The 72,089-nt window shown below is 44.8% G+C and overlaps 2 protein-coding genes across 5 annotated transcripts in view; both read right to left on the reverse strand.

Moving 5' to 3' along the window:
* Positions 1–251: 251 nt before the first annotated feature.
* Positions 252–30,639, reverse strand: pitpnb (phosphatidylinositol transfer protein, beta). The gene is made up of 10 exons (XM_080765452.1): positions 30,563–30,639; positions 22,931–22,961; positions 20,071–20,216; positions 18,676–18,790; positions 18,211–18,285; positions 17,599–17,685; positions 12,520–12,597; positions 9,362–9,472; positions 7,789–7,911; positions 252–3,734 (listed from the first exon to the last, which is right to left on the reverse strand). The coding sequence occupies exons 1-10, from the start codon at positions 30,580–30,582 to the stop codon at positions 3,687–3,689; spliced, it is 834 nt and encodes a 277-aa protein (XP_080621578.1). The 5' UTR covers positions 30,583–30,639; the 3' UTR covers positions 252–3,686.
* A 3,985-nt stretch (positions 30,640–34,624) lies between these two features.
* Positions 34,625–72,089, reverse strand: part of ttc28 (tetratricopeptide repeat domain 28) — a 304,979-nt gene continuing 267,514 nt past the window's right edge. For all 4 annotated transcript variants that reach the window (XM_080765021.1, XM_080765022.1, XM_080765023.1 and 1 more), the window contains 14 exons: positions 65,759–65,888; positions 64,468–64,692; positions 61,726–61,897; positions 58,225–58,365; positions 50,712–50,856; positions 49,735–49,914; positions 47,963–48,516; positions 46,573–46,820; positions 46,147–46,271; positions 42,707–42,941; positions 40,584–40,660; positions 38,147–38,276; positions 37,118–37,225; positions 34,625–36,976 (listed from right to left, as the gene is read on the reverse strand). In XM_080765021.1, the coding sequence (XP_080621147.1) occupies positions 35,394–36,976; positions 37,118–37,225; positions 38,147–38,276; positions 40,584–40,660; positions 42,707–42,941; positions 46,147–46,271; positions 46,573–46,820; positions 47,963–48,516; positions 49,735–49,914; positions 50,712–50,856; positions 58,225–58,365; positions 61,726–61,897; positions 64,468–64,692; positions 65,759–65,888 (4,053 nt within the window). In that variant the 3' untranslated portion in view covers positions 34,625–35,393. The remainder of the gene's footprint in view (positions 36,977–37,117; positions 37,226–38,146; positions 38,277–40,583; positions 40,661–42,706; positions 42,942–46,146; positions 46,272–46,572; positions 46,821–47,962; positions 48,517–49,734; positions 49,915–50,711; positions 50,857–58,224; positions 58,366–61,725; positions 61,898–64,467; positions 64,693–65,758; positions 65,889–72,089) is intronic.

The raw sequence follows: 72,089 nt of genomic DNA on the forward strand, positions 1-72,089 counted from the left end.
ATTAGTATCATTGGTAACACCTGTGAAGAACGTAGGAAAGGTGCCCGGAAGTAGGAAGTTCTTTCCAAATGGATGCTGTGCATGGCCCGTTCTCTGCGACAGGGACTACAGAACATGGATGAATTGACCATTATTCACACAGTGCCACCCCAACTCACAAATATGACCGTGAGAGCGAAATGGCCACTGTGTGAGGGAGTTGGCATAACAACTAAATTGTAAATAGATAATAGGGGGAAGGAAATAATCAATTAACAGTTTTGAGGTGAAATTTATTTGATATTTAGATACATTGTGTAGACTTTATGGCACAAAAAAAGAAAAATCTACAGAGAGAAAAGGCACGACATTATACATTCACTACCATGTCCCCTGAATTCCATAAGATGATCAGAAACATTTAAAAGCAAACCTTTTTAGACATTAAGCAGTTGTCGATTTCATAAATCATAATTAGATCATTTATTTCCTGTGAAGATTCCCTCTACCACAACATTGCCTTGAAAGATGGTAAACCATTGATTAATGCAGAGTTGTTTTGCCACCGAGTTTTTTTTAAATATTTAATAGACACCGGGGGTAATCACGAAATCACACTAAAGACCAGTTGCCTTGTCTCACACATAAAATTATCTCTTTGAGAGGTATGCATCATAGCGCAATACAGTTACAGTTCAAAAGGCTTTATTTGTCCTCTCATATAGTTTACAGACCACATATTACAACATATTACCCCTGTGTGATGAGACTATTGCCATTTTGCCCATGGAAAGAATGTTACAGTTAAAGGCAGTGATACACGAGGTTAAGCTCGAGCACTTAGCCGAGCGTGGGCGTAGCACACCGAAAACCGACGATCTACAAGCTACGAACTAAGTATAGCTCGGGCTTAACGCTTTGTTGGTCAGCAGATGGGAAGCGGTATCCGCATTCTTGCCTCAGCATTGTCCCATCACAGACACAAATACACTGTCCAGAGAGAGCAATGGGAGACGTTATACCCATAAACCTTGCCCCCAAAACCTGCCTTAGAGTATCATTCACAGGTGTAAGACAAGTGCTGAATACATGTAAACGAACCACATCTGAGATCCACTCGTGAAATAATTGGCAAGTCACAATCACGCCTTTTATGGGGAAGTTTTCACGTACACACGCCCCCGATCAGGTTCGGAAAATATAAAAATATTACCAATCTTATCTCCTCAAAAATATCCTGTTGCATCTGTAAGTGTTGTATATTAAAAAAACTAAACAAAACAAAAACACTGAGGTTGAATCATGATCTTAAACAAGACCCCATTCTAGTAGCACAATGGTGGGCTTCTGATGGTGGCTGCCCCGTATGTTTGTTTGACTTATTTTCTCGTTTGTCTCGAGAAAGATGCGCTGGTGACATTATGAATTTCCCCTTTGGAGATCAATAATGTATATCTATCTAATCTAATCAATTCAACAGACATGCACACCCGTACAAACAGAAACTTGAGCACACCAAAAGGGCAGAAGCATTAAGGTGTCAGGATGAAGGCAATGATTGTATGGAACAAGTTATTCCAGTGCCACAGCAATTCAGAGCCTAGAAAAATGAACATTCTCAAACTGGGAAGTCGACAGAGCTTTAGTAATATGGCATTGTGTCTATGGGTGTGTCTGCGCGTGCGTGTGTGTGTGTGTGTGTGTGTGTGTGTGTGTGTGCGTGTGTACTTAAAAATCCCTGGTTTAAGGCTGAACTGGAACAAGTACAGTACAGACTCCTCTGTAGCAGAAACAGTCCACTAACTTTCCCAGCTACCAGTTTATTCTCATTAGAATCACTGACAGCTTAAGTGATGCAACATAAGAGATATCAGGGAAAGCATCGGCCAATAGGAAGGTAAAAAATATATATCTGTACTCCTACACCCATAACCACTTACACCCTATATACTTCAATGTACGTCAATAGCCTAAAAATAGCCCCACAACCTTATAGGTCTGCTATTTTCACTGAGTGTTTGCCCATTATGACATGCCCTGAAGACGGATGCTCGGGTTCGTGTGAGGAGGGCAAAGATAAGAAAAAAGCAGCCACCACACACTTCTCAGACTTCTCCTCGTGCTTAAGGTCTGACATGTACTGTACATATAGGTGGGCGCCGCAACGTCGGTGTCAACCCTTAGAGGCAGGGACTTGGCCCCAATGTGAAACGAGGGAGGTCACTAGAGCGTTGGCTGGCTGGCTGGCTGCAGAGGTGGCAGAGCAGAAGAGAAGGGTTCCCAGGCAAAGGAAAGGCGTGCGAGCAGCATGTTGGTGCTGATGTTGACTGGGTGCAAAGCGGGTATAAGGCTGCTACATCTCTGTAAACAGACCCAGCATGCAGCACACGCGTGGATACATCGTCTACCCGTCAGCTCCGCTAAGGAAGGACTACGCAACAGAAAAATACACACATGAACACTGAACCTCAGAGAACCAGTGAAGTAAGGCATGGCTCTGGGGGGGGGGGGGGGGGGGGGGGGGGGTGTATGCAGCTCATGACAAGAGGCTGGAGGGGGCGTAGCACCATCTGTGGCTATTTTTCAGTGCGTTTTTTCTCTGGGGACTTCCGTTAGGGGCGGCGAGAACTGTGTGTGTGTGTGTGTGTGTGTGTGTGTATAATAGGGACTGTTACAGGGGAGAAAAAAATGGCAAGAGCAGTAAACACTCCCAAAGTGTCTTCCTTCAGCTGAACCGAGCCTGCATGGATCTGCCCAGCTCCAGCTTTCAAGAGATCAGTCACTGCAAAGGCATCCACACCTGTGTGAGTGCATGCGTGTGTATTCATGTATGTATGCATGAATTCACTAGTTTGCGCTTATGTGTGTCATGTGTGTGTGTGTGTGTGTGTGTGTGTGTGTGTGTGTTCAATTTAGAAGTTTGCTGGAGAGTGAATACCTGTTCGGACAAGATTGTCGATGTTAATAAGACACGTTGGGTTGGTGTGTGTGTGTGTGTGTGTGTGGGGGGGGAGGTTGGAGGTAATCTCTTAATGAAGGCTGCGGCAGGAAGGGACACGAATATGAGCAACACAGAGATCTGTGCCAGGAAATGCAAACCGTTGAGCTACAGTATGTACAGCTAAAAGACAAGGGGAGAGATCAGGGAGGTCACCGTCTTGAGAGGAATGTTTCAGAGACGACATTAACACGAAAGGAGGAAAAATAAAAATAAAACACAATAAATCAAATATGGCAAAAGACTATGGAGGATGTGTCCTCTCAGAATGACACAAAGTACTTGGTCCAACACCTGCCGTTGTGGAAATTGCGCCAATTTAGATTGCTTCATAAAATATTCATCTCTATTGGAAGTGGTAGCTCCTCTTCATACCTATCCAGAGGGCTATAGGTTTGCCAAAAACGAGGCAATAAGCCGATAGCTGGCCACTCCTCCCAGCCCAGGAGATAAAATTAACTGGAGCCTTTTATCAGCTAAAGATCGGGTCGTGTTCTAGAAATCAATTCCTCTGTGGATAGAATGTCTATGATTGGGTGCAGGGCAGGGATCCATTCTACTGATCGATCATCGGTAACAGAACCCTCGCCCCTCCATGGCCTGAACTGGTTAAAGGTGAAGGTAGTGCACCCTAGGGAGCATCCCTCTTCGCAGTCTTCATCACGGTTGTAGTATTTCGTCGTTTATTTAAAATCCATGTCCATTTTCGTCACTCATCGGCGGCAGTGGTTCCTCGTACTTGGCCCTGTTGGCGAAGCTGTGGAAGGAGAACAGAGGCGAATAAACAGCCATTAGCGCTCACTGTGCCACTGCTAAACAAGTGAGGGCAGGTTTGTGGCGATGCATGCATCAACAAGTGGAATTCTGCACGAATGGTTGCTAGTGACTGTGAATGGGAGCCGAGGTTTATACTCATCGTTCAAATCTAATTCACCACAAACATAGAAAAAGACCAAAATCTCTCTCTATATTTTTTTCATTATCAGACTTATTGAGCTCCTTGTTTGTTTTCCTGGGGTAGATAAAAGCATCAATTTCAGATTCCACCACCCTGAGGCTGATGGCTTTGGAAAGTCAATTAGTGGCTGAATCTGATAGCCGAAGCACCTTAATCGAACAGTTCAGGCAAACGGTGGCCTTAAACAGAGGAATAAGACAGATCTGATGAAATGGTGCAAGGATTCATCCTACCACCTCTCCATCCATTCTTCCCTCCCTCCGTCCCTCTCAATCACAGCACAGACTCCTTTTCAACTGCAGAATTCCATTTGTATGTTAATGAGGGAGAGGGAGCCATCTTGAAGACCCCCCCTCTCTCTCTCTTTTCCCCTCCATCCCTCACCACCACCCAGTCGATGTTAGCACAGAAGCAGACAGAACTGTTAGTGCGTAGTCTCTGCAGGACGTGGTGTTCCTAAGCCTTGATTTTTTTTTTCATACTTGGTTGCACGTGGGTGTTTTCTGTGACGCGTTGTGACCTTGTAGTTGTGCCATTTTAGCGTGCGACGCTCGCACGCGACCAAGTATATAACTCAGGCATTACTCACCCAGTGCAATATCACCACACATTAACCCGAAGAGGATCCTACGAAGACAGACGTCAAGCCGAGGCTCGACATCTCAGTTGTAGACTGTTGTAAGCTCAACATAAAACTCTGCCTCCTCAGTTCAGCTCTAAGGTGGAGCGACGGACGTTCGGGAGGTTTGTAGTTTTTAAATAAAGAAAGCCCAGCGGATTTGGGGTGAGTGGTGGTGGTCAGTCGCGGCCGGCCGTCTCGGGATTCTTTAACGCTATGCGGTCTTATATAGGCCTAGTGCGACCCGGCTGACCGCCCCATGCAGCGCAGAGGCTCAGAGGCCGAGCTCTCATCGCAACCGCAGGCCCTCTTTGATGCGCCCGCCTGTTTACGCGCTCCATGGGGAAAATGGGAAACACATGCCGGGTTTGGGGCGAGATGTTTGGGGGGGGGGGATTGGAGGCGAAGCACAAAACGCTCCATGTTGGTAGTGGGCCAGGAATGTTTGATCCTGGCCCACTTTGGCCAGTCCAGCCCGGATTCCTCCCTTTTTCTCCTTGTACGGCCAAAAGCTCTCTGGCTGATATTTAGAGCACGGCCAAAAGGGAACCAGTGGCCTTACAGAGAATGTGATACACAGAAATGAGAGCCTGTGCTGCCAGCACATAGTGTTTTTAATGGGTTTTCTATGGTGATTCTTTGGACCGTATAGGTGCAGGGCCTGCGTAGGCTTTTCTTTGGATGTTTTTTGACTGACCGCCACCTCATAGTCCTCTTAAAAGAAGGAACGACAGCCGATTCTGAGAACAGTCTGCACAGATGTCTGGATACACACAAATGGAGTGTGAGTAAGCTTGTGTGTGCGTGCACACACACACACACACACACACACACACACACAACGGCAGGGAGCAATTCTCTAGGTCAGCAAAAACACTTAACGACCTGGTAAATGCTTCATATTTCTCTGAGATCTGGTGTTATTGATTATTAACTAATTCAGACTGAACTATGGAGTTAAATGTGCACACACACACATTCTACACACACACACACACACACAACTCAAACAGTGACCACAAACCCCTTTCTCAACACCACAGTATGGCGTGAAAGCAGCATAGCCATGCAGAACACACAGAGAACCGAGAGAGACGAGGAAGATGGCCTCTAGCAGCCATCAGACTTACACAGCCTCCCTGAGCCCTACACCTGGCTCGGCTAGTCTTCTGCAGCCTTCGTGCCTCGTACAGTGCCCTTCTTACGCATCTAGATGCAAAATCACAGAGCGGAGGAGGGGTGAAGTTACAGGTCTCCCCACCTGCGCAGGGTAGGGTTCCCCTGGAAATATTTTAAAATGTCCAGGATGTGTAGAATGGTGATTAGGTGTGAGCTCAAAGTAATAATACAGCTAAGGTAGTGTTACAAAAGGTTTTGTTTTTTTATTTTAGGATGAAATAAAATGGCTGGGATGTATTGCAAAATGTCATTGGGATGGAAGGGGTCCTTGGTTTGAAAAACTTTGAAGACCCCTGCTGTAGGGAGCTTAGACTTAGAGTATATATTAATAGAGACGGCACCGGACTTCTCCTCCCATCCACTTGCATCAAGTAGCTCAAAAGCGCATGAGGCGATTTCACTCCTCCTTCCGGGTAGGAACAGAGTGCATTCTGGGATGGATTGCCCCAACAACATGAACGTGCTGACCGTTGACTATCATTGCGCCATTTGCGCGCGATCACGTATGAAACATAGCGTTCGTGTGTCATGGGCCCAATAACATGAACGTGCCCAATGATAGTCAACGAGCCCAGCACTGGCTCGAGCTGCAATACCAAATTCGGCCACTATGTCCATTTCGCCTCAGGGTTTCCACCGGGTGCAGTCTCTATTAATATACTGTATACTCTAAGGTAGGGAGTCTTAACCACTTCCATACAGTACTTCGTTGAGGAGTCTCCCAGGGATCCATACTAAGGTCTACACCAAATCTCTTGGCCCCAAAAATAGCCCTGTTTAAGATTTATTTGGGGTCTTTTTGGCCTTTAGTACAGTGAAGGGAGACAGGAAACGGGGGGGGGGGAAGAGAGTCGCGAATGGAACCCGGGACATGCTGTCACGGTATAAAGGCCCATGTGGTGCGTGCCTTAACCGCTCACCCCCAGATCTGTTATTTTCTGTCATGTTTGACCCAGAATATGAATGCTAGGGTTAGTGTCGTTAATGGGGAGATGATAAGACTGGCTGGAGGGAGCAGGCAGCAAATGATAGGATTGAACTATTCCACCGCCATACAATAGCTCCCTCAGGGTCAGCAATGTTAGTACACAATGGGAGAGATTAGAGAGATGGATGTAGTTTCAAACTACAGTATGTACTGCTGTACTTTTGTAACCGTCAATACAATATTCTGTCAATTCAATCAATTCAATCATGAAGATGATAGTGTTTTTTTGTGGGGTTTTTTTTTAAAGTTAAAGCTCTAGATTCTGACGGCAATCCTATACCAATTTGATCCAATAAGGCAGGGGTTCTCAACGTTTTTGGCTGGGGACCGCCGGAAATGCCATGTCAACTTTAACAGCTTATTCCTGAATAAGAATGTAACTGGTCTCAAAATGTAATATCCTGTAGTGTACTCGTCCTCTCTCTGATATCCCACAACGTTTCCATTCAGGACGCCACAGAGGACAAAAGAAGTAATAGAATTTGTGTAATAGAGATCAATGTGATTAGCTGCCCAAGATCAGCAAATGAGAAACTGTGATTTAATTTGTACATAAAAATAAAACCCCATGATTTTAATTAGATGGTAAAACAACCCCAAATAAAATAAATACATTGAAAAAGGGAGAGGTAGCGGAGAGAGTGAACATATAAACTTGAAGGATGGTTAGGAACTTTTAACCATTGACTGAATAATTCTTTGCTTTACAGGTCAGGCCCTCAGCATCTTCTACAGACATATGAAATCATTCTGCTGGTAAATTCAATCTGTTTCATCTGTTGCTAGGAGAAAGCTTTCGGTTGGTTAATAATATCATCTTGTAGCTAACATATTATGTTGTAGTTAGCCAAAAATGTAAAGGTTTAGGGGGAGAGAAGCCAATTTATCAAAGTACAGATTTAACAATAATAACTCCTGGACATTATGGCCAACTACAAATGTTGACAGTTGTTCAATAAGTCTCTTTTTATTGGTACAGGAAAAACAGAATGGAGGTTCATACAGTATGTGTTGCGTTGTTGTTGTTGTTGTGGCTGTTTGGTCAACAGCGGACATACAGTACTGACCTCCTCTAGTTCTCGTTGCGTCTCCGCCTCCATTCGCCTGATGTCCTCCATGGTCAGCTCCACCCAGCTGTCGATCCAACAGAAGAGCTGGCGGTGGAAGTTGGTGAAGATCCTCTTCTCTTGCTGAATGACAGACAGACACCACGAACGAGAACAAGACCAAGCTGAACTATGGCGGGAGTAAAACAAAACGTACTGCAATTCGATGCAGACGTCAACCTTGAACACAAAGGTTCTCATCATCATCTCAATTTGCCACGCCAGACTTTCCGGTCTTTCATTGCCATCCCCAGTTCCTGCTTACTGATGCATGTGTCACTAGCGATGACATCAGGGAGGTTTTCTACCTCTGGTCTGCTTTGAGGCACGACTCCAGAGAAGAAGCGAAGATATAAACTCATTGGCCCGGTTTCTCAAAAGGACACTTCTTACACTTCTTCCATGGTGTAAGAAGTGGTGCTGAACATGCTCAGTTGTTCCTCTAGGCCAGTCTGCCAGCCTGTGAATAAAGACATTCCGTGCATAGATGTGCCACGCAATGGTAGGCCTCATATACATACTCTTAAAAACAATATGATACACAATTATAAAGTGGATTGATATCATAAAAGAATAACCAAAATACTTCCTTCCTCCTTCTTTTGCGTTTATTATTATTTTCTTTAGTTTTTTGTCCTTTTCCGTATGTTTTTGTTTCGTTTGTTCTTTTTTTTCTATTGCATTTTCATACTTTATAGCTTTTTTGAATATTAAAAGGGCAGGCATTATAAGCGGAGGCTTCTGCAAACACTCCCTTTTGGTCAACAAAAAACCGAATACATTGTATAAGGTGTGTTTATTTTAAATGACCAATAAACTTGAATACACACATACAGAGGCCTACCATACCAGGCCTCAGCCCTTAGGCCTGGTATGTTTTTTGTTGACCAAAAGGGAGTGTTGGCAGAAGCATGAATGCGTGTGTGTGTGTGTGTGTGTGTGTGTGTGTGTGTATGTATATATATATATATATATATATATATATATATATATATATATATATAGACAACAAGTAAAGAGAGCCTACTGTCAGCTGTCCAAATATTAATACCTGGTACTACCATACCAGGCCTCAAGCCTGAGGCCTACCATTGCGTGGCACATCTATGCATGGAATGTCTATGTTCACAGGCTTCTGTGTGCGGCCTAGAGGAACAACTGAGCATGTGCAGCATGTCCTTTGAGAAACCGGGCCATTGTCAGCTCTGTAGCAGTGGCCGGCAAACTGTGTTCTTCTGGATCGGACTAGTGAAGAAACAAAGTTTCTAACGAAACCAGCCATCGCCATTTTTTCAACCTTTTTATTTATTTTTAATAAATTAGTGCTATTTGAACACCCTTTACGTCTGTGTGGGATTTACAAATATTGAACCAATGAAAAGTATTTTTAAAAAGCGCTTCCGACGGAACCTTCAACTCCATTGGATCCTCAAACCCGTTCGTTTCCATCATTGATTAGAATCTGACAATGTATGAAGTCACCATACCAACTTTGATGAGGCAGCATTGTGTTGCTCTGTGTGTGTGTCCTGACCTTTTGTATGAAGTTCTCCACCTTGGTCTGCAGGCCCCACCACTTGAACTTGACCGTGACTAGTTTGTAGGCACACATCCTTGGACATTCAGTCTTACTGACCAGCTCCTTCTGTTGGGGAAAAGCAACGACCACCCGGTCAAAACACCCACGACACTTAAAAAAAAATGCAATATAAATGAACCACTTTCACCTTGGTGTTCATATTTTTGGCATGTCATTATAATTCCATGTCTTTATGATTCTATATATTTTATATACATTTATAATATACGAAAATAGCAGATCTACACACATGTTGTGAGCTTGTAGATCTGCTATTTCCGTCTAACGAAAGTATACAATAGGGCTTAATTGGTTAATGTCACAGATATAGCAACAAAGTGTTGAAGCACAACTTTGTAACGTAAAAAAAAGAAACGCGCCCGTGACGAGGAAATTAATGTGGATTAATCTCAGCTGTATCCAAATCCAAAACGGCATGAATGCGTAATGCTTTATGGGTGTGGAGGAGCTTGCTGAAATAATGATCAGCATGGAGGATTTTCAGGATATGGAGATCAAAGTGACTAATCTAACAACAAACTTTCTACATTCATCTGTACTCTTGCTTCCCTGTGAAGAAGAAAAGAGGGAGGAGAGGAGAGGTAGGTGGGTGGGTGGGTGGGTGGGTGGGGAGAGCCGAGCAAAGTGGCTCAACTCCAGATGAAGGGGGACCATTTCTCTGCCTCCGCCCTGACAGTCAGCGACACCGTCCCAGACAGCCTGCCTTTGTGGCCTCCGTTGAGCCAGATAAAACGCGGCTCACACAGCGATAAGGGTGCTGCTGCAAAGCTGGCTACATTATTAACACCCGGGACCTGCTTGCCCTCCCGCACCACACACACACACACACACACACACACACACACACTCCCTCGGAGAGAAAACCCGGTTTAATTAATCACTTCATTTTTGGCTCAGCATTCCTGGAGAAAATGCCACAGACCCCCGTCCCAATCGGCCCCTATATATGCATCCCACTGCTGTTTGATGCTGTGATCTTGGGAGGAGAGTGAGAGGAAGGAGGAGTGGAGAGAGAGAGAGAGAGAGAGAGAGAGAGGAGGGGAATGTGAAATATTTCTAAAATTTGCGGTGGGTTTAGAAAAGTTGTCATCGCTAAAAGGGGAACTTCACATAAAACGGATTCCACATCAAAACACTTGCGGTGACATTTCTTCTCCCCTCTCTCTCTGTGCGCCCCGCTCAAAGGAGCAGGAGTTTTCAGAAACACAAAGGGTGCCGATATGCAAGCATGTGTGCATGCAGAGATAGACAAGAGCTGTACTGCTGTTCTGAGAAGCTGGCACAAATTGTGACTCTGGTTGTCACTTAACCACTTTTTTCTCTCCACCTTTTCAAAAACATGTATTTTTCTGTGTCCACAGCAGACTGGATGGTGATCTAATTAAAAAACACACAAAAAAACAAAAAGTTGCACTGCTTTATTCCTACTTTTTAAAAGCTGGGGTTTTTGGGCGTGGGGGGGGGGGCTGCCTTTGTTCCGAGAATAGAGCTTGGAAGTAAAGGAAACTTTGTCATGGTGAACTAGGAGGGCTCTGCTGTAGGGTGGAAGTACTCTGTGCTCCGACATCAACCGAGACCCACTTATGAAGCTGCAAGGAGCGGAGGGGTGGGGGGTGGCTTCAATAACAAAAGTTTTAATCATAGCTACATCACTCAGAGTCTAACAATGTTAAATTCAGAATTTGTGCCCGCGAGATGCTATTGTCCTCTCCTATCAGTAACTTCTTCTTATATTTCATTTATTTGTCAAATCTGCCCTGTGCATTTTTTGATTTCCAGGCAAACAGAAATGTGTTCTTTATTCATATGTTCTAATGTTCAATGCCAAAAACACAATTAAATCGCTAATCGCAATAATTTGTGAGACAATTAATCGTCAACTTAAATCCGTAACACCGTGACAGCCCCTATCCTCTCTTATCCTCCCCTCCTACATCCTCTCATTTTTCACTCCCGTCACTTGCAGAAAAAGCGGGGCCGTGTCTGAGGAGGAGGTGGTGGGCCGAGCTCAGACCGAAAGAAAGAGCTCTAATCTGACCTGATGACTCGCCATTTCTATTACGGCCAATTAGAGCTGGGAAGGAGGTGATTTGTCTTCATCAAACCGCAGCCTGCAGCTTCGCCACTGAGCCTCATCCAGGCCTGCTCTTTCCTCAACTTACCCTCCAGTCAAGCACAGCCTATAGCCAGCAGTGCACACACACACACACACGCACACACACACAATGCCTGCTGTTATGCAAACATTTATTTTGCTGTGCTACGATGTCTGGCCTAGAAAAACTGCACCCATCATTGAATTTATGTACTTATTGCTGTATGTCCCTCCCGTTTAAATTATGAACATCTGTACCCACTAGTTACACATGTTCAGGAGAAGTTCTGGTTATATCTGTGTAATTAATGCCTTTCTGTGTGTATAATAATACCTTACATTCTGTACATACATGGTCTCTAGTCTAGACTGAGTTGGAAGTAGACTGGATGGAATTGTACCAAACATTCTGGCAGCTTACTGTACATGGACAGTCACCACACTTGGGACACGATGTGCAGCTTCACCGATGAACATCACATTGTGATTTGTGCGTCTTCATTCGCATACTGCACACATAATAACTTTATGTGGATAGCTGAAGTTTAGACACGGGGGCCGTGCCGTTATCTTCTGTCTTTCATGTTACTGGTAACAATGACCAGGAATTAAATGATGTTTAACTTCATGATGGCTGATAATGTGGATTACTTTACCAAAACAATAACCTCCCCATTTTCTCAGCCACACACGAGGATCAAACCTAATGTCTTGCCCTTATGCCCTCTTGCCACCCTCGTCGAGTCATGGTTTAGAAGAGTAGAGCCAGATATTTATTTATGAAACTTCTTACGTTACTGGCAAATTATGCAACCAATGTGTCCCGAACTTTAACCACTTACCTTTTCTCCCCATTGTAGGCATTGCATTATAGGCTAGAAATGGGTTTTTCAACAACCTAACAGCGCTGTGAGGTCGTAAATGGGCATTTTGATGGGAATTTTGTATTTTTTTATAAACTCATCCAAATCTAATCTAAACTAATCAAGTCTCTTACCTTCCAGTTGGGGCCAAGGGGTCCTCTGCCAGTCTTGACTGACTTGAAAATGGTGGGGTCCTCATCCGGCTTGTAGTCCTACAGACAGAACAGTTTACACCGTTAGAAAATAACACCCACGACTGGTTAAGTGGCATAACTGGCATTAGAGACCGTTTACATTCTGCTGGAGTCAGGATTTTGCCGAGGGACTTTAGAGCAAGTGTGAGGTTACATGAGGTGTTTTTAGACTTAGAGCATTGGCGCTACCCACACAACCTTAATCTCCATATAATCCTAGACTATATATCAAATTGATATGGAATACTGTAAATACAAGGGTGTGAAATTTTTAATTACTTCAATTCATAGCTCATAACACAAAATGTTAACAAAAAAAGTGTTCAAAAGACTAATTTTCTGTACAGATTATATTTAATACGTACACAAAAATATAAAGTGCAAACCTTGTGAGAGGCGTGTGTGTGTGTGTGTGTGTGTGTGTGTGTGTGTGTGTGTGTGTGCGCGTGCGTGCGCATGCGGCTAGACTATGGACGAATTAGGGGTTAGAAAGGGTCTCAGACCAAGTGGAATGAAATTTAGAAGCGTATTTCTTCTTGCAACTCGTTTCCATCCATTTGCACACCGAGCTGAAGAGAACACACTCATACTGTACAATGCCTATAATATACCATTAATGAACACCCATAAAATGTTCTCAGATGCCATTTCTTTATCAACGTTTTGGCAAACTGTGCCGCCCGCTTTTCCTTCTCATGTAATGACTTCACCGCTGTTGGTTAGCAGCATCTCAGTTACTGGTGTGTGCCCGAAATGAGATTTATTTCTGGTTCTAAATATTAGCATATCAGAATATGTAGCCGTTCGACTCTGGGTTGCTGTAATTGCTGAAATGATTACCCTAACCTCATTATTCTCAGTAAGCAGGTTGTGTTCATTTCGTCGACTAAAGCCATGACGAAAAAAGCTCGTCGACTACCTTTTGTCACTGGAAAAAAGTTAAGCCATGACGACTAAAACTATGACTAAAAGAAATATGGTGCATTTCTATAGCGCTTTTATCGAAAGCAATTTACATAGATTGAGCATTACATTCACCCATACACCGATGGCAGAGAAAACCATGCAAGGCACCAATCGGGAGCAATTAGCGGTTCAGTGTCTTGCTAAAATGTTACCGGAGGGACTATAGTGGAGAAGAGATCCAGTAGACAAGTCATTTTATGCTTGGTTGCATGCTGAAAATAGCAGATCTACAAGCTCCTAGATCAATTAATTCATCATGCAGTGTAAAATTGTGTAAAATCTGCCATTACGACCCGATCAAGGCCCACCAAAACCAAAATACATTTTAGTCAACTAAATCAACTGTAGATGGTCAACTAAATCAACTGTAGATAGTCGACTAAAATCTTATGATATTTAGTCAACTAAAATATCTAAAGGCAAAACATTTCAGATGACTAAAATATGACTAAAACAACAGAATTTAATTCAAAAGACTGACTGAAACCAAAGCCTGCTGTCAAAATCGATGATGGCACGAATAGCAGCGAGTTCACGACCGTGCATGTGCGTATGTGCTTGCACATGTTTGTGTGGATGTGTGTGTGACGCGATGCCTATGCAAGCTCTCATTTGGAGCATCTGCCGACAGCAGCAGGTGAGATGACCCTCTCTGCAGCTTCCCCAAAATAACCCCCAAATTGAGCCACTGGAGACTGCTCAGTGCTCACAGGCAAAAGCAATGGCTCTAGAATTGTGTGTATTACATGTGTGTGTATTTATGCGTGCGCGACGAGTACAGCTGTGCCAACAGACAACACCGCTCCACCCATACATTCTATAATGCTGTGTGTATATATATATATATATATATATATATATATATATATATATATATACACACACAGCTATGCCCTCCCTGCCGAACCTCTCGCTGAACTAAGCTCAGCAGCCGCAGAACAGAGTGGGTTCTAAATCCCACGACAGTAGCAGGTGTAAAAGAAAAGGTAGCGAGCAAACATCCTGAAAAAGAACACACGTACGTACGTGCGTGCAGGTACAGTATGTGATTAACACTTCTCTGGTTGCATTATTTATTCAGAAGAGCACACAGACTGGAGAGAGCAAAGTTGAATACATAAAACCGGCAAGAGGGGGAAAAAAAGAAATAATACAAATAAATGAAATGCCTTTCACATTATCAACAGCTCAAGGGCCCAGCAATTTTAAATAAATCATGATGTGCCTGCAGCTAAAAAGCTACTTTTCAGGGCTACTTGGACGACAGGAGAGGGGTGCCAGATAAGTAGAAAGAGATACCCAGAAACCCACCCACCATACGAGCGCACGCATGCGCACACACACACGCACACACAGACAGAGTAATTTGGCTGTTTTAATGCCGAGAGGTCCTTCGCTATAACAATACACTGCAGCACTAATGAGGTCTGTGAATCGATGTGCCATGCGGACAAAACGAGCTACTCCTCAGTAAAAGGAGTGTGTATGTGCGTTACTGTTAAGACCCACAAACACCCAGAGAGAGAGAGACACACACACACACAGAGTGTGTATTTGCCTAGTTCCAGTATACAGAGCACTGTGCGCCTTAATTACACTAACAAACTCATCTATGCTGGCGGTGAGCTGCAGGCCCTGCAGCCATGCCTCAGGCTGAGGGCTGATAGGGCCCACAGACACAACACACTCCTCCAGAAAGGCAAACATGTCTGCCTCGTTAGCCACACACAGCAAACAAACACGTGCACACACACTCTCCATCCCTCCCTCATGCAGCACGTGCACACCTGACATAAACACATTCACACAGTGAAGCCCAGCAAAATGAGGCAATGTTGTGCCAAATAAGAGCAATAATGTGAAACACTTCCAAATACTATAGCACACTCAAAACGGAAGATTAACAAAAATCCATACCACTTTCATAATAAACCTGCAAAGAGTCAAAATCAGTACCAACTTTATGCAATTAAGAGAAATGTGTCTGGTTCGATAGTCTAAAAGCTCACTTTAAAGTCTCCATATTCGACTACTGTATATTCGATTACAGCCAATATTGGTATCAGATGATTCACTCTAAATGGTAATCAACCCAGTCGTGCTTCATTTCCTGTTTTGTGAGGCAGAGAATGCACGCTGTGCCAGCATCATCAGATGCCCACACAACACATCATGATAGAAGCAGTGTTCCCCTGCCACTGTACTTTACAATCCATTATAGAATAGTCACTATTGGTTCCAAATGAAAAGGTATCGTATATTTCCTGGCTGTAGGGAGCTGTGAGCAGCTAATTAACAACATCTGGGGAACAGTTAGGGGTTCCGTTTCCTGCTCAAAGACACTTTGACACGATACCAGGACGAGTCAAACCTAGAACCTTCAGATTCCATCTCAAGGCCACCAACATCAACCCAGTCTCCCAAAAAAATACTTTTAATTAGATTTCTCTCTGCATGAACATAGCAGAATACAAACTATAAATAATCGTTTCAAGTTATTTGCAGAGTATAATATGGCTGCACAGCTAACCAAGTTACAATTGTGATCTCAATTAATGGTCATAACAATTTCAATGATAAAAGGCTGGAAATCTTGCTACATTTAGGAGGCCCTGTGTGATTCAAATAATCGTTCCCAATAAGATTGTGCTATACCACAAATAGCAAGGACATGCAGGTGTGGAATGCGTGTGTCGAATTTGCAGTCGGTGGGGTGAACGGTTCTCGAGTTACGTGTATTACACACAGACAGACAGAGACTTGGTGCATTTATAGATAGATGACCAAATTGTGAATGGAACATATTTGCCCAACCCATGATGTACTGTACCATCCTGGCACGCCAGATTAATATCACTGCATAGATATTAATCTAGAATCTGTGTGGAAGAGAGGCTGTTCGCGAGATCTGCCATCAGACGGCGGCGCTCACGTAGAACATAGACATTACAAATATATATATGCCTCGTTGGCCGCTGCAGTTTGTTTGAGCCATGTGGATCGACGTGACGCTGCCACTCAACTGACTACTGGCCAAACGTCAGCTCTGTTACGTGCACGAAAGCTTCTATGAAGTATCGTGTTGCCAGACTGTTTGTTGCCTCTCACAATAGTGGTTTGGCTACGCGAGATTAGTGAAGCACCAACGCGGAAGCTTGCCCTCACTTTTGCATACATCCCAGAGCCGAAGGAAGCGCCGCGGCTACCTTTCTATGTCTAATATGACCATTTGTAGGATTTGGGTAACATTTCACCTCTAGTGGCTACAATTGAGATGACGGATAAACCATCTTTGCTCCTGCAAACATCCAAACTGATTAGGCTACTTCTTTAATGTGTGTTCACTTCCCATTGTCCGCAGTCACATAAAGATTAAAACTCTGCCTGTAGTTCCCATTGACTGTAAAATAGTCACATAGTTGAAACGCTGTCTATAGTTCGCACCCAGGCTGCTACAGTGACACAGAAAACATAAAGACGTATAATGACTAAATGTTTCTGTGAGTCAAGCAGCTGATGACAGCCCAAGATCAGTTTTAAAAAACACAGGCATTGGGACATTTTACTCGATCCACGCAAATGACAAAATGATATACGGTAAATGACTGTATTCATTGCAAAATGTCCATGATTAGGAACTGTGATCTAAGTTCTAAGCTTTTCAATATGCTGGACATGGGATCAATATTGCATTTGAGATATTTTGTCCAGGTATCAATAACAGTCAACCAGGTCAATGACAAAGACCATTTATTATGACATTTTATGGAAAATTCAGTGATTACCAGACACTGAACTTTTGTTCACTTTTTAGGTTTGATTGACACTACTGTGTAATGGCCATGCTTGTCCACATGGTGGTGCCAATACACTGCTTAATACTGCACTTGAGCACTTCCCTTTATATTTTTTAGCATTGCCGTTTCTTAAAGAAGATACATTATGAATTATTTGTATTTCAGATCAGTTCATGTGTAAATACATACAGTACGTAGATTATCACTGTTGTGTATGAGAAGAATATGAAGGAAAAGGATAATTTATGTTACTTACAGCAGCGGCCACCTGCGCATTATCTGCGATGTCGATGGGTTCAACCTCTACCATGTTCTTCCATGTGTGGCCGTCCAGCTTATGTACCTACAGTACCAAACACAGCCATGAATTACTACACACACACATATACACAGTACCCAACACACACAGCCTTGTATCACTACACAGAACTAGGGCTGTTACCATGATTATGAAACACGATGATTAATTAATTGGCACACACATAATTGTGATTAACATTTAATTTGATGTTATTCTGTTTTAGACATTTAACACTGGAACTTACAGAAATTACATTTCTGCTTGGCTTTCAGGGTTTTGAAGATCAGCAGTTATGATAAATGACAAACTAAATGACTGGCAATTTTATACTATAATGTTTTTGTACAATATAGTAGAAATAGCAACTCTGAGCTTGAAGATCTGCCATTTCCACTATATTTTGAAAAACAAATGTATGAACATTGTTCAAATGGAAACGATTACGTAAAATATTCAATTATGGCAAATGTGAGCAATTAGAAGATTCTATATAATAATTGTGACAGTCCTACACATACACACGCTTAACACACGCTTAATGCACAGTCATGTTCTGGAGCTGCTCACGTTTTCTATCGTTCCCAGGTCAGGTTTATGCCACGTCTCAATTTTAATCATGAAGTCATCCTTCATATACTCATTCTGGAAGACAGGGACATGACAACATGGAAAACATAACACCCAGTACACATCCATTACGCCAATGCACAGAGATAAATGCAGTCACGAAAGCGTGCACACACACACACACACACACACACACACACACACACACACACACCTGAGGTAAACAAAACATGCTACAACCATTGGTAAGTATTAGGCCTGAGAGCACCCTGTCATATAAGAAAGTAAAACACCACTTGTGGTTACTTACTGTCACAACTGGATGAAGGTAAAGCATGAGAGAGAAGAAGAAAACGGTTGTTAGACATATATCACATGAACGCAAACAAACACTATAAAAGGTATGTTAAAGCAGGGCGAGGAGAGGGGTTGAGGAGGAAGGATAGGAAGGGAGAACAGGTCTACAGTCAGGCTGGGAGGAGACTCACTAGTCCGGCAGTAAGGATAAGCATTCCAGGCTTTTTCATGGAAGACCAAGGAACCTTCAGGGGCAATCATCTTGACAAACGTAGGGACTTTACTGCAGGGTGAGGAGATGGGATGGGGTGGAGGAGATGCATGATGGTGACACATTACCCCCAGGGCTATTGCTTTTTAGGTTTGTTGCAAAACTCAAGTTACAAATGCATTTGAAATTAAAAGTGGAATTTGTTTGAATAAAATCGGACCCCTTCACCGCCAAACAAATCATATTGTGAGGTAAATCATCATAGCCAAATGGCCTCATCTTGGATAATGTTTCCATCACCTACAGTAGTACAGTCGTTTTCAACCCTTTTCATGTCACGCTCCATTATTTATTCTGCATTTGAGCCACGGACCACCATTTGATGAGATTTATCCTCTCAGACCCAAATCTAAAGAATATTTTGTTGTCATTACATAATTGCACAATTCCATACTGAATAGATGTTTGGTACCATAGGAGATTTAACAGGCAAACGTATAAAAAAAATGATATTCTCTAATTGCGTAGAATTCTTGTAAATTAAGTAATACAAATGTTTAACAATAATGTAACTCTTGAGTGTGTTCCAATATCAAGAGTTCTATAAGGGTCCATTTGGTTACCAACTCTCCATCACTTATCTGGGGACCACCTGGAACCTCCTCAAGGACCACTGGGGGTCCCCAGACCACTGGTTGAAAACCACAGACCTAGTATGTGAGATTATTTTGAGATTATCCCTTCAGCGGCATTGCCTTACTCATTTTGACAAGAAGAACAGGAACAATGTATTTTTCATGTACCATTTTCATTTTTTTATTACAGGTTAGACAGAAATGTTCTTTTCATTGCATTCCTGCAGTAGTCTAGTCTAGAACATGGAGCCATGCCTAAAAAGGCTTCCTGTTGGAATTACAAGGCAAATTACTTAACACGTCCGTTAGAGCTACAATTTTGAGTATCATTTTATATATATATATATATATTTCTATTTTGGCATGTAAAGTGACAGCCCTAATTACCACACACACGACTCACCCTAAAGCATAATTTAATGAAGCAATGCATGATGCATGTAAAGGCCACATCTATTCTGTAAACATGGAGGCCTAGCTTCATAATCACAGGAAGGGCAACACTGCCACCAGCTGGTGGCATGAAGATAGTACACTATAGGGATCTTGACACTGATCGTGCCATTGAAGAGGTCAAAGAGCTCAAGTCAAAACAACTGATGGATACATTTTTAAGTGGCTTTAAGACAAGTGGCCGAACCCGTTGCGCCAGCCCTTCCCGCTAGGCTAGGCTACAGCACTGACGAAACATAAAAACACGACTGTGACACGACTTACCTCTTTAAGTGGTAGATTTTGTGTGTGTACTGTCCTTTCTCGCCGTCATTTTCATATGGTTCATTTTTGAGGACTTCGATGCCTTCACCGCCTCCCGTCTCATTTTTACTAGCCTCAGCCACCGAGAACAACTGCCCCACTTGGTACTGAAACACAAGATAACACTCTTAACAATACACATTTCGATTCATGATCACTTACAGATAGGCCTGTCACAATTATTACATAATTGCAATTATTTAAAAATAATGGCAAATTGGCAATCGTCATATTCACTCATTTCCATGTTGAAAATGTTTCATATATATTTTAATTTTCAAACATTTCAAAAAGAAGAAAAGAAATACTAAAGGCTTGTCATATCTGCCCTGTGCACCATTTGTTTATGAAGCCTAAAAGCCAAACAGAAATGTAAAGTTCCAATGTTCAACGACAGAAACGCAATGAATAACATATAATAAGACCTGCACTCATACCAAGGACTTAACCCATTTTGGGCGGGAACCCCTTTTGGTGTTAGCATTATGTTATGCTATTTTTGAAAAATCGACTGACTGACATAGAAACATAGTTTTTTCAGAAAACTGTCAGGATGTAGAAGACATTTTTAGAATCTGATCTCAGGTCAAAATGTGTTAACTTGACTGATAAACATTAAACCACCTTTAGGGTCTCAGGGTAAATGAGGCATACCTGCTTTATGTCTTAAATGGACTTAGTCAGAACCATTCACATTCAGCCTGATCACTAGTCAGAACCATTCACATTCAGCCTGATCACTAGTCAGAACCATTCACATTCAGCCTGATCACTAGTCAGAACCATTCACATTCAGCCTGATCACTAGTCAGAACCATTTATATTCAGCCTGATCACTAGTCAGAACCATTTATATTCAGCCTGATCACTAGTCAGAACCATTCACATTCAGCCTGATCACTAGACAGAACCATTCACATTCAGCCTGATCACTAGTCAGAACCATTTATATTCAGCCTGATCACTAGACAGAACCATTCACATTCAGCCTGATCACTAGTCAGAACCATTCACATTCAGCCTGATCACTAGTCAGAACCATTTATATTCAGCCTGATCACTAGTATTCACTAGAGTTGTTCCGATACCGATACGTTACTCTGGCTGATACCACCCTCAAGTACTCGGAAACCGGCCCGATACTTTGACCCGAGTACCAAAACATCCAAGTGACACTAGGCTGAACAAATGCAACGGGAGGAAGTCTGACCCGACACTGCAGCAAATCGCCAAAAACAGCCCATCTACAAGCATAAATGACAAGTGTAGATCGGAAATCCATCTGCATCTATGAGAAAAAGGGGCTCAAATAAGTGGTTCCTCAACAAAAATAAAGTACTCGTATCGTCGAGTACTAAAAATGAAGTACTTGTACTCGTACTTGATCTGAAAAAAATGGTATCGGAGTCGGACAACTCCAGTATTCACACCTTGTGTTTAAAGAAGGAAGGAGTATGAAAACAGCATTGCTATGCGATTCAACTGTGTGTCTCTATATCCAGGATTAGGCCCAACCGCACCAATGATTCACCATGCAACTCCTTGCAACCAAACAGTTGTTAGTAGTTGCATGTAAGGAGTTGCATTAGTGTTGCATGTTCTTAAAACGGTTTTGTTGCAAGGAGTTGCATTGGTGCGGTTTGGGCTTTAGGTTTGTTTTGTTGATCACTTTGTTTTTGCATAGGTTTTACTGTGGTAAAAATAACATAAAACTACACTTAGGAAGATGTTGGATATCATCCCACACACTAGCTCAATGCATCACAGACAAGACTAGCGTGGACGCCAAGCCACGCTCACCACAGAGCAGAACAGCCAGACAAACTCGTCCCAGCCCAGTGGCTGAGTGGGAAAGACAGGCTTTCTGCAAATAGAACTGGCTTCATCCTTCCAAATCAAATGTCAACACACAACAGATCAATCCTCAACCAAATCCCAAGGTTATTATTTTCCTCCGTAAAATAAGCCAATCCAACACACCGTTAGCTGAAATCAATACTTTGTTCCTCCTTGTAATGACGGTTGAACAATAAACTGATTTGTCATCGCCTCAAAACTTTTAATACGTTTTCTTAAGAATACACTTATACAATATATTATTATTATTATAATTATTATTACTTTATCTAAAGCCTAATTGCAGAGAGATTTTGTGGCCATATAAGGCTGGAGTAAGCATGCATGTCTGGCTTTCATAACACACTGAGAAACAAACTGCCCCATCAAATTAAACAATCACAGGAATGACAAACTATGTCTTAGTTTGGAGGGGACTCACTGTGCTGCGTTCACTCATCATAACCAGCAGCCACACAGGACGGTAAAGGGCAAGACGGCAGTGCATTCATTATCAATGCTCTTTTCCCCTCGTTTATGTGTATAAACTATAAATTAACTTAGGGCTGTCACATTACACATTAGTGTTACAATTAATTTTCAACTTAAATAATTGTGATTAAAGATTTTATTGTTTTTGTCATTGAACATTGGGACAAATTAATTAAAAAATACATATCTTGGCAGATATGCCAAATGATTGAAATATACAAAGAAATTACTGATATTTATGAATTTTATAGTTGCAGTATTATGTAAGCTTGCAGGTCTACTATTTCTGCTTTTTCTAATGTATGATAATTTTTCAACATGGAAAAGATTGTGACGAAATAATTGCGAACATCTCAAATAATGGTGAATAGACGATTATGTAATAATTGTGACAGGCCTAATAATAACGCTAACATTCTGGCGACATGCTCCACAGAGGGCACGTGTTTGTATGGCTGTTAATTGTGTCTGTAATGTAGTCAAATGTACTCACCTCCTCCACACTACAGGGTAAAACCACGCGGCTGGAAAAAAGAGATCAAAGATTAGAAAACGTTCACATGAAGAACCATAACAAACATAATTTACAGTTTGTGAATAATCCAAGAAGCATTAAACAAAAATGCTCCGGCTCAGAAAGGGTTTAATGTCTAGTACAAGGTTCATACAAGGAAAACTGTCAATTCCAACAAGATTTAGACTCCAGGGAGTTTATCATGTCGTCACGGTGGAATGTTGGAAACGTACTGAATGCATGAAACTTTATTGGCGATTCAAACTGATTGTTCTTGCATGGAAAACATTCCCCTTTTCAAGAAGTCTATATAGATATGTCAGTCATCTGTCAGACTAAAGTCCTGCAGAGGCATAAACAAGTGTCTTCTTATGCAAGGTCAGCGTAATGTAACAGCCCGTGCCCTGACCCCGGCCATGTGTTCCATGACCAGCGCTGCTCAGCCTCTAGTTCACTGCTTCCACTTTTACAACTTTTAGCTCAACACCCAGACGACAAATTAGGCTTTTGACCGAGACCCAAACAAACCAAAACGGAAATAGCAGATCTACAAGCTTAGAAAGCATTTTGCACCACGTTGTGATCTGCAATTTTCATGTTTTTGTGAAACAAAAGGTGAAATTGATTCAATGTTGTTTTGAATTAATAAAAAGTTGTGATTTTCTTTAGTTTCAATAACATGTTTTGGGAATAAAGAAAAGGGGATTATGTACTATAAACACGGGTCCCGAGTCCCGACCCACTGTTTGGATAACAGTGCTTTTACCACTGGTTCTCCACTGTGTTCAGGGAGAGACACAAGGTTGGTTTTTACCACTGGTTCTCCACTGTGTTCAGGGAGGGACGTAAGGTTGTTTTTTGCTCAAGCCAATTCAGGAACAGAATTGGACCCAGAATATAAGCAGGAAGCATTCTCCAGTAAAAACAGAGATGTGTTGGGGTGCCCAGTGGGTCACTTATCACCACGCCTCAGTGACGTCATTTTGTGGCCATATACTGTAAGGCTAGAGCGTACGTGCGTGTCTGAATTTCATAACACACTGAGAAACAAACTGCCCCATCAAAAAGAATCACAGGAATGACAAACTGTGTCTTAGTTTTAGAGGGGACTCACTGTGCTGCGTTCACTCACCATAACCAGCAGCTACACAGGAGTCAGACTCAGGTCAGTAAAGGGCAAGACAGTATTGCATTCAAGAATCATTATCAACGCTCTTATGGGTATTACTAACTTAGGGCTGTCATGATTACAAATTGAAGTTGACGATTCATTGCAACACTAAGTTTTAATTGTTTTTGTCATTGAACATTGGGGGAAATGAATATTTAAAAAAAAAACATGCACAGGGCAGATATGACAAATATACAAAGAAAATTACTGACATTTATGAATTTTATAGTTGCAGTATGTATGCTACTATGCTTGCAAGTCTACTATTTCCGCTTTTTCTTTCAACATGGAAAAGTTTATGACAAAATAATTGCCTTCTCCAGTTTTTAGGTGATAACCTAACCACCACGGTAGTTAGTAAAAACAGACAGATGTGCTGGGGTGAGCGGTGTGGTGCTTATCACCACGCCTCAGTGACATCATGATGTCGTTTTCCCAACCACCGCGTGAGTAAGGTTATGACCTAAAAACTGGAGTATGCGTCGCCCTTTAGAAGAATGCCCAAGCCTGTCTTGCAGTGATTCATATTAGTAAGTAGCAGTGATCTAAGGCAGTGTCTGTTTTTTTTTTATAGATCTGCTATTTTTCACACCAACAAAGGGGTTCCCAACTTCCCACCCAAAATGGGTTAACGGTTGAATTCCATTTAACGATTCCTATAGGGGGTTCCAAATGGACCCTTACAGGATTGTAACTCAGAGATTACAAATGGAACGAAACTGGAGAATGCAATTATTTTGTCATAATATTTTCCATGATTTCCAAAAATAGAAAAAGTGGAAATAGTAGACTTGCATACATACTGCAACTATAAAATTCATAAATGTCAGTAATTTCTTTGTATATTTCAGTTATTTGTCATATCTGCCCTGTGCATAATTTTTATTACAGGTTAGACAGAAATGTCCTTTTTTTTATTAATTTGTCCCAATGTTCAATGACAAAAATAATTAAATCTTTAATCGTTTTCCATTTGTACACAGAGTGAAATTAAAACTTTGAGAACCACCGGTATAGTAATTGTATAGCAGATGTCAAGTCCACAACCCACATGCCAGTTGTGATTAAAACGGTTCCAGAAACGACTCCAAATACGATGGAACCGATTCCGGTTCTTCAATCTCGGAAAAGGGTCTAAAATCTTTTGCTGGGAACCACTGCTCTAGCTATGATGACACAGAGTGGCTCCCTCACTGCTAAGGAAGATGAAGTCTGTCGAGGTCACACTTCCTGAGGAACAGCTCCAGAGTCCTGCCACCCACCCACCCAGCCAGCCAGCCAGCCAAACACACTGCTGAGATCAGCACAGAGAGAGGCCACAGCAGCGACCGACCAGCCAGGAGTAGAAACCCCTTCAACTGGAAACACAAATTGGATATGACTAACTGATGGAAAGAAAAAAGCAGTAAGAAGAGGCCAGGGGGAAAAGGGGAGCAGAGTAAAACTAAACCCCAAAAAACTAGGTAGTAAAATAAGCTATATTGGATAATGGAAAGAGCGGGGAGGTTATTTTGGGCCACTAATGCAGCATAGAAACAACTAATGTGGAGTGTGTGCAGCCTTGAAAAAGAATGCATCCATTTTTCATTCAGTTTCCCCTTTGTAACCGGCAAAATATATGAGTGAAATGGAATGTCAAACATTGTCCTCCTAGAATTGGAAATGTGTTACATTCAGGTGTGTCAATAAATTTAATTGACATACATTATGTATGTATCTCCATCTTTATTTTAGATGGGTGTAACAAAATAAATACTAGATATTTGAACTCGAAACAAAATGTATCCCAAATACATCAGGGCAGACTTCCAATTGCTATGGTCCTACGGTGTGGGTGTGGCTCCCACCAACATGACATCACTTGCAGCCAAGAAGAGGTCCCGCCCACAGACCACAGACTTCACATTATGCCAAAGTAAAGAAATGGAAAGCAGAGGATTGAAAAACCTGAAAGTAAAGACACAGTACTCTGCAACGTTGTCATAGTGTTGTAGCACACTTCCTTTCAAACCGCACTGCTTCACTTCCACCTCAGGGACGTTTACACACAGACTAGAGTAGACCCAACCAGTGACCCCGTCTGTATCCCCACCGTTTCATAGAAAGCTATTTCTCTTTGGAATTCCCTTCCATCAGACAATAAAGGGGTTTGCTTTGCACACTGGTATGTATTTTTGTGCCGTTTTGCGGATCCAAAATCCGCAAAAAAATCACTCAAAACATCCATGGCTTGCACACCGAGTCGGCGTAGTATTTATGTTGTAGGAATGTTTTCGGAGAACAAAGTGGAGTCGAGCAGCAGTGAAGATGATTTTTTTGCTCCTTTCTTTAAAAAAAGATAAAATGGAAAAATATTGGATTCATCCTCCTTACGTTCTGTAACAGAAAGGATCGTTCCAGACATTATATAAGAAGCAGCGGCATTATCCATTCAAACTTGAGTTTAGGAAGGATGTCAGTGGCCCAGTTTGATGCTCTGTGTGAAGTAAAGTAACACCAAGCACGTTAGTTTTGGTTTTGAGGGAAATTAATTCTGTCTATCCGTGTGTGTGTGTGTGTGTGTGTGGTGGCCTACTTTCACACCCACTCGGGCAGATGCATGCAATACTCCATGTCTTTGAAGTCTGTATGTTGCTTTTCATAAAGCACCGTTGTGTTCCTCAACGAGATCTATCAACTTCTCAGCAGAGACCATGTTGGTTGAAACAAAACAAAGACAAGTATGGTGGCTCTGGAAGGACACAACACTGTTCAAAATGCGAAAGACAGCTGCAGAAAACGAATACAATCGACCCGGTAATTATAAAAACCTTATACGGACAAAATATTCGGCAGCAGTGTGCAAATGTGATTGACAAAATTAGCTTGATTTTTTGTATGCGCTTCGGAAAAAAACGTACCAGTGTGTGAACTCCTTAAAACAACAGTAAAGTGTAAGCTTTTATATAAAGTCAAACTCAAAACATGGACTGCAGTATTTTCAAAAATAGCAGATCAAGCAAGCTCACAGAGACAGACACACTATTCATCGTTTGAAGTAGGATATAGGGCTTACAGTATATGGTTAAGTTAACACCCACACACGCACTGTAACTGAGCTCATGCACTTCCTATTCTAGTGCAGGGTGTTCCTCTTCTGTCCACATGAGGAGGATACACCATGTAACCGTATATTGCCTATGTGTTTCCTAGTGATTTTCTTATGCAGTGTCCCATTTTATTGTTGTTCACCTGCCCAGGGAACTTGCGATTCCCATCGCTGAAATGTTACATTGTCCCGGTCAAAGGAATTGAATGAAGTAAAAGGAACACCAAAACACGTTAGTTTTGGTTTTGAGGGAAATTAATTCTGTCTATCTGTGCATGTGAGTGAGTGAGTGAGTGAGTGAGTGAGTGTGTGTGTGTAAGGTTAACGATCAACAAAAGGACAGCCAATGACAGGACAGTTTAACCACTGAGGGCTGTAGTATTACAATACGTCCATTGATAGCTGCTCGGTGAAGCCTCATGAAGGGCAATGAGTACAACTTTCAGCTCCATCACTGCCAGCCAGGTGTGTTCTGAGGCAACATGCCTCTATCTCTAATCTACATCATTATCTGTATTTGAGCAACAACAACAACATTTCTGTCCCTGAAGTGGATCATAATGAACTGTGGTTGGAATAGAATGCAATCACATTCACATGACATTGATTCTTTAGAACTCTACTACTAGATGTGGATCGTGTAAGAGTATACATCTAGATAAGGTGTGCAAACAAACTGCAAACACACACACACACACACACACACACAGACACGATAAAAGCAAGCAAGCCAAGTTACGTTCAAATCAAGGAAAGACCTTGACAACGACCAGATGTCACATACTGTAGCTGGCCTGCAAGTCTACAGGGAGACCGTCACAAACTGGGATAACGCTAAGAAGGACGCCAACTGCAATTCACCTTCGAATAATAAATGAACAATAAAAGCATGTTGTTTTTTTACATAGTTACTACACTGTTATAAATAAAACAAAATAGATCAGTCAACTAAGAAATAGTGCAATAGTCTAGTGCAGTACGACAAAGAGTCAACCAGGTGCTCAATGGAGGTGCAATAAAAGTAAAAATAAAGTGTACTGGTGCTACAAAGATCCGTGGGACTGGAATACTAGAAAAAAAAGGCGGCGATCCGAGCACTCAAAAATGTTAAAAAGGAGGAGAGGGTGGATAAAAATCATGGTACTTTATTTAGAAAAGTTAAAAACAGCCAACATGTTTCGACACAGGAGTCTTCATCAGGGCAGGTAAGAGTGTTCGGATCGCCGCCTTTTTTTTTCTAGTAGCCTAGTGCAGTAGTTGTGCACTCACAGTGAAGGCAATCCATGTTTTAGGTTAAATTAAAAACATGAATAAGCGGAGCGTGAAACTTCACCCTAGCATGCTGAGAACACCAACATCTCTCTCTATTGCCCTTAATCTCACTGTGGACAAAGGCCAAGCACATTTAATGGAAGGCATTATGAGCCTCACTCAAGGATTAGAATGTTTCAAAACTTAACACATTTGCACAACAAAGAATTAGGGTAGCCTATATTAGTCCCTTGGTTTTACATTACACCGATATACCGGTAGTTAGGTTGAACAACACAGACATTGCAATCCATGTTTTGGAACGTCGACGTGGTACGCCTAATAGACCAGATCAGCATTTGAATGCTGTCAAATTTCACTAGTTTTTCAACCTGTAGATATTTAAGACAGCATAATATATTTCTAATAGTCAAACAAAAGTGACCTGTTCTTCAAAAAAGTAAGGTTAAAAATAACTAATACTGCTCCAATGCGATGCTCCCAGCATTATCTATTCAGAGATACATTTTTGGTAGTGGTGATTTTGGTAGTGGTGATTATTTCATGAGGATTCTAGACTTCGCAACATGGTAATGTTGCTGATTACAATTACATTAGTGCGTTATTTACAAACAGCGGAGCAGATTAAATTAACTCAAAATTGTTCACCAGCACTGCTGACTCCACAAGACTAGTCCACAGTCCACATAGAACTGTATTCTCGTACAAATACATTTCCGACTGATACTGTAAGTCGAACTTGGATGTGAATTCAGCTGGTGGTGGGCTCATTGTCTGAGAGATAACCAAGCCGTTGACTCAACAGAAATCAATGTTGAGTGTTGGGTGGCGTCTATAATAAGAAAGGGAGAGACATTTTGATTTCCTTGATTAGGGTGCAGCACAATCACTGTAGCAACAGTGAACACTGGTGGGGTATTATTTAAGTGATGCCTGTTTGGAGCCTACACATAGGCTACATTAACTATGGATTGGGGGATTTAAATCAGTCTGGGAATAAGTAGCAACCAAAGTAAATCAATCTCACTGAGAATGTATGAGAAGGTGATTTTTCATTAAACAAAAGGAGGCAAATGGGTGGCAGTGAGGGTTTGTTTCTGGAATTTAACCACTATAAAATGAATTGCTATGAAGATATTTAGACTATGGCTAAGGATTTAGACACACGTCTCTTTCTCGAGCATCTCTTGATCAAAGTTCAGTCAGTCAGATATGCTAGCAAACAAGAGTGAGAAAACAAACAACCACAACCCCCAAATAGCACTAAAGTTAGTTAATAAAAGTATTTATCTCAAGTATGATAGGCAGACGTGGACCCGGGCTTGTCTGTACATGTACAACTAGGTTAAACATGGCTAAAAGTAAAACTACCTGTTAGCCAGCCTAGCATTAGCATACGTTACAGTCATCCCACTCGCCTAGTTATTTCTGTTCCGTAGTCCAACCGTCCCATAGCCCAGAAGGACGGTCGCGCTCTAATTGGCCTGGCTGGTTGTCCAGGGCAACCGCTGACAGCTCCTACAAGCACAAAAGGTCGCCCTGTTTGCGTTGCCCGACAACTGTCTAATCACGGCGCAGCAGTCCCTCCAAACGATGGGATCTGTATAACCTGAAGCCTGTTCCGCTGCCTGTGCTAAACCCTGCTAGAAAGGCTAGCCTCAGCTAGCCAGTGGAACCAACCAACAAGGAACTGTAAGAATGTTGACATTTACAAAATAAAACACGTTGTTGTTGTTATCATCACACACTAAAGTTCCAAACAGGCGTTTTAAAGGGACAAGGCAAGGCAAGGGAGGGGTGTGTGAAAGCAGCTGCCTGCTGTCACACACTGTTGTGCTGCTGTCAAAGCCGGTAGGCCGGGGGAATGTATAGCTCTCTCTCTCTCTCGCTCTTGAGCAATCCCACCCTTCCCTCGTGTTGTTTGTCATGGTCATTTTCCTAACAAGAAACTTTTTATCCGCCTTAAACAGACACAAGAACAAGAACTCGTGCTCGCGCTAGCCAGCGGAACAACTGCCGCCCGACAAAAGTTAGTTGTTTATCCTGGGTTTAAAATAGTAAACATTGAAAATACACTTACAATTCCCTGATGAGGACCATCGTTCGCTTTTTCTGGCTTTACGGGCTGAGTATGTACGTATCGTGCTGACGTCATGTGTTCTTATGAGCTACTCGCTCGTTCCGCCCCTAGGCGGTCTGTGATTGGTCGACGTGGGCTTAAATGACCCCTCCCTCTTTTTGTGGGAGTAAAGAAGGAAAAGAAAAGAGAAACAAAAAGGAAATGAAACAGTAAGAAATACAATAAAAACATTAAAATTAAAACACATTAAAGCTGGCGTCCCTTTTTGGGCAAAAAAAAGTATTGTATTAACATTTTGCGTGGTAATGGACCAATACCAGTGGCAGTGGTTCTCAACAAGTGGTCCGGGGACGACCAGTGGTCCTTGAGGGGGTCCCAGGTGGTTCCCGGAAATCATGGAAAATTGGTAACCAAATGGACCCTTCCCTTATAATGAAACCAAATTTAATTTTACACTCTCAAGAATGCCATTCAAACATTGAATGACCAGCTTTGAGTACATTAGTACAAACATTGTGTAGGCTAAACACAAACATTGAAGACGAAGGTGAGGACGCAAATTGTGATTGGCCAGAATGAGATTATGCATGATGATGTATGATGATAAGAGCGCCCCTCACTTCACATGGGTGTGATTTTTTAAAGTGATCCACAATATAATCGGTAATCGAAATCGGACATAGAAATGCCATGTCGGTGTCAGATCAGTCCAGATTATTTTCACAGATATTGATGACGCAATAATAATGTGACCGTCAATTACTTTGTCGCCTTAGTTTTGTGTATTTCTAATGTTTGAAGGCATATATCCATCCATATATCAGGGATACTCAAATAGATTTACCTGTGGGCCACATTACAAAAATGGCAAGGGGCCAGGGGCCAGTAGATAAAATTACGACATTAATGATACTTGATAACTTCTCTCTTTCAATTGCTTAATTTTCGCAAAATGTATCAAAGTACAATGTGCATGCACACAATATGTAAATAAATAAATGTGTTACATTTTCTTGCATAAACACAAAGAGCTGTTTCCATAACTGCACAAATGATTGCACATAACATGAGTAGCTGTTATAATAACATAATAACATAACATGTCCAATTGTCCATGAGTAGCTGTCTGTCTGCCTGTCTGAGTAGCTGTCTGCCTGCCTGCCTAATTGTCCATGAGTAGCTGTCTGTCTGCCTGTCTATGAGTAGCTGTCTGCCTGCCTGCCTAATTGTCCATGAGTAGCTGTCTGTCTGCCTGTCTATGAGTAGCTGTCTGCCTTCCTGCCTGTCCAATTGTCCATGAGTAGCTGTCTGTCTGTCTATGAGTAGCTGTCTGCCTGCCTGCCCAATTGTCTATGAGTAGCTGTCTGTCTGTCTATGAGTAGCTGTCTGCCTTCCTGCCTATCCAATTGTCCATGAGTAGCTGTCTGTCTGTCTATGAGTAGCTGTCTGCCTTCCTGCCTGTCCAATTGTCCATGAGTAGCTGTCTGCCTGCCTGTCCAATTCTCCATGAGTAGCTGTCTGTCTGCCTGTCTATGAGTAGCTGTCTGACTGCCTGCCTGTCCAATTCTCCATGAGTAGCTGTCTGTCTGTCTGCCTGTCTATGAGTAGATGTCTGCCTGCCTGCCAGCCAGCAAGTTGGTTAACAGAAAATAAATTGTTATGGCTGAGTAAAATAAAATACAATAAACACAATTTGCCTGAAAATAGATTACCCAGCTATGACCTTTTTCATGAAAAAAAATGAGTAGTGATATGGCTGACTGAGTAAAATAAAACAATCTACCTGAAAATAGATAGCTATAAGTGAAGAGCAATTTCCGCAATTTCCGCAATTACAATTTCCGCAATTTCCGCAATTTCCGCAATTTCCATTTCCGCAATTTCCACAATTTCCATTTCCGCAATTTCCTCAATTTCCATTTCCGCAATTTCCGCTTCCACCATTTCCGCAATTTCCATTTCCACATTTCCGCAATTTCCGCAATTTCCGCAATTTCCATTTCCACCATTTCCGCAATTACAATTTCCGCAATTTCCATTTCCATTTCCAACTATTAATGGCAGCTGGGTTTCATCATTCAAATAAAATAGAATTCTGTCCGTTTAGCTATAAAATTATGTCAGGGAATAGGGATACACAGTATATGTCTTTCATTTGCATTGCATCTCCCCCCCCCCCCCAAGCTTTTATTTTCGTTCGAGTAATAGTACAACTCTAATAGTATTACTTATAATAATGTAATTAAAGATAACTTCATTCAGATTTATTTATTTTTATTTCATTTTCCAGATTTATTTTTCTTCTTTTTTATTTATTTTCATTGGTGGGCCAGTCATAATGGTCCCGCGGGCCTGATGTGGCCCGCGGGCCTGAGGTTGAGTATCACTGGCTTATGTGATGTGATAGACAAAATAATAATTGCCCAGAATGTGTTGTTCAATTCCTCACATAATATATACAAAAATGTGTTTGTGTAATGCTATTAATCACAGTTACAGTGTCAAAGGGCTTTACAAGACCACTTCTAACAAAGGAAATAAACACCCCATTTGCTAATTGCCGCCTTGGCATTTGTCATTGATCTACTAGGGTCATCCAACATATTAATGTCAGAGGATGAATATTTGGTCAATGATGAATACTGGGTGATAATTAGTTTATCATGCCCATAGTGTTATTTATTACAAAGAGAATGAGAAAGTAGGCCAATAAATGTATTGCTGTTGACAAATCGCCCCGGCAAACATTTAGGTCCACTTAAGTGGGATTTCCCAATGGTGTGGGTTGGGAGTTTGTTGGAAACATAGCCTGCTTGCCATTACATAGCAGGCATTCTGTGAACATTCTACTTGTATGCCTTAATATATTATAATTGCCCTATATAACTAAACTTAAATATATTGTTTGCTTTAGAAATAGTTCACGTAAAAAACAACATCAGCATCAAAACAAAAATGTAAATCTTTATTAGCACATAAACACAGGGCTGGACCACAAATGACATAATCAACTGGAAAATTGAGTAAAAGATGAACTAGTTCTAAAATAAATCAAATATTTGTTTTAAATGTGAGTCATAGAGGGGGCACGGTGGCACAGTTGGTAGTGCTGTCGCCTCACAGCTAGAAGGTCCTGGGTTCGATTCCCGCTGGGGACGCTGTGGGCACTGGCGGCGTGTTCCCTCCTCCGCGTCATCAGTGCCCATACCCGAGGCGGGGGTTGGCGAAAGGGCCTTTCTGTGTGGAGTTTGCATGTTCTCCCCGTGTCCCCTAGGGTAGATACCCTCACAAAAACATGCAGTAATCCTGGTCTCTAAAACTACCTCCCCCTGGCCAGCCGGGGCGCCTGATGGAGGGGAAAGGAACTGGTCGGAATAACGTGTCCCTTCCACGCGCTACGTCCGGCCGGGGAAATTCCCCTCTGTCAGGTGAAAAGAAGCAGCTTGGACTCCTCATGCATAGAAGGAGGCATGAGGTCAGTCCGCTGCCCCCCCAGGTTGGCAGAGGAAGTGTAGCGCCCAGGATTACATTAGATAATTGGCACTGGGTGAAAACAAAACTGGGTTACAAAATCGTGGGATAAAAATTAAAAAAAAAAAAAAATGTGAGTCATAGAGGGCAATTATAATGTATTAAGACAGTAAGACGAGGACTGGCACAGAAATCCTATCAAACATCAAGATGCGCAGTATGAAGTTGCCCTAATAAGTTAGAATAATTAACAGAACATGTCCATTGTTGTGTCCGATGTGACCTATAGCACACAACAAACGGTAACACCATGAACATTTTGTTCAATTTTGTTGTCGTGGTCTTGTGGCCCCAGACTTCAAGTCATTTTACAATTGTGGCCCCCTGCCTAATAGAGGGGGGTGAAAATGTATATAGTTCCCTTCACTCTACAAAAGAGGGATGTGGACATAACTTACACCTGCTCGTTACCTACCTTTGTATGCATCTCATCTGTCTGTACTCTGGAAGTGAAATAGTATTTGTCAGGTATGCTTCTTTGATATGCTTCAAAATAAAATAAGTAAAGAAAAAAGACAAATACAAGAAAGCAAACATGATTTTTTTTTATTGAAACAGTTTACTGATAAATGACAGATGGTTGTCATGAAATTTTCATGTTTAATCTAAAAAAATCATGGGCTAAAAAGTCATACGTGGTACTTAACATTGAATAGCAAGAGAATCCATGCTTCGGAGCAGACACTCAATTCACAAAGAAATCAGGCAAAATGCCCTTTTGATTTCAATAAAAAATATTAAATCTTTTTTCCACTCTATCCATCTTTACATGGTACAGGTTTGTTCACTTTTTTAATAATATAAAAACGCTTAATACTGATTGTGAAACACTGGAATTAATTTACAAAACATAATAATAATTATAATATTAATAACAATAACAAACAATAATAACAATAACCATTAGATTTCAAAACAAAACAAAACAATTGAATGTGGAGGAAACCAGTTACAGCTGTTGCATTTTGGCCCACACAAACAGCAAAGTGTTTTTTTTTCTTTTTTGGAGGAAATACCAATTGGCATTTACATCTACCTGACACACAGTTACACACAAACACAGTATCAGGTCGTTGAGTATTTCTCTTTGCCATTTACAGTGTTATGGGCACAATGACAAGACACTCTAAGCATTCATGTGCCTCTGGGGCGGATCACACTCATTGACCGATCAAATCCTTTTTCCACTGTCAATCAAGTTCGGTGGGCCGACAGTGGCCCTCGTGAAAGTGCCATGCTCCTCCAGCACACAGGATAGTAAAATGATAAGTAAAAGTATAGGAACCTTTTTTAAAGTGTCTCAGCATTTAGAGGAAGGGAAAAATCTGCCAGGGGAGAGGAACTTGTATCCGTTGCCGGCAGGTAGTCTGATAGAGCGCGCGCCGGGGCTACTGCTAGTGGAAATGGTGGGAGAGGGGGCCACCTTCCTGGGGTGGTGTCCATTGGACGAGTTCTTGCTGCCCCTGTCTAAAGACTGCAGCCCCAGCTCCCGCAGCTCCAGGCTGTCTTGGGTGTCAGTAGGGGAGCAGTGGCGTGGGGACAGGTTCAGAAGGCTCAGCACATCCCTCCTGCCGGCCAGGGGCCCCGGAGCGCCGTGGATGCCCCTGACGGGACGCATGTGCTGCTGCTGCTGGGCAGCAGCGTTGGCCCAGAATGTCTTCAGATTGTGGATGGCTTGGACCTTCTCGTCGATGACCCCTCTCCTTAGACGGTCCAAGTCGGGGGTGTCAGCCGACGTGGAACAGGCAGAGCCGGTGGAGGAGTAGGACAGCGCAGGGGACGGGGCGCTGCCGGCCGGGGATTGGTGGCCTGAACTGGGGGAAATGTTGCTCGGAGACCGAGAGATGTGGCCACTGTACGGGGAACTGGGGTACTTGAGTTTGAACTGTGCGTCCAGAGTCGGAGAAGGGTGGCTGCCCTCCTTCTGGGAGGACTCAGAGACGGCAGGGCTGTTGTAGCCAGAGCTTATCTTCTGCAGGGAGGAGGAGCGGGACGGAGGTTTGGGCCTCGGGGAAGACTGAGCTCGGACGCTGGCGCTGCTGCTGGGCCGGCTGAACGCACTGGTCTCCGAGGAGCGGAAGGCGCTGCTACGAGATGCCGCCGCTCCCTCTGCCCCGGCCCGCTGCAGGCTTCCCACCGCCCGCAGATGACTCTGGGTCTCCTCCAGGATCTTCTGGGCCAGCTCCTGAGGGTCCAGAGGGACCGTCTTCTCTTCCTGGGACTTGACGGTGCTGTCCGTCTCTGTACTGGACTGATCCGACTCGCCCGTGTCGGAGCTGCTCACCTTGCCGACCTTCTGGAAGGGCGAGTTGGGGCTCGGCACCAGGCAGGTTTTGACCGGGGAGGTCGGGGTGCTGACGCTGCCCCTCGACGACACTGATACAGCATAGCCTCTCCCTGTTCCTGAACTGGACGCAGCGGACACCCCCCTGCCTCCGCGGTGATGGCGCTGGCTGTGGCCGGGCGGCAGAGGCAGGGAGTCACAGTGGCTCCCGAGTGGCTCGCTGCTGATGATGGAGAAGCCCTCGTACTCCTCCTCCTCCCCCCGGCTCCCTGCTGCCGCGGCAGCGGCCCCGTGAGGCGAGGAGCGGCTGCGGGGAACGTGAGGATGCTTGTGAACGGAGTAGTGTGCCGTGGCCCCGCTGCGCTGCCGGTGGCCGAGGAAATCGCACTCCGACTTGGAAGCGAAGCTCATAGAGGAAGCTACGGAGCTAAGGCTGTAGACAGAGATGGCGTCTGAGGCCAGATTGTCCAGGCAAGGAGGAGAGAAAGGCAGGCTGGGATATCCCATGGGCATGGGGTTCGATACAGACTGAGCAGAGGCCAGAGATTCGAGAGAAGATGAACTGTCCAGACTCAAGCGCTTGGGCAGTTCCGTTGAGTCTAAAAGAAAAAGATGAAGAAAAAACATGGTGAATAATCTAATGTACCATCATGGGACTAGTGAGATGAAGAGGATTTATGCAGATATAATGTGCATGAAGATTGGCCTATAGGCCTACATACGTTTTGTATGGTACTTACCAAATAGTGCCAGCAGAGACTGCAGAGCAAAGTGCAAGGTGCGGCGGTTGGCTAGCTTGCCTGTTTTCAATACCACCTCTTCTTGGCCAACCTCACACAGATCAAATCCTGCACACACACAAGGGGACAACAGTCGGCACTGAGATATTCATTTCACAAAAAAGGCAAAGAAAAGAAAAGAAAATGAACTGCTTATTTTTATGACTTTCTGCCCAATTGAGTCATTGCCAATTCTGCCCTCTGTAATGTACTGTGGTCCCTTGTCACTGCCAAACTCCACTTTTGGAGGCCTCGTCCTGCACCTCCGAATTCAGATTTTACAGAGGCCAGTTTCGAATTGCAGCCATCCGTAGGTGCTCTTTGAGAGTGGTTTTGAAGGAGTCAAGGGATTCACATGTCTTAATGACTGTTGGTAGGGCGTTCCACATTTTGGTGGCATAGGAGCGACGGTCATATTAGCTTCCCGTTGACTTAGCTGCTAGCACGGCAGAAAGAATACCTCGTCTCTCCTAATCCAGGGCGCTCTCCGTGGTTTTGATCTGATGGATATACTAGCGCTTCACTAGCGCTAGTATTTTTACTAGCAAAGTAAAACAAAAAAAATCTGTTTTTTTCCGGAGGCAGGAGCTCTTTCTTGTTCAGTGCATCAGACCCTTGTTTGGTCTTTTCCTACCCACATGTCGCCAGGTGTGCAAGAAAGAGACTTGCTTTAAATCTCTTAAAATGCACAGCCGTGTGAAGTGCGGGGCGCTCTGCATCGTACATCATCATGAGGGAAAATAGACACTATGAAGTAAAATTGTCCATTCATTGTCAATGGGAATTTAATGTTTGTGTAGGACAACGTTTGTGCACATACTGTACAGCTGGACATAGGAGGGGCTAGCGCCCCTCAAAAATACCCAAAATAGGTGCTCTAAAATAAAAGAAATAAAAGTGTGTGTGTGTGTGTGTGTGTGTGTGTGTGTGTGTGTGTGTGTGCGCGCGCGCGCGTGCGTGCGTGCGTGTCTGTCTTTGGACGGTTCTCACCTAGGGCAGCCAGAAATTCATGACAACCTGGCAGTCGCCATAGCTGGACACTAATGGACACCTGAATGGGCAGCAAGGAGAAGTCCTGCTCTTTCTCTCCTGTCTGTAGTTGGACTAGCACCTGGTGGAGCTGGGGGAGAGAGAGAGGGGGGGGGATAAAGTGAGTGAGTAAATAATTACAGTTGGAAGTAACTTGACATGGTGACACGACTGATGGTTATAATGCATTTGCTTGGTGTGAAACTTGAACAGAAACCAAGACAATCAAAGAGGAAAAACCTGATTCGGTTTGTTGCTTCTGAAATGAAAAGCTCCGAAAAGTAATGATATCATCTTTCCCGGGGTACAACTAAGTTCAAAATCTCGTAGCAGCAAAATAATCGGAGGCTTGAGCGTTAACAACTAAAGAGCCTTTGACTGTGAAGCTATAAAGGGGTTTTTCAACTTTAATCTCCCCATCCTGCCCTGCGGGGGTTTACACATTGCCTCAGGAACAAGTTGCCCCTTTTATTTGAGGATTATTTGGCTTGGAACAGAGACACCTCTGTAAGAGTGACGTGTATGCCAGCCTGCTTCTGTCTCCTTGTTTCTTCACGATCATGAACGGTTTGTTTTAATCCCCCTGGGTCACCCTGAAACATTCCCCTGACCCTGAGTGAACCGTCCGTGGCTGTGTAATCTCGCCGATCTCTCTAACTGCGGGAGCTAGCGGTGGAATGGAAAACTCTGGAAAAAATCACTTCAAAAGGCAACTATTTCTACAACTGCATTGTACTGCATGCAAGACAGCGGAGCGACATTAGACATCAAAGCATATTCTGAAACAATTCATGCGGTTCATATTGTTTAAATATGCAGTTTCTCAGTAGGAGGAAGATGGAGAGAGGTGGGGTTGGGTGGGGTGGAGTGGAGTGGGATGAAGAGATGCATGGGGTGGGTCAGGGCACACTTACCATAGCCACCATATTTTTAACAGCCTTCAGAGCGCAGGTTAGGGGCAGGGGAGAGAGAATAGGCTTTTTAATTGCATGCATTACAGGCCATTCACAAAGGAAAGGGTTCACGTTAACACAGGAAGGAACACAGTTAACACAGAATGCTGTTGTGGAATATGTTATCATCAAGTGATTTAAACAATATTACACGAGAGGGTGTGCTTTACAGTCATCAATGCACACCTGTCTTGCTATCGGCTCGTTCCGTAAGCAGCGCAGAAGTGCCATTTATGACGGTAAAGCACGACCCTTGAGTGTAATATTGCGATTATACAACAGTTAACCTTAAAAAAAACACGTCAACTCAATTTCATTATAACTAAGATATTCGCTAAAACATGTTTAATGACAGATGTAGCCACTACAACCGAAAATGTCCCTAGAAAATCGCGAGACTCAGCACAGCTGATTTTTATGTTTTGATTAGGTGTTCCATCATGCTCGTTTGAAGCACGGTGTATGTGTGTGTGTGTGTTTACCAAACTTTGTATGCATAGTGCCATTAGGCCATTAAGGCCACACAAGTACCTCCACTACTACAACGTTTTCACAGGACGTTTTACTAATATAACTTTAACTTTATAATGGAAGTCAAAAGGGCTTAGTTTGTGCAGAAACCGTGCCCAAATTTGGAGTCATACATCATGGATATGTCATAGATGATTGATGTTACAGACTGAAGTCTGAGATGGAGATCTTTGGCTTATATTCCACGAGCTGAAAACGCAACACTAAAGTGGTACCATATTAGCTTACCCAGCGTTGTTGTTGCGGTTATTGAGTTGACAATGTGTTGCTTTGCAATACAGTATGTGTCGATCAGTGTTTCAGCCTGGTTATTGCCTGGTTGAAATATGTTCTCTCTCTCCCTCCCTCCCTCCCTCCCCTCCCCACACTCCATCCAATGCTGAGCAAGTTTTGTATACTGTGCTGTATGTTAAATTACATTATGAGGCACAATAATCCCTAATCTCCTACTAATCGCACACCACTTCAATGCAAGCATGTGACAACAAACTTAAGCAACATACAGTTAATTCTCCGCCATCATGAGCTATACAGGGGAACAAGACCCCAATTGTTGGTGAGACTTTGTACACGCTTCGTTTGTAGACATTTCAACTCAGATTAAGCCATAGCTTTAGCCTCCACGGTGTGCGACGGTGCCTAACCAGTCCTGACATACTTGCAACCCAGCTATCTGGGTAGAACACCGATGCTTTGTTCTGCCTCGCACCGGCTTATCAACTCAAAGAAAAATGTGGGCAGGGTTTGCCTTCCATAGTTCTGAACACAAGCGTCAATTGCTTGACTTTTGAAGTAAAGACCAAAGTGAGTTGTATGAGACTTAATAATGTGGTGCTACAGTATGTGATGCTGCGTGGCGGTGCAGTGCAGTGCAGTGCAGGGGAGGGGAGGGGAGGGGAGGGGAGGGGGCCTACCCGGTTGATGAGCTGCTCTCCTGCCTCTGAAGCTGTGATGAGTTTGCACAGAGCCTGGAGAGCTGGGGGCGGCAGGCCTGGGGGATGCCATCAAAGAAACACTTCATTATTCGTACAGTATACAGACTCTGCATTCTTTATGACCCAAGTGGTACAAAGCCTAAGCAGGTGCATTCATAATGTGGTAATACCGTATGAAAGCCGGTTTAGAGGACCAAGGGAGAAGAAGAAGCTATTATCGTGAAAAGAAAACTCTTAATGACAAGATGTAATATCTCATGGACCTATTATCTGCTTACATAATATAGAGCTAACTGAAGCTGTCCACACGCCTGTGCAATTTTGGCCATGTTTGTTGAGAACAATGGTTTAAGGTTTGAAGGAGGGAACCACTAACTATGAGCCAATCCACGGGTCCATGGAGGTTCAAGGCTCTGATGAAGTTTGGGGTCATAATCGCGTCGTCTGATAATCAGGCTGTCACGAGGCAGAGTGGTGTCACAACTCTATTCCCAGGTTGCATTTTGTACAGTGTTAAATGGGCTGGTCTGCGTGCCTCGACACCTCGTCGTTCAACATTCACACAATATAGCGGTGGAAAAAGCTTCACATCACACGTCGCCTGATAAGGCTAATTAGTGTTGTAGTCGAACCCACCTAAAGCGAGTCCATCATCATTTTTAGACCACAGTCGAGATCATGAATTTCACAATGCCACGAATGCCCGGTCCTTCATTGCCACCCCCAGTTCCTGCTTACTGATGCATGTGTCCCTAGCGATGACATCAGGGAACGACAGTTTTCTACCTCGGGTCTGCTTTGAGACAGGACTCCAGAGAAGAAGGGAAGATATAACCTCATTGTCAGCTCTGTAGCAGTGGCCGGCAAACTGTGTTCTTCTGGATCGGACTAGTGAAGAAACACGGGGAAGGTTGCCGTATATTAGATTAGTCGATGGGTGGCTCTTCCAAGACAGATTTTGAGCTCTCATTAGAAGGCGGGTGTAAGTGCCATCCAACCGTTTCTCTAGTTTCTTTGAAATGTCTCGGAGAGTCGAAGCCATAGAGTAGAATCGGCTCAACGGTCGTCCTAAATATTTTTACTGTTAACATCTTACTAAGCTGGGATGACCAGATCTTATGCATGTCATTGCAGGCTGACCAGGCCATACCGTTCCTAGTTTGAAAGTCCTTTTGGGAAGAAGATATATATGAACCCAAATACTTGTAGTCATCAACCTGTTTCAGAGGAGTGTTGTTAAGTGTTTTTATAATGTGGTTATTGTTGGATTTGCATATATTTACGTATTCAGTCTTCGTCTTGTTGAGATAAAGACCAACACAGTTGGAGGCCTGCTCAAGAGACTGAAGCGATTCTAAGTCAAGACCAAGTCTGGAGGGGGTCGAGATCGAGTCGAGACCAAGACCGACGGGAGGCGAGACCGAGTCGAGACCGAGACCAGATTTATTTTTATTCACATTAATTGGTACAGAAAACGCGAGAGCAGGCAGGCTCTTCATCTATACTCCGCTACTTTATTATTAATTATTAAAAATAATGAACATTCATTTTGTGCAAATCTTTGAATATATATGTTTTACTCAAATGGTTGCTATTGGAGGTCTCTGGCACAACATATTTTCAGATGGGGGTCCAAGGCCAAATACAAAAAGTTTGAGAAACAAAATAAGTCTTTTCATGGTTGTGTTTTGTCTGATCTGATCTGTAACATTTACACAACGTGTAGTACCCAGGAGTGGTGGTGCTGCACTGCTGCAGCCGGTCTGATCTATAACGGCATCGCTTACAGCAGTACGGGTCTCAAAGTGGGGTCTGGGACCCCCAGGGGTCCTTGAGGGAGTTTCAGGGAGTCCCTATAAATGATAGATAGGAACCAAATGGACCCTTATGGGTCAGAGAGTGTACTCAGAGAGTGTACAATTGATTTTACAATATATCAATTTTGGTCCCAGAGATAGAAATGCCATTAAATGGGGGCCAGTAGCCTAAAAATGTCCCTTATGGGGGTCCTTGGCATATCTTATTCAAATGGGGGTCCGCGTGCTACTAAGTGTCCAATGTCCATTTGGGGGTCCTTGACATGAAAAGGTGTGAGAACGTACCCAGCAGTGACTGCAGGGTGGTGCTGCACTGCTGCAGCCGGTCCCCGGGGTCCGCCGTGGGGAAGAAGACTGCGGCGGGGATGGCGGGCGGCGCCGTGGAGTCCAGGCGGAAGCCCACGGCCGTCAGCAGGGCCTGCCAGCCGGGCACGCCGCCCACCTTGTTCTCCACGCTCTGCTGGGACGTGTACATGGAGTTACGCTGGCCGTTCTGGATGCGCTGCAGGGACTTCTCCACCTGCAGACAGAGAGAGAGAGAGAGAGAGAGAGAGGGAGAGAGAGAGACAGAGAGCCGGCCCAGGAGAGCATGTGTGTGAGTCACCATTGGCACTATCCGTGTGTGTGTGTGTGTGTGTGTGTGTGTGTGTGTGTGTGTGTGTGTGTGTGTGTGTGTGTGTGTGTGTGTGTGTGCGTGCGTGCGTGTGGCAGGCTGTGTGCCTTCATGCACAAGCGTGCGCGTGTTAGTGCTGTATATACATCAAAGCCAGCCACAGATAGAAACTGAGGTTAATTAGGATGAGGAGATCTGTATGCCTGTACGTGTGTTTGAATGGTTCTGTAATGAACCTGGCGTCTGTTACTGTAGGTGTCATTATCAGCTATTTCTCCCTATTAACACATAGACTGCTACAGGTTCTAGCGGACCCTGGCTTACTGGTGCTGAAGGCTTAACATGGGCTTTTTGAACTTTTTGGGGGGCCCACAGCGAGGGGCCTCTTATAGCGAGAATCACAATCGCATAAATAAAAAGAAAGCCCAACTTGTCCACTTCAATTTAAAAAAGAAAATTATGATTCTACCATCTTCCATTCTGGAGATATTGACCTTTTTCTAACACCTGCTTTTGCCTGCACGCTGCTTGTGAAAAAAAACAACAGAGATATGGAGGCCTGAAGTTGACAGACATTTCAGTTCAGTTTTTTTAGTTCAAAAGACCGATATAAAATTGAGCACAAATAATATCCTATACAAACCATATACCGAATGAAAGCCCTGAATGTCTACTTTTAGGAGGAAAACAGTACACATTGTACACATATACAGTTTGTCACTAATTGGCTATTGAATGCAGCTTGCGCCCACCAGAGAACTTTAGAGAAGGCATGGACCCGAAGAACTATTATTCACAAAATAAGGCCTATAGCGACATGTACATACTATATACCGTATGAAACAGTAGACTCTCTGCTTTCATAAGAAAAATACCACCCAGAAAAATCACACCCCTGTGAAGTGAGCAGTGCAATTGCACTGCTCACTTCACAGGGGTGTGATTTTTATTATTATTACAGTATTAGTATTTTTCTTATGAAAGCAGAGAGTCGACTGTTTCATACGGTATATAGTATGTACATGTCGCTATAGGCCTTATTTTGTGAATAATAGTTATTCAGGCCCATGCCATCTCTAAAGTTCTCTGAAAAAGATAATTTTAGAGAGCATGGACCTAACAACTAAATATTCACAAAATAAGGCCTATAGCGACATGTACATACTATATACCGTATGAAACAGAATACTCTCTGCTTTCATAAGAAAAATACTAATACTGTAATAATAATAGAAATCACACCCCAGTGAAGTGAGCAGTGCAATGTTGCACTGCTCACTTCACAACATTGCACTGCTCACTTCACAGGGGTGTGATTTTTATTATTACGAGTAAGACGCGCGAACGCGGAAGGCGAACGCAGATCGTAAATTGCAATAACAATTAGAATAAATTACAGACATGATCTGCAGGGTGTCATAGTTAGTGCTTGGACCACGCCAGCTCCATATATGGTCACAAAAGACGCCATCACACTCATGTCACCATGACTCAGCCATAACCATATAAGGAGTCCCCAAAGCAGGACCACGCCATCACACTCATGTCACCATGACTCACAAATCACTCAGCTCCATATATGGGCACAAAAGGGCCAGGTCCACATATACAGTAAGCGGGACAGACAGACACACACACACACACACACACACACACACACAGACAGACAGACAGACAGACAGACAGACGTGATCTGCTAGGTCTCATAGTAAGTGCTCATTGCATTCGCAATTACAGTATTAGTTTTTTTCTTATGAAAGCAGAGAGTCTTGATGCACATTATCTGATCATAAAACGGACTTGGAAACTTTCTTCAATCGTAGCCCCATATGTGCCCTCTCCCTACGCTCATTGAACTCATTCTGTGATTCGAGCTACAAACAATCGCAGTAACGGGGGGGGGGGGGGCAACTAGGCTTTGAGGAAATGATCTTGCATAATCAACATTATTGTCGATTGTCGTGTGCCGCTCCAAACATGTCCAGACATACCACTAACCTCATCGATCCAGTCTCGCGTATCTATAAGGTGAGACGCGAGACTGGATCGGATTGTGTCTGGACATGTTTGGGAAAAAAAACAAGAAAAACAACGAGATGGATGCGGCAGAAGCAGCACGTCAACGTATTTGGAAGAAAAAAAACGAGAAAGCACCACCTGTCGTTGCAAGACAAACACCCGTATGTTGCTGATAGACAGATAATAATCGATCCGATTTTGTCCTGCCGTTCATTTTATCACATTAGGTGCAGGGCAGGCTGCTCGACGGTGAGTTTATAATAGCCTGTTGTAACGAGAAAGATTGGATGGTTGGATGCGAGCAGCGCAGCGCGAGCAGCGCAGCAGCAGCAGCAGTACGGCTTGCGATCAGCGACCAACGTATCATGGCGGGCCCTCGATAATGATGTGCAATCTGTCCATGACTAACTCCACATGTGTCTGGCAAACGTTACGTTATGAAATCAAATGCCGATCGTTGCAGGTTTATATACGGGCAGAGAGCAAATCGCGTTGTATCTTGTTCCGAGAATGAGAGTGGGGGGGGAACTGCCAATGCGATCCAAGAGGAAGAGACCCCCCCCCCCACCATTCTCCCTCGGGAGAAACCATGTAGAAACAGGAGGGGAGGGGGAATCGAGTGTATTCACACAAACAAGAGCATTGTCCCATCCATTTTAGATCCCCTGACATCTGCGTTGGTCTATGCCGGACGGCCGTCTCCATTACGTTGTACGTCCTCGCATAGACCAACCAATAGGCGGTGCCAGACGCTTCTCAGACCAACACCTCTTTTCAGCAGGGGGGGGTTTTAACTCTTTTTAGAGCCGATCGGTGTTACATTATGAGTTGTCCGGGCGCAAATATAGTTGAACTAAAGTAATCAATAAAAAAACGTTTTTTGGACCATAAAACGTATAAAAACGTTATGCGCTTCTTGCGCTTGGCTATAATAAAACGTTTAAAAACGCTTTCAGCATTCTATGAGTTAAGTCACATGCGTGCAAGCGAGCGAGCGGGTGTGTGTGCGTGCGTGCGTGCGTGTGTGCGTGCATGGCGCGTGCGTGCGTGCGTGCCACGTGCGTGCGTGTGTGCACATGCACGAATGTCTCACCAGGTGGAGTAGTACTCTGAGGGCATCCCGTGCTCGATCCGGATACTGCAGGATCTCAGCCAGAGCCTGGCCAATCAGGGACGAGGGGCTGTTCAGTTTGACGTCATTGCCAATCAGCATATACCCTGGACAAAAACAAAACAAAATAAACTTTATTCAAATGTTTGAAGCTTAAATGCTGACATAAGTGGTTGACAATACTCAAGTTTTTACTCGTTGCATGTGCAACTGTTTACATGGAACCTGAATAAAAGTATCCTCGTTCCTCAATTGTTTACATGGACAAACTTGTGGAAAATAATGCATGTATTCCAAACTATGAGTAGTGTTCGGAATAAAGTGTTAACTTTAATTTTTATTCTGTATTGTGGAGTGCCAAGTGGAATATACAGTATCTGTCCATGTAAAGGCAGCCATGTCTCTAACCTGCCCAGTTGGAGGGGTGCGAGTACTGCTTGCTGCTCTGGACGGTCTTCATGGCGTCCGCCAGCGCGGCGCTGGCCTTGGTGCCGTTGAGCAAGGCGGTGTAGAGCGCATGGACGAAGACCTTGGAGGCGGCGACGGGCACGGGCCACAACGACACCAGAACGCACTGAGCCCCGGCTGCCAGGAAGGCCCTGGTGAGACCCACCACGCCGTCCGCTGTCACCTTGCTGCTCGACTCCTGGTACGACCTGCATGTGCGTGCGCACGCACACACACACACACACACACACACACACACACACACACACACACACACACACACACACACACCTTTGTATTAGTGTGGAAGACGCAAGAAAATATTATTGCTTTCAATTCCACATGACCTAAGAGGTTGTGACTTTAGCCACTTAATAAACCCAATATAATACATTGTAGAGCAGAGTCCCTCAGGGCTCCATAGCAGTGTCGTTTCTGTTTTCAATCTACATTAAATATCTTCGAGAATAACCAATGGACAAGTTTGTGAGCTATTTTCAGCAAAGGTTTTCCCAGAATAATACGTAAGCTGGGGTTTAAGTGGTTAAGCATTATTTCTTATAATAACAATAGCTACAGTAAATATATGACAGGGAGGACACTCATGCACGCCATTAGACTGTTGTGTTATTTGCAGGCTATAGCGGTCAGAAATAGCTTAGTGCAGCTTTAAACATTCTAGGCATGTCTTACCCTCGCGTAGCCAGCCTTCATCTGCCTTTGCAATTCAAATTGACCCAGGCAGATTAAGTCTGGCCTCTCTCAATTGTGGGAGGACGCGAAGTAGGGTAGTACCAACCAAATTAGGCTGGAACCAGGCCATAACCAACCAACATAGCAGTAAACATTTGTGCCCGTACTGGCTAAATATGGCATTAAAAAATGTTTTTTGTTTTTAGGGTAACTGTTGTGTTGTGGCGGTTCCACGATCTCCCCCAGTCCCAGGCCCCCTGTGTCCCCACTGAGATGAACTAAACCCGGGTTAAAAGTTCATGGTGACGGCCTGGGAGCCCCAGAGCGCTCAGTCAAGCGCGCTGCGCTGCTATGATTGGTTCTAGGTCTAACCAATAGAGTCCGTTTGAATCTTTTTGTAACCGGCCCTTGGAAAAAGGAGAGAGACTAATATCCACGCAGTATGGCTATGCAAGGCTAGTCTTACCCCAGTACCACCAGTTTGACAGGCAGCCTCAGGTCCAGTATATCTTACCCCAGTACCACCAGTTTGACAGGCAGACTCAGGTCCAGTATATCTTACCCCAGTACCACCAGTTTGACAGGCAGCCTCAGGTCCAGTATATCTTACCCCAGTACCACCAGTTTGACAGGCAGCCTCAGGTCCAGTATATCTTACCCCAGTACCACCAGTTTGACAGGCAGCCTCAGGTCCAGTATATCGGCCGCAGTGAGCAGGAACTCCTGCAGTGGAGGACTGTCACAGATGCTGCCGGCGTCGCTGCTGTCGTCCTGCATGTGGAGAGACTCCGGGATGTTGTAGCTGCTTCCGAATGAGCCCTTCCTGCCTCGCCCGCCGCTGCCTCTCCTCCCGCCTCCGGCCCCCCTACCCGCCGTCCCGACCCCTCCTACGCCGCCGCCCGTGCCGCCGCCGGGCACGCTCTCCGGGTTGGGCGTTAGCACCAGAGCGGCCAGCTTCCAGGAGATGTGCGTGGCGAAGTGGGCACATTCGGCCTGCGTGAGGGCACTCATGACTCTCTCCTTGGTGGCGACAGGGCCGGCCAGGGGCTGGCAGCCCAGGAGCTCTGCCACCATGAGGGCCTCCTCTTCGGCCGAGGGCATGGGACCCCACAGCCAGCGGTCCATGACAGGGGACGGCAGCCGAGGGTTGCCCACCACAGCCGCCATAGAGACACCGCCACACGGAGCCGGCCCCGGGCGCCGCGAGTGAGGCTGGGGGGGGGGTCATGAGTATGAGTAAGCGATAAAGCGGTAGTCGCACACATTTATCCTAATATAAATTGAAATCACCTAAGCATACATAGCTTGCTGTTTGGCATAAATGGAAATAAAAAATATATTTCCGTGAACAGAAATGGATATCGGGAAGTGTAGTTACAGACTCTATAATAGCATTCGGAGATTGTGGAATAGTTGTCTAGGTGAACATGCAATTTGCAGGAACAGCTGGCATACTTCAACGTAACATAAGGAACGAGCTCGAATGAAGTCTATGAGCATAAACATTGTTTTTAATTTTTATCAGAGAACAATTTTTCATCATTACAATTCAGAACAAATTGTGTTACGATAATACATATACAAGGAAGAGTCACATTCACATCCAAAACCTGAGGAGGCCAGGTGCTGGATTACAATTGGTACACGAAAAGAAGAAGAAATATGTCCACGTTTTGAATCAAACTGGTCTTCCTCGGGCAGAGGAAGCATTGATCAAGGGAATGGCTCTACGCACACAGAAGACCTCTTCCTACTTCCTGGGCCCCTCCCCTACTTTCTTCACAGGTGTTACCGATGATACTAATTAAGGCTTTGTTCCATTTAGTGTACAGGAGTTCTCAAACCATTTCAAGGACCCCAATAACTCTGAGAGTTACAGACCTGTCCATGTGGAACCCACTCAAGGACACTTTGAGACCCACTGGTGTAGCCAGGTTTCCAGTGAGCCAACATGCACAATAGCAGCACCCTGACTCTGTTTGACGAGACTGGAACAACCAAGCCCCCAGAACGACTGTCCAACGTTAAAGCTGCCACTACCTACTGGCCAAAACTGGAACTGCAGCACGTTCATGGAGGTGGATGGACGTTCAGTGACGTCATGTGCGTAATGCCATGTGCGTAACGCAACTTCCGCTCGCTCGAGCCATTGAGTTATAATGGTACTTCCGGCAGTCTCCCGGGTGCTTCAAAACGCCACTGAGCAACTTCTATTGAAATGAATAGCTGGGGGCGGGGCTGTCGCTCCCGGTCCGCATGCACTCTATCCTTTATAACTCTATAAGAACAACAGAGCCGTCATTAGTATCATCGGTAGCACAAAGTTTTTTTCCAAAAGGGCGTGTATGCATAGAGCCCATTCCACGTCATCACAACAACACAGGTAAATCATCATCAGAGATCTGAACGAGACGTGAGCGACAGACCAACCTTGGAGCTGGCGCCCAGGCCGTGGATGGAGGGCACGGCGATGAGGCTGAAGCGCTCGTACAGGTACTCGTTGGAGGAGCTTCCCTTCAGCAGGGCGAAGGGGATGAGGTACAGCTCCCCTTCCAGCACCATCACCAGCTGCCTGTGTCTGCCCACGGGCCCACTGGAGTGCATCAGACCCTGGGCACACAACAACATACAGTTAATACCACCACGAGCTGCCTGTGTCTGCCCACGGGCCCACTGGAGTGCATCAGACCCTGGGCACACAACAACATACAGTTAATACCACCACGAGCTGCCTGTGTCTGCCCACGGGCCCACTGGAGTGCATCAGACCCTTCATGAGCACATAGCACACAGCTAACACTGTCTGTGTCTGCCCACGGGCACACTGGAGTGCATGCATTATAAGTATGTTTATAACCCATTATGGGATACCAAAAAACTAATCTTAGCCCCACATATTCCCACACAACACAACAGTGGTCCCCAAGGTGATTCTTAAGGCCTATTCATATTCCAGTCTTAGGTGATAAGCTGACCGGTGGTTAGTAAAAACAGAGAGATTTGTTTGGGTGAGCGCTGAGCGGTGAGTCGCTTAATAACAACACAGCGGCGTGACGTCATGTTGTAGTTTTCGGTGGTCACCTTAACCCATTCTGGGCGGGATTCCCTTTTGGTGTTAGCACTATATATGTTATGCTTTAGCTATTGAAAAATAGCAGATCTACAAGCTCATAGCGCGCCACCGAGTGGCGCGCTACGAGCTTGTAGGTCTGCTATTTTTGAAAAATCAAAGAACGACTGACATAGAAACATAGCTTATTCAGAAAACTGTCAGGATTTAGAAGACATTTTTAGAATCTGATCTCAGGTCAGAACGGGTTAACACGTATGAATAGGCCTTTAGTCAACAGGGTGTTGGTCCCTGGTTCCCAATCAGTTGAGAACCCCATCATGGAGGCAGTACTCACCCCCTCCATCGGAGCGATGAGCAGGTCGTACAGGGCCCGCAGGGGGGGCTTGCTGAGGTTGCTGGAGCGCCGGGGCAGGGAGGAACAGCCGTCCTTGGCCGGCGACACAGTGTTGCTGAAGAGGCTGGTCATACTCTGACAGCTCCTGCACACGAGCACAGCACAACACGCAAAAGAAAACTGTGAGAACACACAAGGTGTAAGAGCCATTTCTTTGCTGGTTGGTTTGTTTCTACTTTTGATGACGTCACCTAAAGGGCGCGTGGTCAAGGCCAAGGTTGGCCAGGTTATTTAATCATGTCTCAATGAAGCACAGGTGTTGCCGACGTGGAGGCAAACGGTTTTTTGACTGTGAGGAGGAGGGCTGGGGGTTGTTTTCCGTTTCGCTGACTGTTGATTTATTTATTTGTATAAGCTTAAGTTACAGTGAATAAGTATACCGTAATTTCTTTTGAACTCAGTGAACATTTTGGACACACATCTAAAGTTGACCATCGGTGTCGAGCAACCAGTAGCCAAAGTACAGGGACTTTGATGCTACACAAAAAAAAATCCACTCTGCAGCCGTACCACTTCCTGCTGTTAAAACACACTGGAGATGTAGTACGTTTTCAGTTTGCCATTGCCTCTACGTCCAGACACTGACTCGTCTGTCCTATCATCATATAAAAAGTTGGTGTTCAGATGTATTGAAGCAGGATTTTTCATATTCATATTTCCAGACATTCAATTACAAGCTATGCAATTCAGCCTTGCTGAGCCGGGTTTTACGCTGTGCTTGTAGACCGGAGAGAGATATCTCGACCTTCAATCGAAAACAAAAACAAATGCAAAATCCAGGAGCAATTGTCATCGACCGAACGTAATATTCCAGCCAATACACCTCGCTGTGATGGGAGGAAAGGTTTATGAAGGTAGTAGGGAGCAGACCGACTGGACCGTGACCAGAACACTGGCCTTACGACTACATTTCTAAATGAAACACACGAGTAAAAAACACGGTTCTCTCATTACCAGGAAACACCATCTTGATATTGATCCAAAGGCATTTATTTAGGAGCATTTTCATTTGTCTCTAGGTGTTTTCCATGCTACAAAAAAAAGAAGAAAAAAACAAACAGATTTTGCCATTAAAAGTTGTACAACGACATCTAATCTAATCTAAATGTCCTTATGATTTAATGTATCCCCGGGGCATGCAGGCCAGGGGAATGAGACTCTGGACTGCATTCTGCAAACAAATTACAATGATTGCACGTAAATAAACGAGTATTGCGTTATCAGACCCCTCCCACCACCACGAAGCTGTACAACATCACGCTAGCCGTTAATGAGATCTGGAACAGTGCTGAAGAAGTAGCCTAGTTGATGGCTGCTTGCTGCATCGTGTTGCATCAGATATGGCTTCTGGTAAAGATGCAAACACGGATCACAGCAGTTCCTGTGGGCTGTGTGTGGATAACACACTGCGGCAGGAAAGGAGCGGCTGAACCCACTCAATCCTTGTGGATCATCTTTCTCTGTCGTGACAGATGCTCCCGTGTCTGTCAGTGCCATAGACTAGGAGGTATAGAATGTGACAATGTGCAACCATAACGGATGTCCTTAACCAGCAGCATAGAAGCAGGATGAATGGCCCCTCTTTGAGCTTATGTGTCAATGGCTGGTTCACAAAAGAGGCACTCCCGTCCCCAGTAGTAGCAGCAGTGTGAGAAGGAAATATGACGTCGTCCCACTGGTGTCCACTAGATGGTGCTATGATACCGCGTGGAGATCTGTAAGTTGGGCTTTGTGTGGCGTGAAAAGCAATGAAGCCGAGCAGAATGAGAGAGGTGAGCGACTCCTCTTCCATCACTCTCTCTACTAAACCAGCTTGTGTCCTGATAAGGACCGATTGTACACACACACACACACACACACACACAAACCAGGACATTTCCCAGTCGATGCTAAAGGAGATAGCGATGCTCTGTAATGCATTGTAAATGAGTGTGCCGCAGCCATCTCTGTGTCTTTCCCTCTTTCCTGAGTTCCTGAACTAAACAGCAACACGTTGAGCGCTTGCCGTTCTACATTCAGCCAGCCCTGCTGTATACAAATGGGGTCTCCGCTGTGTCGACAGAAAAGACTGACAGCTCCCTACCAGGGCTGAGACACACGCCACGGTGAAAAGCTATGGTAATGGTGGCCCAGTGTTGTGTGCACACAGAGACTAGAGAGAGAGAGAGAGGGAGCTTTATGGGCACACTTGTCACTGTTCTCCATCTGCTGCTGCACCCACAGTCTCCTCCAGGCTTCTGCCCCTGCCAACAGACATCCATCCTGCCCTCCTGCTTGCCCTAGGCCACGGGCACCCCTCCAACCTCCCAATGCTCTCTCTCTCCCAGAGTCGTCTCCCTCTCTCTCCCACTCTCTCTCTCCAGGGCTTTGGCATGGGCTGCCACAGGAAAGCAAACAGCCATTTGTTAGCCTGACAAGAGGAGCGGTGAAGAGAGAGAGACAGAGACAGAGAGAGAGAGAGAGAGAGAGAGAGAGAGAGAGAGGGGGTGTGAGTGTGTGAGTGTGTGTGTGTGTGTGTGTGTGTGTGTGTGTGTGTGTGTGTGTGTGTGTGTGTGTGTGTGTGTGTGTGTGTGTGTGTGTGTGTGTGTGTGTGTGTGCGCGCGCGCGCGTACATGTCTTGTATGTGTCAAGTGCAGAAGGAGACGAAGGCATTCAAGGCAAGAAAAGACTAAAGGAGCTCTGGAGACTGCGTGGGGGGGCGGGGTCCCCGGCTGGCTGCTTTTGGATTTGGGTCGAATGCTCAGCTGAGTTAAAGCAGTGGTGGTTCCCAAACAAGTGTGCTGCCGAGGCCCAGTGGTGTGCTGTGAGACTGCCGAGGCACAGTGGTGTGCTGTGAGACTGAGGCCCAGTGGTGTGCTGTGAGACTGAGGCCCAGTGGTGTGCTGTGAGACTGAGGCCCAGTGGTGTGCTGTGAGACTGAGGCCCAGTGGTGTGCTGTGAGACTGAGGCCCAGTGGTGTGCTGTGAGACTGAGGCCCAGTGGTGTGCTGTGAGACTGAGGCCCAGTGGTGTGCTGTGAGACTGAGGCCCAGTGGTGTGCTGTGAGACTGAGGCCCAGTGGTGTGCTGTGAGACTGAGGCCCAGTGGTGTGCTGTGAGACTGAGGCCCAGTGGTGTGCTGTGAGACTGCCGAGTCTCAAGTCCAGGTGTGCCTTGGGATTGTGTGACAACCACACATTTTCTTTTATTTAAGTGTCACGCTTCCAAGGAAGCCCAGCCCATATGGACTTACAGGACACTTTTACTTACATTTGACATAAACAATGAACCGACATGACAGTTCACAAACAACAATGAATAACCAACTAAATCCACCCAAGATTCTTACATGGCAGATTACATAATTATAATTATACAACATAAAATAAAATACACCATAAAATAAAATACACCATTGGGCATACTAGAAAAAAGTTATGAATTTAATTTAGCCTACTAAATCAGTACTCTGTGCACACTAATTTCCCAATACAGAAGCAATTTGTATAGCCTAAACGAAAAGTAATTTCAACTTTCAACCTGCTGTCTCAATTATGTACATGTCATAATAGGTGAGAATCATTTTAGATATCGTTGCTGTTGGATAAGAAACCTCTTATCTCCATATTTAAACGTTTTGTGTTTCCTTGGTAAATTACTACTTGATCATCCTAGTACAGCTTCACACAAAAGCATCAAAAGAAGCAGAATTGCAAGCTTGTTTAACCCATTCTGACCTGAGATCAGATTCATACGAGGTTTCCACTGGACACACACTGGTCTGATTAACCCATTCTGACCTGAGATCAGATTCTAAAAATGTCAGTCGTTCTTCGAATTTTTCAAAAATAGCAGACCTACAAGCTCGTATCGCGCCACTCGGTGGCGCGATATGAGCTTGTAGATCTGCTATTTTTCAATAGCTAAAGCATAACATGATGCCAACACCAAAATGGGTGCCCGGTCAGAATGGGTTAACAATTCTTCTACATTCTCAATTGTGTAGACTTCTTGTAAGTAATGCAGATGTTTAACATAATTTAACTCTTATTTTCTAAATAACTCTTATTTTAAAAATCTTTATAAAATCTGTATAAAATGAAACCAAATGGACCCGGGAGGGTCCATTTGGTTTCATTTTACACTCAAAGATCTATAAGGGTCTCTTTAGTTACCAGCTTTCCATCATTTGTCTGGGGACCACCTGGAACCCCCTGAAGGACCACTGGTGGTCCCCGGACCACTGGTTGAAAACCACTGCTGAAAAGTAACAGTATTGGACATATATGAGGTTTCCACCAGACACAGACAGAGACGATAGGCTATTTTCGCTGTGAATACAGGTGAGAAATGTTGACCTGCCCACTGGTGTGCCTCAAGTTCACACAAGCTTGCAAACCACTGAGTTAAACAGCCAGGGTGGAGGAGGTGTGATAAAGGTGGACCTACTTGGCTCCCAAGCCACAACGGCGTTCCAACTTTTCCAAGCTAACCCGATTCCCCTAATCTGCTATACGTAACAAGCTGGAAGCCACTGGGAGTCCTTGGCAATGATAAGTGGAAATCTTGTTTCTGCACATGTTTGCTGACACCTGCATTTAGGTTCTCCAGAAATACTCATTATTCTGTCAGAGCAAGTGAAAAAAATGCATTTATTTAGAATTTAAGGGAGCTAGACATACAACTGGCCTTGAAGGAGTTTTTAGTGCATTATAGTAGTTGACCACTGACATTTAGCATCGACTAGAAGGCAGTGTTTCACAATGGTGATGTCCCTATTTTGGACATTAAATGTATGTGAATTGTGAATACAACAATGTATAAATCTCTATCTACAAGCTCAAAATGTGCAACGCGTTGTGAGCTTGTAAATTGGCTATTTTTCAACTCGTCATACCACAAATAGTATCTGTATGGGATCCAAGTGGTTGAATGAAGGATTATCAATGATAATATTAGACAAGCGGATCCCACACAGACGACCTTCGCACGTACATTGTTCTCACACCTTCCTCTTGGCAAACCGCCGTCGCTGGATCGGCGCTGTGCAGACATTCTCTCTCGCTTTGATGGAATAACTCAATTGTCTTAATTGTGTGGCTAATTACGGGAACACTACAACCACTCTAACCCCCGATACCCGCGCTCACTGAAACACCAGCGAGCAGGAGAATAGATAAGGGAAAGTGAAATAAAGGCGAGCCTGAATATTCAAACCCCATGATGTATGACTTAAAATGACAATGAGCTTTTCTCCGTCTCTCCGCCCGCTTTGGCGTCTACGACAGATGATAGAGTAGGCTCCTATTAAAGCACGGGGAGCTTTATAAGTGGAGATATTTTTTTGGAGGGAGGAAGGAGAGGGGGGGACACATGAATGAGGGGATTATTACCGACAACCCATTAAAGGGGCTTAATGAGAACCGAGACTCAATTAATGCTGGAATTACCCCCTCATCAAAGAGCAGCTCAACTGTGGACGAGGACATCGAAATGTGACCCAGGCACAGCATGCGCACGCACGCGCACATGCGCGCACACACATGAGCGTACGTGCACACACACACACACACACATACACACACACACACACACACACACTCACACACACACGCACGATTTCCATTACCGGGCAATTAGTACAATGTAAACACATATTGTGCACACACAAAATCCTAAAGTAGCGCTCTTACCCTGACACGGATAATATGCACACTAAACACAAATCTGTACTGCAAACACAAATAGACAGTAATGTAGGCGAAATACAAATAGGTCATGGCAGTATAAAATAGGACCCTCATCTCTTCTTGACACAGGGACACACAGACACAGGGACACACAGACACAGACACAGGGACACACAGACACAGGGACATACAGACACAGACACAGGGACACACAGACACAGGGACACACAGACACAGACACAGGGACACACAGACACAGGGACATACAGACACAGGGACACAGACACACAGACACAGTGACACACAAACACAGGGACATACAGACACAGGGACATACAGACACAGGGACACAGACACACAGCCACAGGGACACAGACACACACATACACACAGAGACACAGACACAGGAACACACAGACACACAGCCACAGACACACAGCCACAGACACACACATACACAGGGACACAGGGACACACAGACACAGGAACACACAGGGACAGGGAAACAGAAACACACAGACACAGACAAAGGGACACACAGACACAGGGACACACAGACACAGACAAAGCGACACACAGACACAGGGACACACAGACACACAGACACAGGGACACAGGGACACACAGACAGACTCACACACACAGGGACACACAGACACAGACACACACACAGACACAGGGACACAGACAGACACAGGGACACACAGACACAGACACACACAGACACAGGGACACACAGACACAGGGACACACAGGGACACACAGACACAGGGACACACAGACACAGGGACACACAGACACAGGGACACACAGACACAGACACACAGACACAGACACACACAGACACAGGGACACACAGACACAGGGACACACAGACACAGGGACACAGACACAGGGACACACAGACACAGGGACACAGACACAGGGGCACACAGACACAGGGACACACAGACATACATAGACACAGGGACACACAGACACAGGGACACAGACACAGGGACACACAGACACAGGGACACACAGACACAGGGACACAGACACAGGGACACACAGACACAGGGACACAGACACAGGGACACACAGACACAGGGACACAGACACAGGGACACACAGACACAGGGACACAGACACACACAGACACATGGACACACAGACACAGGGACACAGGGACACACAGACACAGGGACACACAGACACAGGGACACACGGACACACAGACACAGGGACACACAGACACAGGGACACACAGACACAGGGACACACAGACACAGGGACACAGGGACGTCATGCCAGTGCTGTCAGAGTGGGCGGCTGATAAGGGCTTTAACAGCTTGGCTCTACTCAGGCGATTTTAATAAGGAGGATTCACGTGGCTCTTCTATGCTGGCTAAACAATGGAGAAAAGAATCCTTTCACCAGGAGCCACAATGCCCCCAAATCTCCTTACCTATGCAGATCACTCCCCCCCCCCTTCTTTCTTTATTTTCTTTGTGTAAATATGGGCAAAGAGTTTTCGCCTCCCCGTGAGGCCCTCAGAGGATAAACTCAGGTTCCTCATCATCGCAACAGAATGTATTGAAAATCAGAATCGGAATCAGAAAGTCCGAATTTATTTTCGAGGGGGTCCTATACACATAAGTAAAACAACACACGAATACACAATTTGTATTCGAATACACAATACACATTACATTAAAATAAAATGTGTGTGTACAATACAAATACACAAATACACTTGTGCACATGCAGTTAGCTTGCTCACCATCTCCCACCCGCAGCCTCTCACCTGTTGAAGAGGTTGTTTCTCGACACCATGCGCAGGAAGCCCGTGGGGTCAGTGACCGAGTTCAGTTTGTTGTTGAGCTCCTCGAACTGCTGGTCCAACAGGTCTCCGGCCTCGCTCTCCGTCTCGCTGCTGGAGCAACCCCTGGAGGAGAAACACAGGCAGAGAAACATTTACAATGTAGACCCCTGGAGGAGAAACACAGGCAGAGAAACATTTACAATGTAGACCCCTGGAGGAGAAACACAGGCAGAGGAACATTTACAATGTAGACCCCTGGAGGAGAAACACAGGCAGAGAAACATTTACAATGTAGACCCCTGGAGGAGAAACACAGGCAGAGGAACATTTACAATGTAGACCCCTGGAGGAGAAACACAGGCAGAGAAACATTTACAATGTAGACCCCTGGAGGAGAAAATGCTGCAGCAGCAGAAGGTCTGTGAATTAAGCCTTGGCTGCATGTCTCAATAGAAAAGCAGGTATACCAAGTACAACCACCACAGTTGTGTTAGTTACAGGCTGATTGTATTAATCGTATACACATTGACTTATTTGAAAATAGTACATCAACAAGCTCACAACGTGTCGCAATGCGAGGCTTGTTGATCTGCTCTTTTCAGTGAAAAGTTGACGGTTTCTTTATTGTAATCTTACTCTTCCTATGAATGTTTCTTGCAGTACTTCCAATGCCCGGTACCTGTAACTTAAACTGCTGTGCCGTCTCTGGCGCCTGGATTCCCCCCCCCCCCCCCCCCCCCGCGGGATAAATAAAGGCATCTTAACTATCCGTCTATAAACACGTCCTCATTTCCCAGGCGTGCATGTGGTCCAAGTTCCTGACAGTATCAAGTGGAGTCAAATCCTCTCATTGTGATGAGGCTGACGCTCCCCCAGTCAGTGGGGAGTCTATTGTACCATCATCATCATCATCATCATCATCATCCACCACTGCTATACTCCAACACCACTTCATCTACAGTACGTTGTCCCATCTCCCAGCCTCGCCCATCTCTCACTGCTCCATTCCGTGTCTCCTTCCCGCTCACGCCGGGTCGAGTACAAACCCTAGTGGGCGCCATGGGAAATCTCACTCTCTACTTTCTAATTATTTCTCGTTTTCTCAAGCATCTCGTCTCTCATCTCCTCCGAGGTCCTTCTCCCATGAGCTCACTCTGTCCATACAGCCCTAGTGAATAGGAGATAAACTACAGGAATAGCAGCAACAGCAGCAGCAGAGATCTCCATTTTATTTTGATTGGAGCTTTTTTCTGCTTCATTCGGTGACAAAGCCGATGTCAGGGAGGGCAGTGAGGAGGAAGGTTGGCATGGCGTGCCACACAGAGTCGGAGCCAGGACACCGCGGTTATTTATTCAGTGAATTAAACCATCCTGGGCGGGAACCCCTTTTGGTGTTTAAAGCATTATGTTATACTTTAGCTATTGAAAAGAAGCAGATCGTGCCGTGCTATGAGCTTGTAGATCTGCTATTTTTGAAAAATGGTGAAAATGTTTTCAGAAAACTGTCAGGATTTTGGAAGACGTCAGGCCTAAATGGGTTAAATGCCGTGGGGATTTATGAATACATCAGGTCCTCCAGCGACAAAGGCTGCAGCTTTCTCCTCTCTGTAGCCTGCCTTCTATCACACACACATATGCCCTCACTCCTATTCACTCCATCCTCTTTCTCCGTTCATTCCAAGCATTCCCACCTCTCTCACTCTCTCCCTCTCTCCCTCTCTCTCTCTCTCTCTCTCTCTCCATGGAGAATGAATGGGGCCGGTAAGTGGTGCCATATTGTGCCCATCCAGGCGCGGTGGTGTGCGCTCTGCCTCCCATTGGAGCAGTAAATGAGCTGGTAATGGGGCAGGAAGGGCCAGGCTGCCACAGCGACGGAGGCTGGCACCGGCCTGACCAGCTGGGCATCGTGGATCAAACTCCAAACTGGAGGGAAAAATGGCTCCGACTTCTGATTGGGTGCTGAGCCCGTATAGAAGGCAATGGGAGATTTCAAGCTGTCAATATCCCGTTGCTGGAGAAACCCACCAGCTGGACATCAAGTCTGCTGCCCCGACTTTTACCCACTGATGTCATCCCAATATCTTAACGCTTTTTTTTCTTTCATTCTTTTTTGAGGGCCGTTAGCCCCTCCAACGCCTGGCTTTCTTACGTCACGTGGCCAAGTCTATGGACTTTTATGCCCCCCCGCTATATGAGCAGCCATGTCTATGGACTTTTACGCCCCCCCCCCCCAAAAACAGCGCATGGCGTGATGTCATGTGGCAGCCAAGGCTATGGACTTTTAATGTTTGCTTTAACCCATTCTAGGCGGGACCCCTTTTGGCTGTTCTACTTTAGAACAGGTCTGCTATTTTTGAAAAATTGTGAAAATGTGGCGCAAATCTTTGAAAATATATTCTTTCAGTGCGAAAGTCTTTAAGTCAAATCTTTGCTTCTGAGGGGTTCCTGGAATAACATATTTTCAGATGGGGGTCGGTGGCCAATTACATATCATTTTTGGGGTCCTTGACATGACCACTGATATAGAAACATAGGTATTTCAGAAAACTGTCAGGATTTAGAAGACTTTTTTTCCCCCGACGTCAGGCCTAAATGGGTGGGCACCCCTCAATTCAGACAATGTGTGGTTTTGTCTTTCTTCCTCCTTCCATCAGCAACAACACCCACTCTGCTCACCCACTTTCTCTGACTTTGCATGTTCACTATATGTGTGTTCTTCGGTCTGGGCATGGAGTGGGTGGAGGACCATTATTCCATCTCATTTGTTCCCAGTGGGAACAGAGTGGAGAAGCATTCGACAGGTAGCGACTGAAGGCCTGTCATCAAAAGGCGCAGTGGGGCATAATAATGGCCCTCGACAACTCACTCACGCACTCGATCATACCTTCTGCACAACTAAAAATACCCCCTCTTCTGAGTCTGATGCATCCAAACGTGTTTTTTTTGCCAAGTGGGTAAAAGTGTTGAGGCTTTTGTTAATCCGCTAAGACCTGAGGTGGATTCTACAAATGTTTTCTTAAATCCTAAAAGCTGTTGTTTCTATATCAGTGGTTCTCAAACTATTTCATGTCAAGGATACCCACAATTATATGTAATTGCCGAATATTTGAGTTAAAAACGTTCGCTATGGAAGAATTGTCACCTGCTGTAGTAGGACTCGTTAAGCGTCTCACCTGCTGTAGTAGGACTCGTTAAGCGCCTCACCTGCTGTAGTAGGACTCGTTAAGCGTCTCACCTGCTGTAGTAGGACTCGTTAAGCGCCTCACCTGCTGTAGTAGGACTCGTTAAGCGTCTCACCTGCTGTAGTAGGACTCGTTAAGCGCCTCACCTGCTGTAGTAGGACTCGTTAAGCGTCTCACCTGCTGTAGTAGGACTCGTTAAGCGTCTCACCTGCTGTAGTAGGACTCGTTAAGCGTCTCACCTGCTGTAGTAGGACTCGTTAAGCGTCTCACCTGCTGTAGTAGGACTCGTTAAGCGTCTCACCTGCTGTAGTAGGACTCGACTCCCAGAGCCTCGCGAGCGCTGGCGATGTGCTGCTCCAGGGAGGAGCCACTGGCCACGCCCCCTCCGCCTCCTCCCCCGCCGCTCTCCTGGAAGTCAGGCCCGCCGTCTGTGATGCCCTCGCCCAGGTACACCTCGTGGAACTTCAGGATGCCTGTGTGTGTGTGTGTGTGTGTGTGTGTGTGTGTGTGTGTGTGCGTGTGTGTGTGTGTGTGTGTGTGTGTGTGTGTGGTGAGAGAGGAAAAGAGTGAGTCAGGACTGGAGCACTAGTGTTTCTCAAACTTTTGTCGAGTCAGGGACCGCAGGATTCCCCCCCCCCCATCTATAAAGTGTGAGAGAAGATTGATTGATTGATGTTGAAAAATGTCCAAAACATTTTCCAGATATTTTGTGATGTTTTCGAATAGCCAACATACTGCATACCGTGAATGGATAAAGTGGTTAAAATGATTGTGATGCTGTAGTAACAAATAACAAATAATGTTCAATAAAAGATAAAGAGTGTGGCTGTGTCTGCCATCTGCCACCCGCCATGGGAGCTCAGTTGAGCTATGATGAGGGGATACAGGGTGGGAAGGGGTGTGGGGGAGTTGCGCAGTGTGTGTGTGTGTGTGTGTGGTGCAGGATGTGTGCACATTGACGCATGCAGGTGTGAATGTGCTGCCACATGCCGAGTGCGTGCTACACCTTCTATTAAACAAGTCACAAGTGTGCACGTGTGTGAACGTGTACCGAGATGTGTTGTTTACCGAATGGTGCGAGTGTGTGTGTGTGATCTTAACCACTTTCAATCTATTTTGGGAATGTCATTATATTGTCAAAATATAATAAGTGGTTAACACAACTTGTGTGTGTGGTTGTGCGTGCATGCGTACATGCGCATCTACGAGATGGCAATGTGTGCTCTACCCCAGTAAAGCAATTAGGCCCCTCAGTCCCTTCACTGACTGGGACTCCTCTCCGGAGCTAGACTCTCTTCATATGCCAGCTGGATGCCAGTGGATGCCAGGAACAGACAGACAGGCCATTAGTGAGATAGTGGCTCCCTCTTTAGCCCGGGGCAACACTCAGCTCTTTGAAGCTATATCCATAAATCCCCCCGTCGCACTCACTCCCGTCCATATGACTACCGCTCGGGGTCGGGTTCGCCCGCCTGCCGGCCTGGAAGCGGAGTTTGATCAAATGCTTTGGGCCTGGTGGTGGTGGTGGGCGTGGGACTCGGGTCAAAGTTGTCATTATACATATTTCAGCAGGGAGAGGACCCCGGAGTCGAGGGGAGGATGATAATACCACACCAATGCAGCCACAGTTGTCAGTATGACAGCATGTGCTGTACTTGTACAACAGCCCCATGCAGACTAACAGCCTTTATTGTTGTGTTTGTGGGTCTTTGTGTGTTTGTTGGAGCGATGACAGAAGACAGATGGAAATGCAGAAACACCGCAAAAAGAGAAGGACGGAAATATATCGTCGCTATCGGGGCAGAAACCATATTCTAGAAATTCTAACGTTTTCTCGTAAATTAACGGCCTTACTCATACTGCAGCGTCACGCAAAGGCACCAAAAGTAGAGTTTTTGCGTCGCGTTTCGAGCCTGCCGATCTGCCACTTTAGCTAATAATGTATTTTGTATTTATTCAGTTTTTGTTATATGAGGTAAACGTGGGTTGGACGAAAATATGCATGGGGGGGGGGGAGAGAACGAAAGGAGGAGGCTGACAGATTGAGATTAAATGTGCGCCTGTTGGTTTGACGTGTGTCAATGGTCACCGTGTTGTCTGGCTCCGTCACTCTCAATTAGCAAAGCTGGCCGTGTGATGCCCGGCGGGGCGAGAGACGACGCAGGGGGCGTCGTGCCCGACAGCAGAGTGGCAGGTGGCACTGCCACTTGGTGTTACACTCGCCTTTCTTACCCTGGCAGCCAAATATAGGCCGTGTCCTTTAGGTCTCTGATAGTTGAACCAAGCACACATTACACAGTACAGTCAAGATGAATGTACGCACATGTTTCTGCATGTGTGCACACACTTGTGTGTCTGTATAGTGGTATGTGTGAGCGTGCGTGTGTCTGCTAGGAATACAAGAGCGCTCAACCCCCAAACACGCTCACCCCGCCGGGTCAAATCTGGCGGAATGATAGCCAGATTTGCCACCAAGTATTCCTACATGTAACCTCAGCAAAACTATGCCTAACCTAATCTCATTCCTAAGCATAACCTCAGTAAAACAAATACAAGAACATAAGAACCGCTGCAGGGGGATCTCTCCGCAAAAAAGAAATGGGGGCGAGTCTTCCAGTTACCTCTACTAGCACATGCTCCAGTGACTGTACTGTAACAGCAGAGGGTGAGTATAGCTGGGTGTTTACCTCCTCCTATAGACTGGAGCCAGGTGAAGGTGAGTATAGCTGGGTGTTTACCTGCTCTTAGAGCCAGGTGAAGGTGAGTATAGCTGGGTGTTTACCTGCTCCTAGACCAGGTGAAGGTGAATATAGCTGGGTGTTTACCTGCTCTTAGAGCCAGGTGAAGGTGAGTATAGCTGGGTGTTTACCTGCTCCTAGAGCCAGGTGAAGGTGAGTATAGCTGGGTGTTTACCTGCTCCTAGACCAGGTGAAGGTGAATATAGCTGGGTGTTTACCTGCTCCTAGACCAGGTGAAGGTGAGTATAGCTGGGTGTTTACCTGCTCTTAGAGCCAGGTGAAGGTGAGTATAGCTGGGTGTTTACCTGCTCCTGGAGCCAGCAGCCAGCTGTACAGGTACCCGGCGGCCATGGAGAAGTAGAGCACCAGCGCCCTCTGGCTGTTGACGGCATCCAGGACATGCTCCACCGTCACGGGGGTGTATGGGTCCTGGGAGTCCTGCTGGCAGCCCGTCTGCCTCTCCACCAGCAGGTCGGCGAAGGCCCGTGTGCGGCCCCGCTCCGCCACCGCCAGTGCCTCATCGTGGTGGCCTGCAGGGGGCGGCAGAGGACAAAGAGGACCACGTGTGTTTACAGTTTGACATAGACAATGTTTTATTTTGTACTAGGGGTCCTTGAGGGGAGCTCAAGGGGATCCCCAGCTAAATGATAGTTTGTAACCAAATGGGCCCTTATGGGTCTGTAACTCTGAGAGTGTACAAATGGAACCAAATGGACCCTCGTGGGTCCATTTGGTTACATTTGTACACTCTCAAAGTTAAATTAACATTGATTTTACTGGTTGAGAATCACTGCTAGAGCCGAAAAGATCTTCTCTTATGGGGGTCCCTGGCATATGTTTTCAAATGGGGGTCCGCGAGCAAATTAGTGGCAATTTGGGGATCCTTGGCATGAAAAAGTTTGGGAACCACTGCTCTACGTGTTTTTTTTATTTATTATTTAATTCAGAATGATCCCGTTAATATCTACCATAAAGCAGCGTTCCCCCGTCGCTAGGCAACGCTCGGCTCACTGTATTTGACTGTAGCAAGATGGCGATCGCAGCGGTTTTCTCTGAATTGAGGCTCAGGTTGAGGTGATTGATCAGAACGCGGATGTTAGCGGCTCAATGCTAAACCATCGCCACCTCGCCGTTACAATATTAACGCTTCGGAAGACTTTTAAAGTTAAAACGGCAACTTTAGTTACAGGTGAATTTACTCTTTACGTGAATCTAAGTTTTTTATTTACATTTTATATTTTTTATATATTTTTATAGAGGGACAGACAATAGGTTGACAGGAAATGGGGGAGAGAGATGGGGGAGTGACATGCAGTAAAGGCCGTCGGGATCGGGAGTCGAACCAGCGGCACATTGCCAGACTCCAGACGCCACAGTCGAATTTCTCACACCGAATTTCTCACGCACACACACACACACACACACACACACACGCACACACGCACACACACACACACACACACACACACACACACACACACACACACACACACACACACACACACACACACACACACACACACACACACACACACACCCAGTTAAATAAAATAGTACGTTTATGAGGAGGATGCTAAGTATAGAGAGTCATCATACCTAGGCTGACAAGGACTCTCTGGAGAGCCTGGTAGGAGGAGGTCTGGAGGTCGAACAGAGACAGTTTGTAGTCGGTGCTGTGCTGGGCTTCATGACGGATGGTCTCAAACAGTGCAGACGCCCGATACAGCTGCATGCGCACAAACAAACAAACACAAAGACAAACAATCAACATCCACTATTACATCATTTTGCTCATGTAAATTTGATCTAATTAACTATAGTTTAAGAATTAGTATCAGAATCAACTTTATTATCACATCACAGTTTTAGAAAGTAAAAATAAGTGGGTGAAATTTTTTCACAAATGTCACATCCGTAGGTCTTAGCTTATTTATAGTACAAGTACGGGGGTTCTGGTTTGATCATTTTATGAACAAGCTGAATAAGGGTTCGGGTTTGATTCCCACTGGCATCATCCATTATACAATGCATACACTGGCAGTACTTAAAAGTGAAACTTTGCCTTGTTTTCCAATATTGTGAGGAGCGAGTGTGAAAGTGTGAGACATAACACTTCCCGATGCGCTTGCTCTGTTGAGATCTTGCTGTCAACGGCACAGGAACATCTCTGCCAGCCTAGTTACTTAAAACATGCATTGATGTGTTCTTTCACTTTAGCTGGTGGAGAGTTTCCAAACTTTCCATTGAGAGCGATATCAGTTGCTATATCAGTGGTTCTCAAGCCTTTTCATGTCAAGGACCCCCAAGATGTATTTGTAGGCGAGCATCGTTCGACACGGCAACTCGAGCACTCTGTGGTGTCACTCGTGGCTCAAGTTCGCTCGATACGGCGCCCGTCCGTTGCGGTCCAAAACGGTACTTTATCCCCTACTACTAGTAGGAGAAGGGCGTGACCATTTACTCAAACACGAAGAAGATTCCATGCTCGCATTTGGCGGCGGACCCCATCTCAAAATATTATGTTCCCAAAGCGGGGTGCTATGGGCTATACAGTAGTTCCCATTGAGATCAAATGATACAATGGAATGCTGGTTTCAGGCCTTATGAAGCACTCCCATTGGCTTACAGTAGGTGGCATTTCGGAGTATGGGTTCAGACTCGGGCAGCCAATCATGAATACGTCAAAGCCAACCCGAGCGAAAATAGTCCAGGTTTCACCTGGCAAAAAAAAGTGGTTCAAATCTAAAGTGACACAGATGCAGTCCAAATGGGTTAAGGTGCCATGAAAGCAGATAGCATAATATTGAATTAAAACTACAATCTGTACAGTGCAATGATGTTGCACTGAGGACTGAAATACAATAAAGATGGTGTCACATGTAGTGTCCAAGCTGGTGCGCCATCTGCTCCAAGCGGTGGGAGTCCTACCTGACACTGACCGGGGTCTAACATTCTGCAATGGAACAGTAAGGAGACCATCTCATCACCACTGCATGTGTGCTTTATACCGGTATTAACATTCCCTACCATGTGGATTGATTAAAAAGGACATTTTATGACATTATAATATGTTCTTTGTAAACTGGGAGTTGTGGAGGATGAGTGTCATTTTATTTTTCACTGTCCAATGATGTAAGACATTATTGATTTGGAAAGTCAAGTCAGTCAGTCAGTCAGTCAGTCAGTCAGTCAGTCAGTCAGTCAGTCAGTCAGTCAGTCAGTCAGTCAGTCAGTCAGTCAGTCAGTCATAAGTCATAAGTCCAGGATTGTAGTACTGTAGGTGTTTGTATAATGATAGAAATCGAGCCACTAGATGGTAGCATCCTGCCTGCACTTGGTCATCAACACCGGAGCAGCATCTATTACTGGCTCTTCCATCCACTGCTGCTCCAGCCTGACGCAATGCTGACATTATAACACAACCATGTCTCTTTCTCTCTTTCTCTCTCTCTGTCTCTCCCCTTGCCTCTCTCTCATTTGCCTGGGCAAGGGAAAGGGCAATGAGAAGCAGCAGAGCCACTGTCCATGCCTGTGCATGTCAAGCAAGGCCGCGTCCGGCGGAATAACAAACACTCCGTCTGGTCAGCGACCGTAGGCCTGTTTCTGTGTCCTCAGACGTCTGTTCTCTCTCGCCTCGATGCGTTCCCAGGTGGACGACAATGAGAGCGGACTAGTGCAGGAGTGTTGTTGGCGGAGGCTGCGTGTTGTTGCTCATTTGCCCAGATGACCTGGCGGCCACCAGCGGACTGCTGAGTCATGGGAGTCGTTATTGATTTCCTATTTCTCCTCCTTTGGCAGCTCTCTGAGAGGGTCGAGAGACTGCTAGAGTCGCTCACCAGGCGAGCCCCAGCGGAGAGCCTAAAGCACTCGACAGACTGGGGCTGAGGGGGGGGGGGGTCTGTGGACAAGAGGTTGTCACGGGCAAAATGGATTCTACTAGGTGTGTAAGTTTGGGTGAACCCATGCGTGTGAGCGTGTGAGCGTGTGCGCGTGTGCGTGCATGCGTGCGTGCGTGCATGTGCACACTGATGCGTGCAGGTGTGAATGTGCTACACCCTCTATTAAATAAGTGTCACAAGAGTGCATATGTGATTGTGCACTGAGGCGTGTGTGCGTGCGTGTGTGTGTGCGTGCGACAAATTGAAATATGACTGCAATAAAGTACATATTGGATCTACAATCCAATATGTGATATAAAAAAACAGCGTGCCTAACCAAACAGTCAATAAAAAAGCAGACTTCAATGACACTATGTTGGATATGAGGAACAAGAGATACAGAGCCTTGAAAGAAAACCCGAATTGTTTTTGATCTACTGTCTGATATATAAAGGATTCAGAGACTAAGGGAAATGGCGAACTGATTTGGATACAGACTAGAGTGCTATAACAGAGAGAGTTGCAACACTTGCATAGATTAAGAGTTTTTTTTTTTAAGAGTGAAATGCTCGTTCTATCTCAACGCAATAGTTCCATTGTTTGGAACTACATGCAGTCCATATACAGCCCCCTGCTTTGTTGGCAAGATCAAAGCATGTCGCAACTCTGGAAACACATTGAGAAGCTAACTGGAAAGGGTTCTGCCAAAAAAAGATAAATTCAATTGAAACCTAAGGAACCAAAGGAAACCTACAACATGACATTCCACCATGCACATTCAATAATCATTTCATCCTGTCTGTTTTGGAATTGGGCCGACTTGGTCACAACTCCTAGTGATTATCTCTGTGTTTAGCCCGGCTAAAGATGTGCACAAATTGCAACATAATATATTTGGATTGGACACAGTATTCAACCAGATTGAGATTGAAAAGTTTGTCACAAATGTACCGGTATACAGTAAGTGAGGAGATTGCAGAGAAGTGAGCAATAATAGGCCTATTAGCATATTGCAGGTCATGTCTAAGGGTATGTTCACACTAACTGCCTTTTATGAACAAAAAATGCTGCGTGAAGCGCTTTTTCTGCTGAAAATGGAAAAAAATATAAATAGAAGAAGGAGCGGGGCGGAGACGCTATCGACTGAAACAGACTTCAATATTACTCTATGGTCCATGGAACGAACAGAATATACTCAGTAAAAACAAAGTAGGGGAGTAAAGATTGAGTGACTGTATGGCATCTATTTATCACCTAAAATGTATCAACGTTTTATAGACAAGCTGCCAGAGACGAGCACCGATGTCTCTAGCTTCTTTAAGTCACCTGAAGCTCACACTGCAGTGCTGGACCACAAGTCGCTTATTAACTGCAATATAATAATAGACCCGTCTTTAATAGAATACAGCTCCACGATTAATGCAGCGAACAGCCAAACATGGTGTAATTACATTAGGAGATAATAGGTTTAATACAGTTTTGTTAGGCTGAAGAGGAGGGGGGACGCTATGGTGTGCCGATACAACTATTGTCAATGTCAGATACAACTATTTATCAACGCCGCACGCAAACAAGATCGATATGCATTCCCTGTTCTTCTTTGTACTTATGACCCACTACTGTATCGCAAGTTTGTTACAAGCTTGGGAAACTGCAATAAGACCTCAACCATTGAACCCTAGCCTCCCTAATGCTGTATACTAAAGAACTACCCATACGCTGGATAAAATATGGTCAATTAAGTGCAAGGTTTAAGTGGTTAAATGCTGTACAACAAGCTGTCAAGATACTGGACAAAAAGTCATCACAATGCCATCACAAAATGTACTCAAAGCAACTTGCACACATGAACCATTGTAATATTGTGTAACTGTAGTACAAACAATGTACAGTATAATTGTATGTGTTTTAGTACATTTAGTATACAGAGTGATTGTCCTGGGTGTTTAACTGCTCTACACCTGCCCTGGGCCGGCAGATGAAAAGTATCTCTTACTGTAGATATACTGTATGTGGTACAAATTTGCATCCGATTTATATTGCTGAAATGTGTTATATATTGCAGATTGTACATTGTTTGTGTCAAATAAATCAAACAAAGTAAAGTAAAAGTAAGCTAAACCTATAGTACCATGCGTGGTTGTATGTACAGTACATGATGATGCGTAGCCCGCGAGCTAGTTCAGGCAGATACACTGGAGAGGTTTACTTTACATGCATACGCAGCACTATTGTGGGCAATGTATGTGGCATGTCAAGCAGCTGACCAATTGTTGCTTTATTTCAGCTCACCTAATTCAATGTTGGCTACCGTACTTCCTCTTGTAGTCAGTGCCACTGAACGTCGTATGCACTGTTTTCTCACCACCACAACCACCTCCAACAGGCTCTGCTATCCCTAAGGGTTCTGTTTGCCGGGGGCATTGTTACTGTATTTTATTCTGATGTGCTGAGCGGGCAGTAATGTACAGCAGAGTCTGAACGCCAAGATCAAATAAAATATTCTCAAGCTGTTCATGTTCTCAATGTATCTGTGAGTCGTCTGACTACAGATATAATACTAACATGCATAATTAACATATTACTAATAACTAACATAATCACTAACATGAATAATTAATTAGCACTCAATATAATTAGCGATTAACGATTTAAGTGTCTTTGTCGTTGAAAATTACATTTCTGTTTGGCTTTTAGGCATTGATCTTGCACATAGCATATACCTAAATATACCAGTAAGACGCCTGAGGGCGAGGTCACGTGCACGCATCTGCCTCGTTGACGGCAGACTGCTGGGCGAGCGGTGGCGCTTTGGCATGGGGGGTCAGATCAACATGGAATGAATTCTGTAAGGAGCATGTCTTGAGTGTAGGATCTGATGAGGTCAGATCAACATATGGGATGTCAGAACAGGAACAGTATATACAGTATATGGAGATCTAAGGGTGGTAGCGGGGACATTCTCTTGAGTGTACAGGGTTTGATGAGGGCCCAGGTAGGGCCGGGCCTTCATTTTCGGGCCTGTTGAGAATAACTTTGGGGCAGGCCCGTCTAGAGTTTGAATGGACAGGTGGGCCTGTTGAGAACTTGGGAGCCCGTCTAGAGTTTGAAATTTGAATGGACAGGTCAAAAGGGAGACATCGAAGAGGAAGGATGGATGGGGAAGGATCAACATATGGAATGTCAAAACAGGTTCTGAAATATATCCATATGAGATCTAAGGGTTTGAGGTTTGAGGTCAGATATAGAGTTGCTGATGACATCAGGGATCTCCATATATGGGCTTAACTACGACAGCAGGTCGCATTTACTATGACATCAGGTTCCAGAATTCAAAATGTACTTGAACTACCAAAAGTAAATGTACTCATTGTGCAGAATGTCCCATTTCAAGTTTTCCAATGTATACAAATCGACTATTTTCAGTGGAAAAGTGGAAGTAAAAGTATTGAAAATTGAAAATACCAGTAAAGTACAGTATAAATACCTCAAAATACTTAAATACAGTACTGTAGTAAATGTACTGAGTTACTTTCCACCACTGTGCATTAGCGCCATAGTACACACGGAGCCGCTGCAGAGAGGCCTTCAGGGCTGATTCAGCTGATAGGGCTTCAGGGCGCTGCAGTTCAATCTGTGTCGTGCCTCACGGACATCCCTTTAAGAGTGAAACTAATTCCTCACAGCGCCTCGCCTCGCCGCTGGCCCCCCACCTCACCCATGGCGCGGATGAAAAGAAAAACAATCCCCAAAAGTGCTGCGTCCGCAACGACCCGCCTGGCAACGTGCTCAGCGCCACGACGCTATACTACTATACGAGCTCGGCGAGGCATCCATCCGGCAGGGACCTCTCGTGCATCTTAATAGCAGGTGATGTCATCCTGCCACGATGAATGACGTGACTCTCATCTGACAAGACAGGGTGAAGGTGGACGTGACTCCACCTGATTAATGCACCCGTCCCCTTCACCCGAAAATGTCTATTGTTAATATACCCCCCACACCCCCCTGACTAAAGTCTGTCCTCTTCGACGGACGGTATCAGCAGC

The sequence above is a fragment of the Protomyctophum bolini genome (genome assembly GCF_963924005.1).
Source record: "Protomyctophum bolini genome assembly, chromosome: 6".
Lineage (NCBI taxonomy): Eukaryota > Metazoa > Chordata > Actinopteri > Myctophiformes > Myctophidae > Protomyctophum > Protomyctophum bolini.

What these genes read in the sequence shown, in the direction of transcription:
- pitpnb (XM_080765452.1), bottom strand. Translation starts at nt 30,582, where the DNA reads ATGGTCCTCATCAGGGAATT. An exon ending in TACCCTGTAGTGTGGAGGAG is followed by an intron (nt 20,217 to 22,930) that starts GTGAGTACATTT and finishes CTTGTGTTTCAG; the next exon opens with TACCAAGTGGGGCAGTTGTT. An exon ending in ACCTGGGAACGATAGAAAAC is followed by an intron (nt 17,686 to 18,210) that starts GTGAGCAGCTCC and finishes TTGGTACTGTAG; the next exon opens with GTACATAAGCTGGACGGCCA.